This window comes from Chelmon rostratus, chromosome 11 (assembly GCF_017976325.1).
Source record: "Chelmon rostratus isolate fCheRos1 chromosome 11, fCheRos1.pri, whole genome shotgun sequence".
Taxonomy (NCBI): domain Eukaryota; kingdom Metazoa; phylum Chordata; class Actinopteri; order Chaetodontiformes; family Chaetodontidae; genus Chelmon; species Chelmon rostratus.
The window spans coordinates 6,795,336-6,867,424 of record NC_055668.1 but is presented as its reverse complement, the minus strand read 5'-3'; the positions used below and the strand labels follow the sequence as shown (position 1 = coordinate 6,867,424).

The 72,089-nt window shown below is 40.5% G+C and overlaps 2 protein-coding genes across 3 annotated transcripts in view; both read right to left on the bottom strand.

Moving 5' to 3' along the window:
• Nucleotides 1-9,998, bottom strand: part of LOC121614333 (rab11 family-interacting protein 2) — a 16,869-nt gene extending 6,871 nt beyond the window's left edge. The window contains exons 1-5 of the mRNA XM_041948153.1: nt 9,855-9,998; nt 8,421-9,020; nt 3,721-4,127; nt 2,369-2,723; nt 785-857 (exon numbers count right to left, since the gene is read on the bottom strand). Of these exons, the coding sequence (XP_041804087.1) occupies nt 785-857; nt 2,369-2,723; nt 3,721-4,127; nt 8,421-8,773 (1,188 nt within the window). The 5' untranslated portion in view covers nt 8,774-9,020; nt 9,855-9,998. The remainder of the gene's footprint in view (nt 1-784; nt 858-2,368; nt 2,724-3,720; nt 4,128-8,420; nt 9,021-9,854) is intronic.
• Nucleotides 9,999-48,799: 38,801 nt separating this feature from the next.
• fam204a (family with sequence similarity 204 member A) lies at nt 48,800-68,563 on the bottom strand. 2 transcript variants are annotated; one of them, XM_041947622.1, is made up of 7 exons: nt 68,195-68,563; nt 67,853-67,928; nt 67,572-67,602; nt 66,727-66,832; nt 65,042-65,131; nt 51,042-51,151; nt 48,800-50,847 (listed from the first exon to the last, which is right to left on the bottom strand). In XM_041947622.1, the coding sequence occupies exons 1-7, from the start codon at nt 68,444-68,446 to the stop codon at nt 50,796-50,798; spliced, it is 717 nt and encodes a 238-aa protein (XP_041803556.1). In that variant the 5' UTR covers nt 68,447-68,563; the 3' UTR covers nt 48,800-50,795. The 2 variants fall into 2 exon arrangements, with proteins under 2 accessions (XP_041803556.1, XP_041803557.1); XM_041947623.1 differs by having other exon boundaries at nt 66,727-66,829.
• Nucleotides 68,564-72,089: the final 3,526 nt, after the last annotated feature.

Genomic DNA, 72,089 nt, shown 5'->3' with positions numbered 1-72,089 from the left:
ATCTAAAAGCTCAGTCCTTTGAAATCTCTCACTGCCCTCCCTCCCCCTCCTGTGTGTGGTTAATTAGGGCCTTGAAGCAGAGGAAATGGGAGCCACCATTTCTGCGAGGCACTGCGGCATGCACGGGGGCACATGTGTGGATACCGACAGCCCTCAACACCCACAAAGAAAGGTGAGGAAAGCCATTATCAGCATTCTCCTTCTCATTTAGGCATCACTTTGACTACTGCTCCCTCATAAATACCAATTTTGCTGTGTAATAGTTGGCAAATTTGATTTTTTTTTTTTCAAATTGGAAATGCAAAATAATCCAAACTAACCACAAAATGCAAAGGGCAAAAATGGCATGTACAAATAATGTAATGATCATTAAGAAGAAAAACAGATGACATTTCTATGTCTTTTCACAACAAAAAGCTCCAATTATGGAATAAGTGCAACACACCACTATGACTGACCTTACAGCCTGAAATTTCACACCACTTCAAATCATGACCAGACCAGACATGATGACCAATGTGTGCAGCTGCTAATTAGTTGAATGGCACATCTGAGTTTTCAGCGCCCTCAGAGATCAACGTCACCAGCTGCTATGTCAAATGAACTTGGAGTTCTCAATTAAAAATCTGCATGATGCTACACAGGAAGTAATGACACAGTTACAAGTGCTGGGGTCATTTCTCATTTTTTCTAATCTCAATCATTGCCATGTAAAACTGACAACGTGCAACAATATCACCTCACAAATCATTTGATTTTATGAGGGTTGCGCTGCCTTGCTTACATTTTTCTTGACATAGATGTCCTTCTTCTTCTGGCCAAAGCTGATGTCTTCACTTCTCGCTGACTTTTTATCACTGCGAAGCAATCGAAAAGAAAGTTAGTAATCACATGAAGGTATTACAGTGAATACTTTGGATATACTTATCGCCATTCTATGAATACAGAGGTGTCTTTACCCTGTACTGATTTGGGTATTTGTGGTGGCTATGATAATTTATCAAGGAATACACTTTTCATTATGGCATGTTGTTACTGCAGCCGTGAATAAGCTCATCAATAAATAACATACTTAAATCCATCGTTTTGTATTCAAGCACCACATTATAAATGACCACTGAGCTACTGTATGACAAAGGCAGCAGTAAAGATGATGGACTACTGGCTACAGAGATAAGTGTTTAATTGGGTGGTCTATCTCTGCAGAGGATCTCATTACTATAGCTCAGAGGGCTCCGTTATCAAGCCCAAGCTCTCTAAAGAGCCACTAATGACACCTTCCACTCTGATAAACCAGAACTTAGCCACAGTGCTCACCAACTCTTTATGTAACACAGGAAATAGACATAACCAGCTCAGTGGAAATGTTTGAATAACATTATTTGACAACAGAATGAGGGAAAAAAAGGGGTCTGTCACATAGATTTCAATCAACAAGGTATTCCAAACTTTATGGGAATGTTGTAACCAATATCCAGGAGTACAGAGGTTGTCCCATGGCGTAGCAAGATCATGTTTTGGGATTATGACATGATTTAAGGAATACAATGAAAAACATTCAGTGGTGATATGCTCTACAGAACTACTGCTGCACAGGTGCTGAATGCAGATTTTAGCCACATGGATGGAGGCTAAATTTAAGTCAAGGAAGAAATAGATATTTCAGTGGAACATATTAGGAAGTTCGTAATGTTTCTTAGTCACATGCATGTTGCAAACTATGAACAAGTTGTCAGCAGTTGACACTGTTAAAACAAAACACCAAACCAAACCTTGCTGTCTCATAGATGTCTATTGATGTAACATGTACAAATCAAAACAAAGGCAACTATAAATATGCTTCAGTTTTTTTGTAGATCTTTTTTAACCAGAGAGAGATGAGCATTTACAGAAGTTGCTTCTTCAGGAGGAAGTATTCTGGATTTCTAAATTGAGCACTCTAAGCCCGAGTGGGATAAATGAGGAACTGGAGCTGAAGCCATTTTTTTTAGTGTCTTCTAGATTATATTTGTCCTCAAAGAACTAACATATCTGACAACAACTGGAAACTCAGTTCAGGGGAGGATGTGTTGAGGTCTGTCTGTTTTGTATTTGCGGTCATTTATATCTCTCATGCAAATCCACTAACAGTAATAATGGTATTTTGTCAAAAGTAGTTTTTAAACATTGTTTTATGTACTTGGTATCTATGGAGATTTACAGGTCACATGACTGATTAATGGACTGTTTATCTAGAAACTAGAAACAACCTTAATGAAGGCAAGACAGCAGAAAACGTTCTGTGAGATGAATAAAGCATGGTGTGCTGGAATTGTGCGGTGTATTTTAATTTTGAGGAACAGTACAAAACAAAAAAAACAAGCACTACCTGGTTTTGTAGCTCGAGCTGAACGGGTTAGTGTCTGCTTGTGAGTCTCCACTAAAGGGGTTGGGGGAACGCAGGTCTCCGGAGCTGCCCGAACGGCCCCCGTTGCTGGTCTTGCGGCCCTCCTTCTTTCCCGTCACACGTTCCAGTAGGCTGACCTTCTCCTTTTTCTCCTTCCGCTCTGGCCGGTCCCACAGCTGCCCGTGCTCCCCCTCAAACGGGTTGCGGTTGCGTGGGAGCGTGGCATACTTCTGTGGCAGGGTGTCACTGATATCAGTGAAAGGGTCACTGTGTGCCTCGCCATCCTGGTAGCCTGGCACCTCGCTCTGGGAACGCCTGTGAGGGCCGCCTGCACTCCCTGGAAGAGAAACCAAAAGCAGTATATGTATCAAGTTAGGAAGTAGGTCATTAATGGTCGACACCAATTGCTGATGTGATGTCACTAGAACTGGTTTCTCTTTATAAACACTTTTACAAAGGAACTCGTGAAAATCACCACTCTCTTTGTTGTGTACCACACACTAAGGACAGCTTGTTGTATAATTTAAACCCTCCAAATCTTCAGTTCCATTCCTCCTACCTTCAGAACTTTGAATAGGTTCCCCTCCCCTGCATGCCAATCTGAATCATCACACAGACGCTTGTAAGATAAAGTCAAAATCATCATAATGTAACTGCCTCAGATGGCTGTATAGCACAGGTCGGACAGTGAAGATGGGGCGGGCAGCGAGTTGAGTAATAAGCCTACTTGTTTGCCTTTCATTAGAGACCAACTGTTAAATCAGTGAATTCTGATAGTTGGCTGACTGCTTGGCAGCTTCCCTTAGCAAATTTTGCTGCTTCACCACAAAATGATCACATTGTGTCTGTAGAGTCTAACATGATCGTTAATCAAACCTGACATCGCCAGATAAAGACTTTTAGCGGCTATTTAAGACGTGTCATTCCACCCCGTTCTTCACCCATTGAGCTTATTTTACATTGTTATGCAGTTGTTATTGTTAAAATCGTGACTATTGTTTGCATTATTTACAGCTACAGTAACTGAAAAACTGGGGAGGGACAAATGGAAGGCTGGTGGAGGAGGAAGGTCCAGGCCAGTTTTACACTAGTCAGCCACAGGGATTAATTAAGGTCACAAATTGATGACTCACTAATCATCAGTGATTTCAGTTGACAAAAAAACAAAATTGGTGATATTCAAAATCTCTGTCAACTCCCTGCAGACATGTGCCTAGCAGCAATAAAAGTTTACCTGGTCCAAATGAAAAAAATATTTATTTAAACGGCAAATATAACAAATATTGAAACAAACTGATGCAAGGAATCTGAAAAATAGAAGCCTTGCTCATTACCACTCTCTTCTATGGAGTTCATGGAGTCCAGCTTGGGCCGAAAGTGGGTCCCAATGAGATCTGACATGGAATGGGCCGCAGAGAGTTTATGGGTACCAGCCAGTAGTGGTCTCTTGACCTTCGCTTCAGGCTGGGGCTGTGGTTCTGGGACGACGGACTGACGGTTGGGCTCCGAGTCACACATGGCAGAGCGAGGCAGGATGGCTGACGATGTGTCACAAATGCCGCTGTCATGTTTGCGACCCTTCATTTTGTCCTTCAGTTTGGAAAAAGGGGAGCGGGGCTTTTCCTTCATGGAGAGGTCAAACATGCTGGCTGTCATGTTGTTCCTCATAAACTGGATGCTGACTTGGATGCGGCCCCGCTCTTTCTTCTTCTTCCCTGGCTTGGACTCCAAGGAATACCAGCTAAAGTGAGAGCAGAGGAAGCTTAGCCTGAGCATATTCAATGAGACAATTTAAAAAAAAAGAGGAGGATTTATGAAAATCTTATGAGTTAATTACACATAATTCAATATACCTCAGTAAGACAGATATACAAAGTCAGAGTGTGGCAGAAATCCTTACACTATCAAACAATATGACAAATGTAAAAAAAAAAAAAAAAAATAGCTACTAACTATCTAATGTACTCTACCTATTTCTTTGTGGACACCACGGAAAGGGCTAATTTGATCAGAGTAGTCCAATGGCTACACACAAATACTGGGGCTTAAATCGTTTGAACCTTCTTTTGACACGAATGAGAATACAATTTATCATTCAGAGGACAAACATTATTCTTTGCAAACTGAAAATAAGAAAAAGCCTGCTGCTGAATAATATAGACCATTTCAGGCTGCTTTTGGGCTCCTATTTGTTTAACATCTCTGCCTTTTCAACTGGAAGTAATGGGATTTATGCCTTCACTCTGAGCAAAATAAAGTGGCATTTGCACAAATCTGGTCTTTGTTCAGAAATGCAACGACAAGCAATTGGGAAATTGCAAAGCCACATCGCAGGGCAACCCAACAGTTCATACATGCTAATGAGACATATCCTCTGTGTTATAGGGCTTGTGATAATGTCCTTTAGGAAACCAGCGTCAGGATGAAACAACATCAGTGAATGTATGCTGTCTGCTTTTGACACATTTATCTGGTAAATGCTGTGGGTGTATTTTAAACTATGGTCACATCAATATATTGGTCTTTGTACTCGCCCACCTCCATCATGGTGCAGTTTGATAAGTGTAATCAATTTTCAACTTCAACACATATTTGCATAAATGTATTTGCTATCATACAATTACTGATATTTCTTCCTGAATTTAAATGGAGATTTGTTGCGTCCCTTGAATTCCAGCATGAAAAAAAAATCTGGATCACTTAAATTCAAAAAAGGTGTTGGTACCGCCATTTGAAAAACCACAGCTGTTGAGCGCTATTCTAAACCGTCTAGCTCGTGGCTCAGGAGCCCAGTCATGAAAGGCCTTGTTGGGTCCGATTCCCAGGCTGCGCACCGTGCACAGTCTGATCAGCAGCCACAGCATGCCGCTGCCGTGGGGCCGGGGCTGCACCTCACGTGTGTCTCAAGGCCAAGATAAACCTCCCTGTGCTTGGAACCACAATCCTCCCACTCGGGCCCAGACCGCTGGGAAACTCCTCACAATCAACAAACACAGGTGTGCGATAATTATGGGCTGGCTACTCAGATATCAAGACGGGCTTTCCTCCCCAATATGTCAGTTCAAAAACACTGCCGATAGGCCGCGGTGAACACAGACACACAGTGGAGTGTGGATATAGTATCGAGGGTCCTGGCGTCATTGTCAAGTATGCCTGCAGTGCGGGATTAGGCCAACAAGCAACGTGAGCATATCCATTACAGAACCTCTGCTGAAAAAGAGCACGGCCTCGAGGTGCATCGTTCAGGCACCTAAAACAAATAAAACCCATGATTATAACGTATTGTGATTCTCTCAACTGATGGGCAAAGAGGAAGTGTGCTAATGTCTTCCATGTTGAAATGTGCAGTGAGCTAATTAACACCAGATCCAATTTGGTTATTCTGTTCCTGTTGGCTTAATGCAGGGTTAAAAAACATGTGTGTGTTGGACTTGTAACGTTCAACACCCCAAAGTTTAGCCAAATATTATACTTTAAGCTAAGATGGTAGGTACACTACGCTGGTGAAGTTTACTCTACATTTATTTAATTTCTCTATCTGCTCAAGCCTTTAAGACAGTACTTTTCACAAACCTTATTCCAGAATGCACTAGACAGAGGTCGGGTTAACAGTCTAGACAAACCACTTGTTAATTAAAGAGCTTACTCAGTTCAACACACACACACTTTTAGCCACATATACAGCACTAGTCAAAAGTTTGGACACACCTTATCAATTTAACAGCAAAGTGCAGAGGCAGTGTTGGTATACAGTAAATAGCTCTAAGAGTCACTCAACTAAGTAATGATAAATGACATAGGAAAGTCAGTCAATCCAGAAAATGCCAAGAACTTTGTATCTTCAAGCGCAATCGCAAAACCACAGATGGTATGATGAAACTGGCTCTGAGAACCACCCCAGGAAAGGAAGACCAAGAGCTTAATTTCAGATTACATCGCACATAAAAGCATCACTGGGTTCAAGTAGGGTATCTGCATGGTGGTTCTCCCCATGAAGCATGGGGGAGGAGGTATGACAGTTTGGGGATGCTCTGCCTGTGACACTGTTGGCGATTTATTCAAAATTCAAAGCACGCTGACAGGAACCAGCATGGCTACCACAACATTCTGCAGCGACACGCCACGTCATCTGGTTTTTGCTTCATGGGGCCATCATTTGGTCTTGGACTGGACATTGATTAAAAACACACGTCCAGGCTGTGTAAGGGCTATTTGACCAAGAAGGAGAGCGACAGAGTGCTGCATCAGCTGACCTGGCCTCTATAATCAACTGACTTGAACCCCGCTGAGATGGTTTGGGATGTGTTGGATGGCAGAGTGAAGAAAAAGCAGCCAACAAGTGCTCAGCATTTATGGGAACTCCTTTTACTGTTGCAAAAGCATTCCAGGTGAGCGCCTCATGAAGCTGGCTGAGAGAATGCCAGCAGTGTGTAAAGCTGTCATCAAAGCCAGAGGTGACTATTTTGAAGAAATATACAACACATTTTGCTTTGAATACATTTTTTACTGATCACATAATTCTACACGTGTTATGTCATAGTTTTGATGATTTTATGATTGTCTTTTGTATTTATCTACAATGTAGAAGAGAATAAAAATAAAGAAAAAACATTGAATGGGAAGGTGTGTCCAAACTTTTGACTGGTACTGTATATTTAAATTTGCTATTTAAAATCTCCATCAGTTTTACATGTCTGTTGGGCTGAGAAAGGCACACAGAGCATTCAAACAAAAATAAAACACGAAGAGTAAGTGAACTCCACACAGAACATGCCAACAGGCCGCTTGTTTTCACACCCAACTTTGAAAACAATTGCATGTACAGGACTGACTAACAAGACATGTTTGGCCAGCTCCACTAGTTTCAATTAGGCCAACTGCGGCGCACTATGTCAGTGATTAAGCTAAAAATAATCTCTCAACAATGTAGGTCAATTCATTGCAAAGCCTAAAACAATAGAGGGTCGATAAAATGGAAAAATTCAACCAATGTGTGGTCACTGTGCACAAATGCATTACCTCATCTGTGATAGTTGTGTTAGATAGTTTACAATTGAAGCTTCAATCTGGTGTCTCTGTCAGACCAGTCCACCTACTAGGCAACAAACAATTTAATTTCTGCTCTTTAAATTAAAGCAGATCTGTCTAGTAAAATGTATTTCAAAAACAAGTACATAAAGTGAATAAAGGACAATGCCATGGTATTTAAATCATGTGGTGTAAAGGAGAAGGTCATAAACCTAATTGAGAACAGAGAATATAACACACAAAATGCAACACATTGCCATTAGGTGTAGCCTAATATGGCAATAACACATGTAGAAAAAGTGACAAATAACAACTAATTTATCCCATGCTGTAATCCACTCATGGCTGGAATAGTTCTGGGAATATGTTCCACTTCATTCCTCAACCAACAGCACACTGATGCATGACTGTGAGCTGGAGTTGCTTGAATGCTATAAAAGCATCACATAGAAAAGAGCTCAAATACTGCACTTGATGCTCCAAATGTGACCCAAGACTCTGTACGAAATGTACCACATATCAAAGGAGACAACTGAACTCACTTTAGTGGCATCCACATACAACAGAGACATCCCAGAGTGCAAAATTGTAATTTAAAAAAAAAAAATTAGCTTGGTATATTTTAGTTTTTCCTGCATCAACTGTTCCATCATTCTCATATTATTCAGAAAATTGACCCAAGTATTCTCTTGTAAGGACATGACTGTGGTTCTACTCTTCATTGCAAAATTTAGTCGGTGTAATATTGTGAAGTAATAGCATTGTAATGATTGTATAGATGAAAGATGGGTGATTGATGGTAGCACACTGGTCACCTTAAATTCAACTTTTCATTTTTACTGACTGACGTTATGCTGCCCTCATCATTCAAAGGAAGCATACTGCCAAAACATCTTCAATAAATGAAACAGAGCAAAAATTCCTGTTAAGACTGTTTAATTCTGTCAAGAATTATGTGGCTTGAAGTGAGACCTTGGACTTTACTGCTACGGTTTATGATACTTACTCAGTTTTCTTTCGCTCCTTGTTATCGAAGATTTCATTCAGGTTGATGGACCTTTGACCCAGGAACTTGTCGATCCCAACCAAGGACCGATGCATCACTATAAGGCAGAGTTCATATACTTCTGGGTTGCCTTCCAAAAGTAAACCAGGTAATTCAAAAGAGGCTTCTTCCCTCCAGACAGGGTTTAGTGTTTTCTCTGCCACTGATGTTGAGTACTTTTCTTTGCCCAGCTGGATGATAGTGTAGGCATCATTGGTGCCATTTTTGCCCTTGGGCTGTAAACCGGTTGCTTGAAGAACAGTGGCTTGGACATGGGTTGGAAACCACTTTTGAGACTGCTCGCCCAGTGACATGGTCAGCACTGGTTATCAACTGAAAGCCATTCAAAACAAACTAAATGATGATAAATTTATGTGGTTCGTTCTTTTAGTGAGTGTGATGTGCAAAAAGCAACAAACATGATTCACTATAGTTTGCTGTCCATGCAAATGTGGTTTATGTGCCTACAGTAGCATTCATTACATGCAATGACAAGTCTGACAAGCTCTGCAAGCCTCATCTTCTGTCAAATCACAGATGTCCAAGCCACTGGTGAGTCATCTGAAATGTAAAAAAAAGCACAAAAAGAAACAGAATAGCATCAGTATCTTTCCCAGAACCATGACATGACTCATGCGGATGCACATAGAACATTGATATTAAGCCAGCTGATGATTACAGCCAGCTATGATGGCAGTCACTTGTACCGACATGTGATTTTTAAGTTATTAGAGGAAATATCAAGACTTGAACATAAATTAGATTCTGCTATATGCGTTTGTGTATATCTATAAATATGGCTCCCTAAGCTGGAGAATCAAGACTGAAACTGATGATCTCATCCAGTGACACATTTTGGTGTTGGTCTGTTGTCACTGAATTACTGACTCAGTGGGATGATGGCATGATTGTTTCATATATTACTTCCAAATTGACAACAAGAAGAAAAAGATGCGCCGACTGTCAAGTAAAATCTCCATAGGTGGTGTCAAGCTGTCTTTTCGTTTTTCCAACGCAAATAAACATCTCCAGGTTTTATCTCTAGGTGACTCATATCTGAAGTTTGTGTATCTGTTGTTCAACTTCAAGAGAAACTGGATTTAATTCACAAATTATATACATATGATAACACTGATATAGCCACGTGAATTCCATTGGGGTGGAACTTACCTTTGAGTGAGCATCTTTCCACAAGTTTGTCATAATGAACTGAGCAGTCATTGAACTGACTGGTCTATTCATGCTTACGAGCAGCCGTAAACACTGCCAGCTGATAAGTTTTGCTATTGTTGTTATATTCTATAAGGCTTCAGGATAACGTTAGCTATGTGCGGCTAGCTACTGAGCTAGCAAGCACACACAGCATCACACACACACACACACACAGCAGCTTACCTCGGTGTCATTTTCGTCGACAATGGAAGGACGTTCAGCGCCAGAGACCGGCTTCACAAATACATTCATGCGGTGGTTTCTGGGGCAAATGCCAGCTAATTTTAGTTGTTGCTGCTGCTGTTGTTGCTATCCATTGCTACTCACTGCCGTCGGCCAGCGATGAGCTTTACTTCCTACTCTGACGTCACTTCCACACCACCCCGATGAAAAGCGTTAAAAAAAAAGAGAGACGGTCGCACGCGCGAACGCACACGCGCTCGCGCACTGCAAGCTGTGGCTACAGAGGATCTGAAATGTAGATAAGAAACAGACACAACTGTGATAAAATGCTGAAGAACACAAGAAAGAAAGAAAGAAAGAAAGAAAGAAAGAAAGAAAGAAAGAAAGACATAGAAGAGCAAATCATGTAAGGTATTGTGGATTTTGAGTTGTGGGTTTACTGTACAGGTTAGCAGTAATGAGAGGCTAGCTGTATAAATTACTTCAGCTAACACGCTGTCCTCTGGAAGATATGGCCATGTATGTGCTTTTGTGCGTGCGTGTGAGTGCGCGTGTGCTCGTGGGTGCACTTTGTTTGAGAGAGGTAAATCATACAAACATGGGAAGTGCTTTTGTCTCATGAGTGGGACAAGGAGGTGCAGATAAGGGGTTCACTTGAATGAACACAGACATGCTTGTCACCCCACTTGACAAGTGCATCTTAACCAAACACACCTGCCTATGTTGGCTTTATCGTTCTGCCACAACCAGAGCAGTATGTACACACACCGCTGGCCTTAGACTCGGACTGGGCCATCCATCAAACTGAGATTATTGCACTTATCTAGAGTACATCTCCGAATGAAATGCTAAGGCTTATAGTGAAATATTAGGCTGTGCAAAAAATGTGAGTCAGATAGCATTTAATACATTTCGGGATCTCACCCTCATGTTTTGCGGTAACTGATGGTATAAACATTAGGTGAATAATTACAGTGCAATGCCACTTTGTAACTATATAAAGATTTGGATGGCAAATTGAAGTCAGTGCATGTCACAGGTAGTGTTCCAAAATGTCTATATTTAGCTAATCTAAAATGGATTGGCGAAGTAAAAAGCTATTTAACCACACTAGTAACCAAAGACCTAATAATAATAATAAAGAAAAACTACACTTATACATGCTGCATGTTGTGATATTTTATTTTGAAAGTCACACATTGTGTTCATCTTTTATATATTTTGATGTATTTGCATGAAAGAAGATTTTTTAAATATTTAATTTACTTGATTTAATTCAAACAGATGTTGTTTTTTTGTCCAAAAACAATTTCTCAGTTTGTTTATTTTTTTCAGAAAATTCACTGTACAACAATATATGTTGATACTTCAATATAATAATTCAAGGGGCAAAGGATTTTATCTTGATTACCAACTCCTGCTAGAATTTAAAATGAAGTTTTGTGGGTTTGTGCAAAGTTTGGCTGCACAGCATGAGTTTGTAACTACTGACCCACCAATAGCTCAAATTAGAATAACAAGAAAGCATTTTGATATTGTGATTGGCTCTGGATGACAGGGACTCTCAGTGGACTTACTTCTCTTGTAGTAAGTCCACTGAGTTTTGCTTACTATTGAAGAATTCTGATAAAGCTTCCCAGTCTAACAATGGAATACGTGTAACGTAAGTGTTCACACTGCACAGCTCCTGGTTGACTTCCACATGTGATTTATCCAGTCCCATCACTGCTCACATTCCTTTTCAGGAATATTTTATTATCTGTTCTGGTTAGTAGTGTCACGTTGAGCTGAATGAAATAACTACCTGAGGCATGCATGCATACACCATCAGGGTCATGACACTCTTCCTTAATTTGACAATAAGTCAAACACTTTCACATATTACCCTCTATAGGAACATAATAACACTGTACTAAACCCTTTGTGGGGTGAAACATGAAAGACGCTGCATTCCAACATCACCTGTAGCCTTTTATCACTCTCCTCCAATAGAGAATACACTGGTGCATTTAAAAACAAAATGTTACGCTATAAATTAGAGAGTAGTAACGTAAAGACCCAGACTTTCTGAGGAAACAACACTGAAGGTCATAAACTGTCCAACATGTAAGTGAACCTGCCTGCATGGCCGGATCCACATGTTGAACTATATTAGCTGTAGCCCCTAACGGCCGCCATCCACTCTGTGCACATGGTTCTGGTTTAGGCCCCTTTCTTCAACACTAGATAGGTTGTATTACATTTATTAAACACTTTAAAAAATCTCTGGCTGCAGGATAGTCCATCTGTTGAGGACAAGAGAAAATATATGAAAGAGGCATGAGGCGCAGCGGGGAGAGGGGAAACAGTTGTGATGTCAGTGCTGGTCTTAATGTGGTGCAGGTATAAGTTCTGGACGGATGACTGATTTAAAAGGTATAGCTTTTAGCCGAGTGAACAGTCAGATCACAGATGAATTTTAATAAAAAAAGAAGGAGAAAGGCACACAAATCACCTCTGCTTTGCTCTCAGGAATGTTTTTTGTGCACAGCTTTGATATATTGGTGCAGATGTGCGACTGCAGCGTGACGAGTAGAGCTAAAAAGGGCTGCTAAGCTCGGGCAACATGTCAGCCCGGTGACTCCCTAAAGGCCTTGATTTCTACCTCGTAACCTCAAAAAGAGCAAGTGAAACTAACATCGGAAAAACATCCACTACTCATTGAGCTTTGCGTGTGCTTGTTGTTCACCAACAAGTGAAGAGTAGGAACTTCTAAAAAAGCAACGGTGAAATCTAAAGCTGCTGTTTTAACCAGTTTAACCATTGTTTATTGAATGTCTGAACACATCCCAAATCTTATCAATAAATAAATCAAAAATGCAGCTAATTCTGAATTTAACCATTCAATTAGCACAGGTTTGTTTGTGCTGGAACGTGTTCCTTCCTGTATGTCAATCATACAGCTCTTTACTCTGCAACCAGTAATTACAAAAGATGCCCTCCTTCTTCGTCTAACTGTGCCACTAAGGCAAAGCTGTGCAAAATTCCTTTTCTGCCTTAGCAGAACGGGACCATGTATGTCAGGATGTGTTGTGGTCCTTGTATAATAATACACTTTCAGCAGTGACAGAGAGCATAGGGTATGTCAAAGCTATGCCTTGACCACAATTCTGTTTGTGATCTTCTTGGACAGAAGCTGTGGGTGCAGCGAAGGAGTGGAAAGTGTCTGGTGTTTGACTATATTTTTGCTCTCTGTAGGTGATGTAGTTTTGTTGGGCTTCTACAGCCCAAACACAGCGTACTGGACTATGAAGTGACAGGGATGTCCCGGAGGCTTGCTGACCAGCCTCAAAGACTATGGTCTGTTGGAGACTTGAGTGCCCCCTTGGTTAGGAAAACGCTGTTACCCCAACTGATGGAATAATCAGTTCAGTTTTATCTTACTCAACAGTGAGGTGAAAATGGAGCTTGAGATCACATGATGCAGCCGTTGTCTTGGACTGTCATGGTGAATACATTAATCGGTCGATCCACGAACTTTCCAGGTCTCAACTGTGGTCACGAGTTCATAGGGACAGGGTGAAGGAGCTCCTTTCAGTGAGAAGGAGCAGAGATTGAAAGGAGTTCAGGTGGTTCAGGCATCTGATCAGAATGCCTCTTGGACACCTCAATGACAATATATTTAAGGCATGTCCAACTCATAGGAGACCGCAGCAGTCTCCCAACAAACTGGAGGAATTTCATATCTCATCATCTCTGGAAGCATCCAGGGATTCCCCACAGTGGGAAAGAGCTGGAAAGAGTGGCTGCACAGAGGGACGTCTGGTTCATTTCTGTTTCTGTAGAGTGTACATCTATGGGTGTTGGCATGTTTGAATCTTAATTAGGAGAATCAGATCAGAAGCAGTATAACTACAACTTAAAGTTTGTATCAATATTTAGGATCGCATTTCCCCTGTTCCCATTTCGCTTTTCAGTTTACCAGAACAAAGTGCACTGATCCAGTGTGAGTGTATGAGCCTGTATAGGTAATATCTGTCTGCAACCACCTTCTCATACACATGCTTACTGTGACGCACAGTTTTTACATATTTGATTAATTCTGTCTGTATACACTGTATAGATATTTTTGGAGGCCAAGTGAATTCCTAATCTCTGTCTGTAGTTCCTGATTATTTCTCCATATAAATTCTAAATGTTATCTAAATGGTCTGACTATGACTCCAGCACACTAAGCACTCATTAATTCAAATAAGGAATTATACATTAAACTCAGCTCAATAAATAATCACAGGTCACATATCACATATTAAAAGAGATTTTAGTAAGTTAGCTAGTCCACAGTGCATTTTTTGGTGTCTTAGAAGTTCACATGGACTTGTAAAACACCATTGTAGTGGTTCAGATATGAACAGAACTTCTTATAAGCAAATAAAATCTGTCTCTCAAGTTTTTTTTAAAAAGAAATGGGTGCTATTTTATTGAAAAGTGTAGCTGTTAAATCATCATCTTCAATCTCACTCAAACCACGAAGCAAACAAAGGCTTTTCCCTTCAACTGGACTGTTGAACTTGCCTGTTTCTGTATCGATCGTACGTGAATGTAGCTGTGCACACAGAGATGTTTCACTTTTCATTTAAACTCTGCTTCAGGCTCTACACTGGAGTTGCTTTTACCAACATCAACAGACTATCTTCCCTATCTGTCTACTATCATTACATGTGCTGCACTTCAGTGATGTTGTGTGATATTTAGACTGCAGTTTGGAACAAATTGGCTTGATAATTCTGATCATATGTAAATACATTGTGGAGGAAGCAGTAGAGGTCAAGCATGGATTGTTTTCAGACACTATTTTTATATTCTCTAAACCCAAGAAAAGAAATATGGATAGTAGCCTTACTGTGTCCCTGTCGGTCTCTAAATTAGTGCATTCTTACATGCGCAGTTTAATGTCAGCAGCACGCTCTCGGGTCATGTTTAGCAGGTCAGGGGAACAGGTGTCTGTCCTGCACCGGCATGGAAAGACTCTACCCAGGCCAGAGGAAGCACCCACATGTGTATGCCCTGCAGTCAGCCTCGTACAGGATGAAATAATTCATCAGAACTGTCCAGAGGAGACATTGTGAGGCAAAGTTCAGAGGCATGCTAATGACAAGAGCATGTTCGCAGAAAAAAGGAAAACTGTCAGCTCTGAATGAATTGGGAACGGCAGAACAGAGGTTAGGCCATTTCAGACTCTTTTATATCTTTGTGTAATCCATGTAGAGGGCTTGCAAATGTCCAAAAGAAATTGGTGGTTTTGTAGCACATGGTGCAAGCATTATGTTGTGTTCTCTTGGCTTTTGTGGATTTCTTCTGTCCAGTTCTGCTATGGTGCAGCCAGTTGGACTTTCAAATATGAAAAATGTTGGAGACAGTATGTATCTTATTTGCAGTCCCTGTCAAGATGCAATGCTATTATATAATTTGAAAAAAAATACAATATGGACTACTTTATTATGTAAAACCCCGCTGCTGAAGACATAATTTTCCATAGTTTAAACAATAATGCATTTTACAGTGGAATGATTGAAAGTCATTTAAAGTAATGAATGTACAACATGCTCTAAATGAGTCTCTCCTGATTACCATTTTGCTAATACGGTGGAATGTACAGTATAGTGTGCTGGCATTTGCATAGCCGGCAGGATATATATGTATATATCGTCGCTGTTTAAATTTAAATGTTAAACAAATGTTGCATTTGGAGAGACTTAGCATTAAAAAAACACACACAAGTATAAAGTAGTGTTACCTGAGCCCTACAGAAAAAATGAGTGGGTTGTATCATTACGTTTACCAGTATTCAAAGCTAGGAGCAGAATGGAATCAGCTTATTACCAGTTTCTACAAGGATAAACATCCCACACAGCTACTCCATCTGCACAGTTTTATAGCAATTTGCCTATATTAAGTATCAAATTAACATTTTCCTCTACACACACATACACATTTAACACAATGTAGGAAAGTCAGACTTGCACATAGATAAAATGAAACTTTCGGATTCCTGTAGGGACACTGGGCAAGTACAGCTGAAAACTGGAAGCGAAGAATGAATGACAATCAGGTTTATGTAAACATATGAATATAAAGTATGAATAAATGTGTGAATTATCTGCAATGTTTGTGAGATTACTCAGATTTAATGTGTGCATGTGTCATCTGTATTTAATTGTAAATGTACTATAAATTAAATAGTGGTAGTTTATGTCAGGTAGGCCATGTATTGACTACCAGTTACAATATTGCATATCAAAAGCCTGTGAATATTGTATTAATTATTGTATGTTGTGTAACAAATTTGTTCAATATTAGATTATATTTGTAAGAAGAGTAGTGGGGAAAAAATTAAATGCATCTTGAGCCAGCTGGATCCAACAAGTGAAGTGCTTTAAAGCCCCTTTTGTTACAGTGAACTGAGCTTTGCATCACAATGTAATCACCTGTTCTTCGGCCCGTGGCCCCAGTTTTCCATGAAAAATCACTGAAATCTGTAAGGCAGCTTCCAGTCCTGCGAGCAAACAAACAAATGGGACTGAAAGTGTGTTTCATGTTTGTGTTAGAAGCAGCACTTCACTTTACAGATGTGGAAAACGCAAATACATGTCTGCGAATAAGACATATGCAATAGCAGCAGTCCAGGTACAAGTCAGCGATCTGGCCCGTTAAACACAATGCGTGCTAAAGTGCGGTGATACATGATTGATGCCAACATATGCACATATCCTTTACATATTTAACAATATTACATATTTTTTACTGTTTTGTATGTTTCCTTATGCTGTGCAGTAGTATAGATTGGATTAGATTTAGATTTATTTAGTATTAACACCCGATTATCTAAAGGCAACATATATTTTTTGCACTCTTGTGGCAGCAGTATTCTCATACTCTTTGTATATAATGTACATATACGTAGCTGATTTTCCATTTTTTGTTGACTCTTTTGATCTTCCTATGTCTATCTTTTATTGTTTGCTGAGTGTAACAATTTAATTTCCCCAGCGTGGGATTAATAAAGTTTTGTCTTATCTTACCTTATCTTATCTTACACTGTATTTACCTTGAACAATTGAGACCAAAAAGCTGGAATATTGCCCTGAATCATTCCTTGGCCAAACAATGTCAGGAAGGTCATGAATGAAAAGATAATGCCCCTCCACCTTTGGGGAATACAGCACATGCCCAAATAGATGACCTTTTTATTCACTCTGCTAAAGGCCAAGAAAGTGTGAACATCTACATCCTGGAAAGACACATTTCACAGATTACACTATGGATCACTTGTCACATTTGATGACGGCTGCAGTGATCTGCCATCATGGATGTCATAGAATTAATGATTAATGAATTGAAAACGCATTGTATGAGTGCACGATGCTGCCCTACAAAATGATTAAATTGTAAGCCTCCAAGGAAGAAAGACTGTTCATGTATGTTTAAAGCCTGTTTTCCTGCTCGTGTGTTACTCTTTTGCTGCAGAGTCATGGCACCAGTAAACCGAGCGTGTTACTTGGAGGCACCAGTGTCTGCTGAAGGTATCTGGTCCTTGGTCCCTGGAGTCGTTCCTCGCTCAGGTCAGACACACTACTGTCATCATCCCTCTTGTTCTTCTCCTTCTCCAGGACACATCGCTGACACTTTCTTATCTCCACGCACTACATCTTCACATGGGTTAACTCGTCTTCCAGATGTTGTGGCCGCAGCAGCTTTAGCGTGTCCGCCGCCTTTTGCTGGTTGTTTCTAGCCCATTTCTTTTCTGAGCAGTTAGTAGGAAAGTGTATTTTGACTGACATTACTCCTCATACTTCTCTGAGCTCTGATATATTGATAATTGGAAATCATTTTCACATAGTCAAAGTGACAACAAAGGTCAAGGTCTGTGATGGAGAAATGCTGAAGTATTGTCTAATTTTTGTGTCATATCATCCACTAAAGGTTACCTAGATGACATTAAACAGAGCTGACATCTCTGATTGGCAATTTGAGTCTCATGACCTTTTGTGATGTATACAGTCGGTACTGTACTGTGATGTCTAGATATTAAAATGACTAATTTTAGTAGATCTCTTCTCTGTTAGAGAAAAGGAAAAGGAATGGAGAGATGCTAATGTCTTTCATGTCATTACTGCTCCACTTACACACGCTACTACTTTCCAAAATAGTTAATATACTGAACAGTTCAACGGGAAACTAGAATCTTCATCAGTGGCATCAAAAATTCCACCTTGGCTCCGTTTGGACTGTCAATAATATGTGAAACAAACTCAATCCACATGTGTTGATGGCACACCTGACAGCTAATCCCTTCAGTTTGAATTGATGCCGATAACAACGCTGTGCACTCTAAGCCTTTCCATCTGTTTGTAAATAGTTACCCATTTTCAATTATGAATATGTTAAAAACCTCGTTCTAATGCCTCCAAAAAAAAGTCACATTCAAACATGGCTTTTGCCACAAATATGCTATTTTCCAGCAGAAAGGCCAATTTGATGCTCATCATGTGCCCTGGTGTACCTAAGAGCTGTTTAAAGAACATCAATGCAAAGAGGGATTAAATATTCCTGTATTTTGCTAATCATTTATGAAATGCATAATTATCTCAGCCGCTTGTTGAGTGGATTAGGAATCATTGATTCTCTCTCTCTCTCTCTCTCAGTGTATATATAGTGTCTACCTAACCCTTTCAAACTCCCCAATAGAAATATTCCGGATAATACATACATATATAGTTGGCAGAGCTGCACTCCGGTTCATATTTCATGCAATGTGAATGACTAATCCATGAAATGTGTGGGTGGGATGATTAACACAGACACCAGCACTGAAAATATGTTTGCTTTGAAACTCTGAATGTGACACGAACATGAAACTATGAATAATTGGCAGAGAATGGGAGCCTGCGTCGATTTAGAACTCAAAAACGCAGTTTATGACTAATTGTGTTAAGTGAAAATAAAGTGCACTTTTGTTCCTGGGATAATTACCTTTTTAATGTTGCGAGGGTGATTGTGGAGGCTCTCCTGGGCTCTGCTGCTTCTGGAGTGAGCCCTCTAGCTCTCCCATGGGGTAGCAGCGCTTGTTACATGCAGCCTGCAGGCCAGAGGAGAGGAGGGAAGGCAACACTTGCTCAGAAACCAGCATGTGCAGAAACAGTTCCTACTGTGTGTTTTGTCACAGTGTTGTTTTGGCCAAAGCTGAAGGGACATGCAGTATCACTTTTAAACTTTATCAAAGTTCTTCCTCATTGTGCAACTCCAAGTCCTTTTTAGCAGCTTATGTTGTGTACATATTTTACACTTTCAGTTTATTGATGAGAGTCAAATTGGAAATTTCCAATTTTAATTTCAGCTGATGAATGCACAATTTAAAGATAACAATCATCATTTTTGTTTACACTCGAGCCTGAAGTCTTGGTAGAGAAGATGTGCATTTTTACAATTACAAAATATGGGAAATAATTCACAAAAAAAGTACTCTCCTTTAAATGACCTAAATCATAATTGCATACACTGCCAGGGGTCGTGTTTTTTTAAATGCCACACACCAGCATATATTATCTCAAGTACTACATGTCACACCATCCATCCATTCATCCAATTTTCTTTGTCTGTTTGTTTGTATTTGGCAAATTCTGTCATGACTTCTTGGGCTTTTCCCCTTGATAGAATAATTGTAAAGTTTTGGTCATAGATAATTTAGCGTCTTTGGGGCTTTGAACAATTCACATTCAAACTGACAATTACCACCTTTTTCCTGCTCATAAATACCTCCGAATGACCCTCAATTTTTAGCATTATACTTTAAAAAAATCTAATTTAAAGTTATTTTTAAGTTATAATACTGGTTTATATTTTGCCCAGCCCGTGTAAGTATCGCTTCTGTAAATAAAGATTTGGTCCGGGACGGACATTCGAGATAATTAGGACCACTTATTGAAAACATCTTTGAATGTGACCGAAACGCGTTCCCATAGAAGGAAACTATTAAAGGGGTTTGAGGGAGTGGAAAATTCAGCTCCAGTAAGAGGTGAAGGAAGAGGAGGATTTGGGAAAAGGAGAGGACAAAATAGGAGGCGGCGAGGAGAGAGGGAGAGAGTAATTACTCGATGTAAAGGCCACAAACAGAGCTCCTGCTGTCGCTGAAAAATCAAATCTGTCAGCAATTAGAAGGAGGCCAAGCAGCACTTGTCAGTGGACAATGGGGCAAAAGGAGAGGGGGTTAGCAATTATTAGAGCTGATAGAGTACCTTTATTTATCTAAACAGCAGGTTAGTTGCCCAATCTCCTCCTTTGTCACTTGTTGCTTATGTGAAAGGGGCACCACTTAATCCGAATAGTGTTCCTTGTTGCATCCAACGGGTATTATGCCCGGGCCAAGAGCTGGAGAGGGCTGCTTTTCAGCGTAGGGCAGAATAATCCAGGGGTTGATCTCATGCTCTTGCAATGCTTCCTTTGCTCAAAGCGCTGATCAGGATCCCTTACGTTTGAAGCTATTTATTAGAAGTTTAGGGAGGGGGGGCCACTAGTCTAAAACATGTAGTCATTATCAAAGACTTCTGCTCCTTGAAGGGGCAAAAGCCCACAGAGTCTTGGAGAAAGGGATTTGAGATGCGTGGGGCTTATTTTCACTGAAAGCCAACTGCAAATACAGTCCACAGTATAAACTCGGCATCATGTAAACTGGGGGAGACTCTCCTTTGTTTAGTTAATGAAAGTCTTGGAGAAATGTTATTAAATGGTGGGTCAGGAGGGAATATTTTAGAAGCAAAGGGTTCGTATTAGTGGTTGCTTAGAATGTAAACCTCTCAATTAGTGTAAGATCAATGTTTGATGCTGTAGAGTTTGTGAGAAAGTTCTCACCTAAGGTTTTGACACTGCTGGAAAATGTGTTAATCCAGTTTAGTAACAACATACAACGATGCAAATAACAAAGATTTTAATTTATTTTTACCTACCGCACCATCTCTAACAGCACACATAATGTTTCATTCGACTACAGCAGCACGTCCCTGCGTGTGTATTGATATTTGTTTTTCCCTCAAAATACACCATCGTTGGAAAAACAAGTTTCTTGCCCTTTGTTAAGTTTAATGAGTGCAAACCCAGTTTAATGAGCGTTCTGCTTCCAGTGTCAGTAAAAGCAGCTCTACACAATAATGTCATAACGTTTTCTCATCGCGTCTATTAAAAGGTAAAATTTGTTTGTGCCGTTAATTGCATCAGTATCTCTCAGGTGCAGAATGCCGAAGCTTCACTGCAGTTTTACAATAAGCAGCAGGAATCATTAAAGTTTGACAAGTCAGCAACACTGCGAGGAAAGAAAAGGGGCAGAGTGACTAGAAATTATTAGATAAATTATTAAGTTTATGGTCCTTTAAAAAAAAATCACATGGAAGAACTCGTATTAATAATTAAGACCAAACTGAGAATTAAACTGTGTAATTTGCTGATGATGTGAATTCATTCCATTAATGTTGTGTGTGTGTGTGTGTGTGTGTGTGTATTTGCAATGTTTCCGACTTGAACTGTGGAAGTTGAGAGCGGAGAAACGTCAACTCGAATGCGCAGTATCTTATAATGTGTTTGATAACTCTTGTGCTGACATAGGCTAATTTCCTCAAACATCCTTAACTGGAGAAGGAATTAATATCAACTTCCTTCTCAAGTGCTCCGTTGATCAATTAAAATTCAAATAGAAAATTTTAATAATAACGTGTCAACTAACTTTAGGAATAACAAGAATTGGCGAAGTTTATTTGAAGTATCGTTTTGAGGGTGGAGGTTAAAGTTTCAGGATAAACGTCTAAAACGTCTTTCTAATATTGAATATAAATATTTTTCATTTGCTTATATAGATTGTGTGAAATTGCCTGAAGAGCTGAGAGTCATTTCCAATGAGCTTGGTCTGAATTACAGTAAAGTTACTGCTTCATGTTGGTGATTGTTGCCTCCTCAGCAGCGCCTGGACACGCTATCTCCACGCAGCCTCTCTGAACAGGCCGCCTCACTTCTGGCCTCTACCTCCTGAATCGTAAAAAGGGGAATATTTGTGGTGAAACAGTCTGATTGTCAATAAAGTATGCAGAGTGTAGTAAAGTGGTGTCTTAAATATTCCTTTAAATATGGGAACCAGATGTGAAAAATATGAAATCCCATAAATCACTGGAGGCTGATTAGCTCGCTACATTTGGCCATTGAAAAATGCATAAGTACATCACTCATGGCTCAAAGCAGATTTCTGAAGATTACAGAGCTGCATATTTTCTAAACAGTGACAGGTTTTAATGTGGTTTACAGAGCACTCAGATGGAAGAACAAGCAAACGAGATTCATAACTGGAGACACCGATGGCTGATTCTTTAAGTCGACATTGAGGTATTTGCCCGTTTCTCACACATACAAACATGTGCAGCTGAGACACATTACTGACACGACGCAGAGCATGTGAAGAGCTCGTATGTGCTCATTGTTAGGTATGAACTTCATCTAAATCCTGCGCAGTGATATCTATCAGTTTTCGAGGTTGGAAAAAGAAAGAATCTATTCATGCGGATTCGGGAGTTTGGTTAGTGATGTACTACCTTCTTGTTTTTTTGTGGAAAAAAATAAATCTAATACTCTTTCCACCTTATTTGAAGAAAAATTTGTCTGATTGGAAACTTTGTCGAGGAAAACTGGTGGTCGGGAAGAACATTGTTTCTTTTCTTCAAAATGCTTTCACAGCTTAAACAAATTTAATAAGACTTCTTTTGATTGACAGGAGAGCGCTCTCCCACAATGTCTTCTTTTTGCTCTCACATTCCTCGTCAGCAGCTGTGCCCCGATTTGAATGAGATGAAGGCTGGAAATCTGCGCTGCACACACACACTATCGACTTGGAACAAGTGGGACTTTTATACGAGTCTCCACGGGCCTGAATGTGCTACTCATGACACATTTCATAAGTGTTATTTTGTGTCATTGAGAGTTTTGTAAACTCAGACGGTGTACAGTACGAGCTACAGTCCCATCACATCAGTCGTCATTAGACGGTGTTCTGGGTCAGAAACGGTGCAAATCTTTAAATCAGTGACAGTTTCATTTAAATCCATTTGAGTTTTCCCAGTCTGACACTGGAGAAATGCACAGGAAGTGATGGATTTTACATTTCCTGCAGCAGCAACATGCTTGTTTGCACTAAACAAAGAAAGAACTTGTGAGCGTGCGACGGTTAAGAGTGACAGCTGAAAGAAAATAGCGCCAAAAATAAAAGGAAAAGAAAGTACGGCACTGCGCACACATCATTTTGAGTGATCTCTGGCACAAAAACACAGCAAGACAGGCGAGCACCAAAGATACCTCGCAAATAAAACCCAGATTACCACTTTCAGTTGTTGTCAGTGGAGAGCATTTGCTAACTTTTCCAGTTTTCCAGTGCTGCGTGTGAGTGGAAGTCAGGTTCGCCAGGTTCCCCAGCTCAGTGAGGCACAGTGGAGGTCTGTGCAGGTGGCACGGCTGTAGAGCCCGGCGGGGGTTTTCTGCTCCCTCTCCCCCTTCTCCACAGGTGCTTATTAGCATATATGAGCTGCCACATGTTCCCAGCCCGGCCACCGCCCGAGGGGGCAAAATCAGTCTTCGCCCATAATCTTCACAGCCTGACCAGGCCTCCGCTCTCACTAACAGGGACACATGGCGTAGCGTTTATGAAGCACAGCAGAAGTATTACCCGGCATTTTCTCTCTTTTTTCTTCTTCTCCTCCCTGAACTGTTGGATAACCTTTCTAAGCATCTCCCCCTTTATTTACATATTTCAAGTTTAAGGTCAGGATGAAAAGAGATATCGATGCACATAATACATATATGTAAGAGATATCTATTCTCAAAGGCAAAGAGTAATTCAGTTGCAGACTTTTTGTTGAAAATGCTCTGTTAACAGATATCAAACAGCTCGGGACTTGGCCAGCGGTTGAAATGTTTTGCACCTGGTCGGCATGACAGAAACCCATTGTCATCTTAACAGCCCCCCACTCTGTGAGACGTGAATGGTTCCGCTGTGTGTATGTGAGAGGGCGAGAGTGAGGGGGGGGCGCGGCTGGATGGGAGCTGTCCGTGTTTGAAGTGGGCATATGGTCGTCGCATTTGCATTTAATGCCCTTCAGATTACTTGTTTTAACTCGTGCTAAACACCTCACTCGGTTGGGGCTAATTTGATGAGGTCATGGTATGACCCCGTGACCCCCTCTCTGCGTGTTCTCTAAGTGAAACCAGCTGAGTCACAGAGGTGGAGAGGGGAGGAGGGGAGCGGTAAGGGTCTCGGCGTTGTGGCTGGATTGGCCTGACAGTCTCTGAGCTTCATTCGCCCATCAGCGTGGAGCAGCGCGATCGCCGCTCGCCGGACGCTTTGCTGGTGTGAAGCCCACTCCCAACAGTCACAGCTCCTCTCCCAAGAAAAGCATCTAGTCAAAACACATTCAATAGACCTGGAAAGAATAACAAATGCCCCAGCTCCTTATCGCGCTTCTTTCCACTTTGAAGATGTTTGCAGGGGCGGATTGCGCCAATATACATTCAGCCAAAGATGTGTGTGTGTGTGTGTGTGTGTGTGTGTGTGTGTGTGTGTGTGTGTGTGTGTGTGACCTGCAAGACCCCTATTAAGACATTTATTTTCCTTTGCATGGCTATACTTTCTTATGTTTCAAAACTCTTAACAAGAGGTCTAACTTTGACTTTTCCAACACAAGCCATCTTAAAATTCATTTTTTCAAATTGGGAACAATGTGTGTCATGTTGATTAATAATCCACAATGTATTGTAATTTTTAAATAATGTTAGCATGTTGAAAACAACAAAGCCATAAACATGCATAGATGCGCATATGTAAACACATACACACACGCACACACACACACTCCTCTGAACATGAAAGGCCGTCCATAGGAATAGTAAAAGCCCTCTTATGGAATGTTAGTGAGGCCTGTTGAAGTACTGATCCACAGCGGCAAACCAGCTCCTTTCTATTGCTGCAGACTCAAGTGTTGTCCGGGCTCCAGAGAATAGTCCCGTTTGGTCTGAGGGGCTACATTTTCCTAACCTCCAAGGCCACCGCCGCGAAGGCGCCTCAAGAGAGCCTCTTTCGTGTCAAAGGGGGAAAGCCATTCAACTCGAGAACGGCCTCTGGCTTTTGATCAGTTCACAAGTTACAGTTTTGCCGAGGCCCTTTTTTCATGCAAATGGGAAATCTTCAAACACTGTGCGGAAATACATCTCTTTCGGATATACCGTAATAGGTAGTGCTTTTAACATGGGAACTTTCACAGCCAAGGACTTGCTTGAAAGCCTCCTCAGCGTAGTGAAAAGCACACTCAGCGCCCAGGTGTAGATGGTCCCCTTTAAGAGCTTCTTTCTGTCCCCAGTTCCTTCCAGCCAGCGGCTTTGTACGTTCACAGGAGACCATATTGACTCCCAATTAAGGGATTAGGATAAAGATTATCAGAACCATTTTCAAAACACATAACATTTACTGGCTTTCCCACCGCACTTTGGATCACCACTCTTGTTTTGGCACACTTTAACTTTATTGTTACAGATGGAACAGCTGTCTCTGAGCACAAAGTGTTATTAAAATTGTTGCTGTAATACTCCCAGCATCCAGGATAAACTGTTTTCATTCCTTTTTGACAGAATTTATTTTTTTTATCCCATTGTGTGTGTGTGCATAAATTACATATTCCCCTTTACTCTGCTCAGATCCATACATAATCCTAATTTGAGGAGCTATTTGCAGTGTGGGGCCGGGTAAACATAGTGCGAACTCTATTCTGAGAGGTCTTTCCCAAGTCGGTTCAAATTTAAAGGTGTTGGAATGTCAGGTTTTATTTGGGGTGTCTGTGTTTCATGTGTTTCTCTTGGCGCTCTGAAACTGCCCATTATGCTCCTATTAAAGTTCATGTTGCTGGAATATTGGGAAGAAGGAGGGGTGAACCAAACTCTCGTCAAGGTCATGTTCCAGTGGAGAGAGCCAACAATGCCAGTGTTAATCCCTCCCCCTCCACCGCGCTCTGACCCCATCCCGTGGCTTGTAGGACTCTGTGGTGGGAGAGGACAAGAGGCCCGGCTTGTTCCTATACTCAGCCCGGCATTAGGCAGCCCAGAGCTCCTGGATTATCTGCCAATTAGCACCAATTGTGCCGGACGGCATTAATGTAATGTTCTATATTTTTTAATACCGTTTAATTTTTTCTCCTCTTCTCTCTCCTCCTTCTCTTTGGCCTAATCAAGATTGTCAGCACTCTCTTTTGCCTTTTCTCATTTAAAATAAAAGAGTTGGGGTTTAATTTGGCATTAAGGAGCGTAGAATATGCCTTGCCAGCAGAGCAATTGTTTGGAGGGAGAGAGTTAGCAGAGAAAAGGGGGGAGAGAGAAAGAGGGGAGAAAATCATTTTATGGAAGATACTGTGAAGGACTTGTTTGAACAGGCCGCGAGCCTCAGTGTCCTGCTATATTAGCGGGGAAGTCAGCTTTGTGCTGGAATAACGTGTTGCCTCACTATTGTGCCCCCTACGGTGGAAGGGTTTGGTGGGTTTGGATTAGGAGACTCCATTACATTACCCTAATAACTGGATAAAGCCGCCTCATCCAGTGCAACTGATCCTCAAGTATTAGCGCTCATGGCTCGTTACAGCATTTCAGCAGCTGATCTGCAGGCAGTTGATTTCTCATTATAACAGACTGATAGAAACACGCAGCTGCAGTCGTCGGTGCCCGAGCATGCCATGATGTGCAACTTTCATCTCAGAGCAAATATGTTATTTCTAAGAGAATTCCAAGAGACTATTACAGTCGTTTTCCACTGATTTAGACTTGCACGGCAATAAACAAAGTCAACAAACCTCTCCCCAATTTAAGAGGCTAAATTATAATCTTTAGTCTGCTATGAGGGAATTTCCACAGAGGTGAATTTTATTACCGTGAAAAATGTTTTATTCTTTACACATAATTGAGTCTGTACTATCCATAAAAGTAGCTAATCATTATAAAGCATGGTAGTTTCACACAGTTTAATTATATATCTGTTGCAGGTGTTAGGGCATGTCAGAGGCTGCTTTATAGACTCCCAGCGTATTTTTATTGTGATCTTTTTTTCAAAATAGTCTCATTTACCTTATGTAAGCTGTGCGAGTTGTTTTCACACAGTGTGTGAGAGAAAATAAAGACCGGAGGAGAGAGAGAAAATGAAAAAAGCGAGGGAAAGGGTGGGCTAGAAGACAGCAAGCCGAGCAGTGAAAGCAATGAAGAAATTTTTATTAAAATGCAAAATTTTTTGTCATTTTAGATCAAAGTGAATTGATGGAGAATGACCTTCATTACAACGTTTGAACATATAAAAAAAGCACCGGCGTGAGAATGTGGCAGAGGAGCGAACAGATTACATATAAAGCCCAGCTTCTTTGATGTTAACTGTCCAGACCAATTAGGCCCGGGGACATGTGTGAATCCTGACGCTTTCATGGATGGATTCAGGTTGACTCTGTGTGTGCTGCAACCACACACCAACCTATCCCGGAAATTTTGTCTGAATTTAATCACATTTTTACTAGGATTTTTAAAATATGAAATTATTTTGATTAGTCGTAGTAGAATTAGTAGCAAAAACGCTTTCTGGTGCCACGTCCATGCAGGATTTATGGAATTCTGAAAGTAGTTGCTAAAAAATCAATCAATACATGCAATGGAATATTCCTACAATGAAAGGAATCAACATCTAATTTCTGAAAACCAAAGTAATGCATTCAGACTGCAAATTCATAGCGTTAAGTCTCCGTACATGCACTCACAGTGTGTCCGCAGGTCTGTTTGCTGTAAGGGAGGAGCTCAGGTGAGGCCAGAGGCCACTGGTCATTAGCGATCCAGCTTCCCTTCATAGTGTTAATATGGGGTCAGCCTGTGGACTAGAAATCCACAACCACAGCTGGCATTTTCAGCATCTCCACGGTTGCTGTTTTCACTAGTGGAGTGAAAACAATCCGCCTGCTGTTCCCCCTGGTCCGCCGGGCTGACCTTGCCCTTGGGCCACACCACCGTATACCACCCCAGCTGTTGTCACTCTGCAGCCGGGGAAAAAGCCCCGCTGCCTCGCCTGCCCCTCTTGCTGGGACCTTTTTCTTTGCTGTGGGCCCTTCCTGCAGGTGTGCTAAGGTCCTAGCTCCCCCTGTTTGATTGCGGCGCAGGCCAAACACCAAGGCTCGCCTCCGCCCCGGTCCTGTGGGTTTGATTCAGGGCCTCCAAATGCCTTTTAGATCCCTAATCCTAAACACTTAAGCCCTTCCTGATGGGTTCAGCTCCAGGTCCCAGCGATTTAACCAATCCAAATAGTGAGAGCACTGAGGGGTCGAGTTCGGCCGAGTTGCCTTTTGCCCCTTTTTTTCTTTTAATTCAGAGCATTAACCCTTTCCCATTGATTGAAGATCTATAGATGCAGTTGTAAAAACACAAGTGTCATTCTTATATTTTAGGAAATGTTACTCCACACTACCTTTTACTCCGCTACTGACACTTGTATCTTCACAATTACATCTTCGTGTTCCTAATGTATCCCTCTCATTGCATCAGAGCTGTTGTAAAGTACTGTATGACCGCAGATGACACAGCTTTTCACAGAAAGCATGAAAACGACATGAATACATTCTGAGATCACTGGATTGTGGAAAGATGGCACTGAAGTCAAGAAAATAATCAGTGCTGCATATACATGAACCAAAAAAGAAGCCCAAAAAGCTCATAGTACAGTTATTTTCACCAAGCCTATACGTTGGTTTAATCTGTCCCATTTTCCCATTGCTGTTTCAGTAAACAGGGCTGTCCGGGCCTCCACCTGTTTCAGGGTGCTTGAGAAATGGACTTTTCCTGAAAAGTCTGTGACCTCTGACCTTTGCAGAGCAGGAAGGGGCTGCCAGCAGGCAAATGCCCTCCTGTGTGGCCAACTGCCATTTAACCCCATAATTGTTACAAGGCAGCTCCTGGCCGTCCAAAACTTGGTTTCCGGAAATAGCTCTTAAACAATCAAATAAACGCACATGCGGGGAATTTGCCATGCCCAAGGCCCCGAGATGGAGCTTGCGAAGCAGTGATTGCAGATTCATTGGTTGGACTTGACACCTTTGAAAACATATAAAACATTGATTGTGGCTATGTGGCAATTATGTATGAAATATCATCTAGAAAAGCCTATTTTGAAGTTATTTCAACCACAGCAAACATTTTAAGGGATTCATTTTCCATGTCAAAACATGCTAACAACTCAGATTTTCATGTCATTTTGAGTTTTACAAACCAGCACTAATGCAGTTCTTAATTGAAATAATGGGTGAAATAATTCTCTTCTTTCAGCGAACATTTCACCAGTTCAGATCGTTCAATGTTTGTGTGGTGTTGAATCACAGCTGTCCTCAGGCTGTGTTGTAGATACAGTATCCACTTTACCTTTATCATGCAGCGCTCTGGCCCATCAGGCTTTCTATGTGGTTGGCTGCACTTGGTTATTTTTTCCATCCCTGCACATTTGCTTTTTGCTCGGCGCTCACCTCCAGACTCGGGCTTAGAGTGTTTCCCCAGCAGCCTTTCTGATAGTGGCGCGCTCGGTGATTGCTTCCCAGGATCAGAGCGGCATGCAGCACGAGCAGGCGGCTCAGCATACCACACATGCTGCAAGATCAAAGGTCATTCTCGGAGGTCCGGGATTATGGGGGAGGTAAAATTATATTTTTTATCCTTCTCCTTTGTTTTTGATCACCCTATCTGACCCACCTGAACCTGCACTCCCACGCCACCTCTCACTACAACCCTTACACTCAGGTGTTAGTTTTCAAGAGGGGCTAGGGGGTGAAAGGGGGTCGAGGCTCGCTAATGTAGAAAAACAACAGACAGATTGGATGCAACCTTGAGCAGCGGGTTTGGAAAGAGCTCCAACAAGGCTCCAAGGTCAGTGGATGTGGGAACCGCTGCTGTCTCCTGCGTCTGACGGAAATAGCGACCAAATCAAAGACGGCTCATGAGTGATACGTTCACTGAGGTCACATCTATTTATTACTGAAGGGGAAAGTATCACGTATACAGCAGGTCTATAATGGAAGGGACAGTAATGATGCCTGATGTATGTCATCAGCAGGTGTGAAAGACTTGTCATCATGGAAGTTATTATCCAAGTGACTACAGCTCATGCGACTGATAAGCTTGTCGAACCCTGCATTTACCTGTGTGTATTTGTTCTGCAGCACCACCATAGCACCGTTACATTTCTAAACTGCAGTCGCACTTGAAGGTGGAGGTGGAGGTGCTTCTCTTCTAACTTTAAACTACAGAGAGCTCCGCCTCATTTGCATGTCGCAGAGTGTGTAATTAAAACAGAAAGCATTGCATTGTATTAATGTCAAAATTGTTCATATTTGTAAACAAATAAAGCAAATACACAGTGAGAGTGTGTCATTGACGTAGTCTTGTAATTTCAAGGCTATTGCAGTAAATGTCATGGTGTTCTCCTCCGTTGTAAGGACACCCAACATCAAACACTTGCAAGAAAATATGTATTGTAATTATTAATTCATAAAAATAGTACCCTTTGTGTCAGAGAATGTCTCTGGGGCACATTTGTTTTGTAAATATTTTTTTAAATATGTCTGCTTCCCTGCATGTATTCATCCATCAGGCAGAATTAATTATGATGTTTAGTAAATGCCGGATTTTAATGTTGACATTCAGGGAGTCAGAATTTATTTAGGTCTATTTATTCTGGTTAAACAACAAATAGAAAAGTTCGAAGGCAAACAAAAAGTGACTAATAAAAGTACTTTTATGTAGTTATACCAGTGTTTAAGCACATTCAGAATTAAGATGAATTATGCAAAATGTGGAAAAAAAAGGGCACAGATTTTAATTGCATTTTAAATATGTTTATTTATTTTATGTGTTGCCACAAATGTTTCAGAAAAGGTCTATGTCAGTCTATGTATTAAAGAAACATACATTTACTCCAATGAATATTCCAGTTATTTCAATAAAGGAATTCATGTGCAGCTGCAACTGTACCACAATACACAAAACAATCATTTAAAGATATGTAACACTTGTAAAAAAGTTATGCTTATTCTTTAATAGATCACCTTAATTAGTAGCTTCAGTAAAGGTTCAGTTTGCCTTGAAATGTACATTTTGAAGTTAACGTGTATTTCAGGGAAGCATATTTTCTGTGTTCCACGTAAAATATGAACACAACAGATTAATGTTAATCAATCTTTGTTTACTGTTCTTGAAATGTCTTATAATTTAGTTTTTATACTGTTAGAGATAAAAACAAAGACAGAGTTTGCCATTGGCGAAGGAAGTGGAAAATAAGTAGTGGAGAAATTTAATATTATGGATTTTACACAAGCACAAAAAAGAAACATATTTCACCTTTCTCCCACAGCCAACATAAATAAACGGTTATATACTGTCACAACATCTTGTAATAATACAGTAAACTCACATAATCTCTGTTTTTAAAAATGTCTCTTAGCTGTTGTTGTAATATTCTGTGGATGAAAGAGGCGAGCCGGATGAATAGTGGATGACGAGATGCTGTGGAGAGGAAGACGCTGCCCTCCGTGTGATTCAAAAGAGCGGGAGAGGACCATTAAGTGGTGTGTTATTTACACATCATAAGCCAGTCTATTATATTGACATCCAGACGACCCACCGCTGCTCTGTGCGCGCTGCGGCCTCGCTCTCTGTTTGCTCTCAACACCAGCATGCTGATTGGGTGATTTTCTGATATGACATTCCAATGGTCCGGACTACGTGCAAGATCTTTTTGTCTGAAATAGTCCAAAAGCATTCATTACCCGCCGAGAAATGAGACAAAAGGTCAGGAAAGCGGTGTGGCAGGGTGGAGCCATGTGAAGTGGAGGTGGGGTTTACAATCCAATTGGGGATTAAGTTATCTCTTATATCTCTTACTTACAATAAATCCACACGTCTCCATCAGAAATGTCTTGTTTAAACTGTGGAGGAGCATGAAGCAAATGTTTGACTTTATTTAAAATTCATTGTTCAGTATTACATTGCCGGCTGGGGTGAGCCCTGAGATTGCAAAGGTGAGCAGACAGGCTGTATATTTTTTATTCTGATCCAGAAATTGCAGAATTGCCATCCAGTTGTTGTCCTCCACACCATTCTGCCATTTACCAATAGCATCAAAATATTTGACATCCTATAATGGGATCGCATCCAGAGTAATTCTTGTAACTACTGTTGACATAGGTGCCCCAAGTAAAATAAATCTATTTTGGCCATTGATGTGAATGAACTGTCTGTGAACCGTTCGGAGCATTGATGCAGATAAAGAAGAATGTGCTCCCTTTACTCAGATCATTAGAATAAAACTACCACAGAGTTATTACTGTAGGCTCTGCAGCGAACACTTCCAAATTTCAATAACATCTCAATAAAACTGAGCGAGAGTGAAACAGTTATCTGCTCAGGAATACGCACGGTTCAAAGCTGCGTCTCCAGCAGGATTCAAAAGGTGATTTAAACGTTTGTTGCAGAATATGAGAGTTATTACAAGAGTTTTGCATCCAAAGACTCAGTGACTGGCCAGAGAAATTACACTTTGAATTTGCCTGAAATGATTTGCAGAGCTTAAGAAAATCATGTTGCTGTTTACACCCTTCAAAGATCTCTCTCTGTATCACACGCACACACTCACTCACACACACACACTAGTACACTGGTAATACAGTAGCCTTTGAAAATAGTCTTCACAAGCAGGGGGAAAAAATGCAATTATGAGAGGTCATCTTTTACCCCAAAATATTTGTTTAACCGTTTGAAGGACTGCAGGCACAAGTACAGTACTGCATGTTTAGGATTTTGACTGATTTCAACTGATCATAAGCACAGAGAGAGACGCTATTCATAAAAACATTCATGGTTTCAATTTATGATCACAAGTAATCCAGCTGGGTTTTATAAGTGAAATTTGAATTCAATAGACATATTAACATTTCACTTCCCGCATTTTTTCTCTCTGTTTTTAATCAAATCCTGATTGTTTTGTTTGACATGTTGAGTGTGTCACCCTGCAAAGCTGAGAGAGATCCTCAGCTGAAGACTTTTGTTATTTTTCTGAACTGTGGGAGATAACAGATGAAAAGTCAGATGAGAGCAGTCGTTCATGTCAATCTTATTATGATTTAAAACTATAGTGAGTAAAATAATACTTTTTACACTGAGGAGCCCCTGAGAGACCTACAGGGGTCCCCGAGCCCCAGTTTGGGCACCAGTAGCTCTCTTTTTATTTATCAGTTAACCTCTTTTTATTTGTGGTGTTATTACTATCACAGTTGTTTAATTCTTTTTATTATTGTCAATTCTTTGCTGGAAAAAGTATTTGAAAAAAATGTTTAAATTTTTAATCTGTTGTAACTTGTTGAACGGTATTAGAATGAGACTTTACACACACAGAGGTGGAGATTCAAAGAGTAAACAAAGTTCATTTTAATGTTTAGACCATGTGTGTTTGTGCTGTGTGCATTGGAAATGTTGGAACTGACTGAAACCTGCCACCTCAGATGTGATTTTAAGTCAAATAAGACGTTAACTTTAATTTTTAGTTTTAGTTTCCTTTTCTTCAGCAGGAAAAAATGACTGTGTTTCTGCCCTTTGAACTGTTCAGTAGAAATTGAAAAGCACTCAAATATTAACTCTAATGTTTATCTTCAGCTGGTAAAGTAAAAGAAACTGTCGAATCAAGTTATTTTGAGCTCAATTACTTTTCCTCCCTGAATCACCTGGATTACACAGTTTTCTATCTTTCACTGCTTTAAACATGACGGCTTTGTGTCCTCCTTATCAAACAAATTTAAAAGAAAATTAGCATACACTTGTAATATCAATTGGTCTTGCCGGAAGTGAAGTATTTTAATAAAAATGGAAAAATCTGCAGCTCTAAGTTGCAAAACTATGAGGTTAATTGAATTAATGAGCATTTTGTGCCGATTAAAATCTGCAGCTACTGGAAACTGATAACCAATCTCATCCAAGAAAACTGCATCAGCAGCAGTGCCAGTGGAGTCTTTTACAGCTGACTTTTACTGTCACTGTCCTTGTGTAATAAACACTTCATCCTGCGAGGGAAACATTAGATTAGTTTGAGAATGATTTGAATAGGGAAGACTCAATAAAAAAAACAAGCGAGAAGCTGATAGGGATCTGTGGTAAACTTGGCAGACAATTTCCTCTCCTCACCTCTCCCATGAGTAGCAGCACCCACCAGGGCTGGAGGTGTCCCACTGGGAGAGCCTCTCTGTGGTTATCATACCCCATCTAGTGGCTGCAGTGGGTTAAATGAGAGAGGAGGAGGACGGAGTGAGCAGCACCTTTCAGACCTCGACTAGGTGCTCTCTCCCCTCATGTTAATTCAGTCAAATTAGATAGATAGATAGATAGATAGATAGATAGATAGATAGATAGATAGATAGATAGATAGATAGATAGATAGATAGATAGATAGATAGATAGATAGATAGATAGATGACATGGCTGTGAAATTAAAAGGAAACAGGGATATAATTTAATTCAATTTGATTACATGAATGGATATCTCATTAAGGAAAGCTTCCATATCGCATGACAATATAGTAGTGCAAGACTAACAGTCCTGTAGGTGCAAATTGAATTTAATTTAGGGGAAAAAAGGCTTATAGAGGTGTTGAGACTGAAGCGGTACACGGTTCATGTTACAGAGATATGAAGCCATAAGAATGTGTGAAAGCAATGCCCTCTAGATCCCCTCTTTTCACAACCCTATTATCCAATTGAAAACTGATCTTCAGCGAACTCCCATTGTGTGCCTCTCTCAGAGAATAAATGCACCAAAATTGATCTCAGGTCTCTGAAGTGGGCCCGCCAAGCTGGAGTTTACACATGGGACCATTTTATTCACTTCTGGTGGCAATTTACAAACATGCAAAACTGCGAGCCCGCCACCATAACCTGCGAGCCAAACGCAGGAGCTCCACCTGTCTCATAACCTTGTTGGAGCACAATTTTCCTTTCCAGAGGGGGAGAAAAATGTAGCTGTGACAATGTCAAACAATGTGTGCTAACAATTCAACTCGGTACAGTGGGAATGTCATGCAGAAAGAGCAGCCAGTCGGAGGATCTGCTAATGTATTGTGACTCCTGCTGTCAGCAGTTCAGCTCTACACTCTCTTCCTGTAATTTTCAGCCATCTCCACTGCACTGATACCGTTTCAAAAGCCTGCTCACTATCACTCATACTGAAGCTGTGGGGGCTATTAATGGTTTGCTTTGGTTGTGACGTCTTACATTGTATGAGAGCAAAGAAAGACGCTTTCAAAACACCCGTGTGGCCCAGCTGAATTAAAGCTGTCGCTGTTGAAAGGATGATCAGACTGTTTTGTGCCACATTTAAAGTCTCCTCGTACGTTCCAGCTTCCAGTCTCAATAGTTGAAGATACAACTCGGTAGTATTAACAAAGGGAGCCTGTGACAAAGTATACCTATAGTATACCTCAGGATCACCTCATTGTTTTATGTTACAGCTGCAAATTAAAGAGGAGATGTGATTTAAGTTGTGTTGCTTTTACTAGCAAAAAACAACTATACTTAGTAATTAAAAATGTGAGTCTATTAGCAAATGTTAAAAGTTCAAATCATAACCTGTTTGTATCTAAAACAAAAGTGCCATTTAAAGTGTTTATTAAAACATTTGCCAACAATGAAAACTCCTTCTATGAAACTGGTGTATAAACAGAAAATAAGAGATAAACATATAATATGACACAGTTGTAATAAAAATGAATCTCCATATTTTATTGGATTTGAGTATTTTTCAAATATATTTATTAAATGTATTCATATATAGACTCACAATGACAATAAATTTTTACTTGGTACCTTTTCTTAAGGTCTTTCTAAAGTGTTTGACTCCATTATTCCTGATATTTTGTTAGCAACATTCAGACAATTCCACTGTAATACACTAAAATGGTTAACTAGCTTTATGAGCAATATGTAATTGCAAAACCAGTTCATACAACATGTGGTGTACCACAGGGATCTATTTTAGGTCCCTTGTTATTTCTCATCCATCAGTATATTCATGTTTTTTTATATTCTGAATTTGTATGCATTTTATATTTTGACTGTAAGCCTGGCGGAGAGCTGCACTCTACTGAGTGCATTCTTCTAGTTTAAGTAAAGAGATGGTAAATGGTTAGGCCTATTGCATCCGATGGTTGAGTGAACCGGACCCAAGCAGCAACTCTCTTGGTCCTGGTGGACTTGACCATTCCAATATTTCCATTCCAGCCCAGAATAAATGAAAAAATATAAGAAAAATCTGGGATGAGAAAAAGTTGGACCACCCTTCCCTGTGCTTTCAAAAAATTACCCTCTCTTGAGCAAAAATGACACATTTATAGCCCATCTCCCTTTTTGCAACCCCGGGCAAAGAAGATAATTTGTATACAGTCCCTAAACAGAGGGAGTTAAAAGTGTTGCCACAATCCTATTACCAGTTTGTTCATGTGGACTCAGCTTGAAATTCCTACAACTCTGATTGCGCTTAAAGTAAGCATCAGTGCTACTCTTGACCTCAACTCAGACTCTGATTTCAAACAAAGCAACAGGAGCGTTAAGACTGAGCTGTGAAGTTGCTCTGATAGGTAAAAAGCTGCCACAATCCCTATTATATGGTTTATAATTATAGAGCCCTCAGCTGTTTCAGCCTATTTCCTGAGCATCCTTTTAATCAGGCCATAACCATTTGTTCATCCAATGGGTGATGCAATCCCTGAAGCCAAAGCTCTCTATTCATTAGATTGTTTTAATGTGCCTGAAAGCAGTTGTGCAAATAAACAAGCCGTTACAGTGAAAAGAGGAATCCCTGTGTCTGTGCGTTAACCCAGGAGGGACTACAATTCCAACTTGTGCCTTTTATCTTATTAATCCCACGCAACGTCATTTTGCAGGTCCCCGAAAAGGACTTATAAATTGCGTCTAATAGGCTTCAAATCAAGCACTAATTAAAACTGCATTAACCTTAATGAATCAGAAAAATTGAGACTCCAATTTATTGGAGTTGTGTTTATACAAGGGCTGGTTTCAATAATACATGACGCAACCGGCTGTGTGGGATGAGCCCGTCTTCCTAATGCGAACCTCCTGTGAGTGTGTGTGTGTATGTGTGCGTGTGTGTGTGTGCGAGCATCAGTGTGGTGTGTTTTGGCCCTCGTCGTCATTACAGGCCTTGTTAGAGGTTAACTTTAGCAACATTCAGGCGTCTTTAGCGCCGCTGAAGGAGACGGAGCCGCATGGTGCCAATCAGCGTCACAGGTGTTCATAATTGTCTGTCTAATTGCTTCATTACTGGCGAGGAGGCCTGAGCCCCGTCTGCGCTTCCACCACATCTGGATTTTGGGAAGCCCTCTCCAGCTCAAATGAGAAGCCTCTCCTGAGTTTTAACATGTATCTGCTTGTTGCCGTGATTTCCCAAGAGCGCGTCATTTATTTGTACGCCGATTCTGACTCAAACGCCTTTAATGGAAATTCCCATGGCTGGTGGGGGTGGAGCACTTATGGCAGTTTGCTGACGGGGAGAACTCGTGTTTAGCCGTGAATGAATGCGAAAAGAAGTGAAAAATACAACATGCAAATGAGGTCAGTGTAGTCTTGTGCTCCAGTGGAGTACGGGGAGGTTTGTGCTCCCTCTCTCGGAGTGTTTTTGCGTGTTATCCCAGTCACTTGTACGGTTAGAAGACCCTTGAGATTTCCCTCAAGAGACCTGCTGTCCTAATGAATCAAGCCTCTCCAATGTGGGAAGGACCTGAGGGGGAAAACTGTGACTCTTTATTATTGAGGCTTCAGCAAACCTGCCAAACTCACCAGCGATACCTCTTCACTTTTGTTATGTCAGATCACTGATTGAAATTTCAAAATGACAAAACAAAAACCTACACAGAAAGACCTTTAAAACCCTTTAAATCACTTCATGTCTGTCTGATTAGTCACTGTCTGGCCGCAATACTTCTCCCCATAAGGAAATGGGCGATAGATTAGGCTGAGGTCACCGGCGTTAATGAGACATTTAACATGCCATTTGCAGGAAGTGCCCCGAGATCTCCTCTCTCTCTCAGATAAGCTCCAGGACGCCCGTGTGAAACGGTGCGAGAGGGGGCCGAGGCTCGACCTCAAACCTCCAGCCACCTCTGCCCACCCACACGGGCTGTTATGTATCCACGCTCACGTCAAGCCCGGGCCTGCGCGCGCCAATTAACTCCCGGCCATATGGATTACAACTGTGGCTTTTGGCAGATGTTTGTCCAACCCATCGCTCAATTTGCTGCACGAGGGATTTGGTGTCACCTTTTGGGAGTTTTGGAAGTTTCTGTCAGATTTTGATTATCAGTCTTCATCAGCTGGATTGGTGTTTTCCCAGAGGTGAAATTACGGCCCAGCGTGGCTGTTATTTATACGTGAAAGTGATCTCAGACGTCTGCCCTCTGACGTCTGACGTCGCCGCCTTTGTTCACCTGTAAATTCTGTGCTCACACTGGATGAACATTATGGAATCATTCATGTCCAGTGAATCAATTCTCCCTCGAACACATAAAATGAATTCAATTATAAAAACATTTGGAGGCACAGTTCCTGTCTCCCCTGCTGTCACATGTAGATGGGCATGTCATGACTTGATTCTCCTTGACAACAGAGCTACAGGCTGCTGCGACTTCAGTCAGGCGTGCTGACGTCCACCAGGACCGCTGGTGTTGCATGTAATTCTTGATTTGTGTCCTGCCTCAGACATTTACATCTCCTACTGATGCTCGGCGAGGACACACAGGAATCCAGCTATTATGACGTAATTAGATATAACATAATGGCCAGCACTGAGCATCTTGTGCACACCGATTGTCCTCCTGGCTGTATCTTCTCCCTAACTACAAGCTGGAGTCAACATGTCCCGCCATTGTCTGCCCCAGTGTGACTCGACAGTGTGTATTTTAAACACAAGTGGCGAAATATTTCATGTTCTTTGCAGCTTATGTGCAATAGACTTGGCAGCAACACAATAGCTATGGGAAGTGATTTATTTTCTTAAAGTAATTAAATGCCTACTTGATCATTTTTTCTCGGAAAATGTGAGAATGTGGCAAACAAATTAAAAGAGCACTCCATGACTAAACCTATCCCTAGGATTGGTGGAAACATCACAAGCGAAACAGGAGCCAAACCTTCTTAATCTATGTGGCTACATTTGGGAGTTTCTGAGGAAACAATTCGGAAACATGCTTTCTATTTCTGTTTGCGCCCGATTATTAATTTCAATTTATGTAACCCCACTTACTCCCACAGTTTAATTAATGATGCTTGTTATCAGCTGTGTTTAAGAGGTAATGGACAATGCTGAATTTTGAGTGTTTACAGTGCTGGAGAAAAATCCTGCTTTACCCCTTTGTAATGGACTGCCAGCAAACAAGAGATTAACAGTGTTTGTCACTCTTCCTGCAGCTGTGTTATAATGCAAAGCAAGAAGGGGAGGGGAAATAAGGCATTAAGCACGTAACTTTGAAATGGTGACTTGAAATAGCTACCATGGTCAGAAGAACTGGCATGCCCCTCCATCACCTAATCCATACCATAATTCCTGATCTAATTAGAGGAAGGCTCAGCGCAGGGCCTGCCATAAGAGAATAAAGAACACAGACAGACTGTGCGCCCAGGGAGAGGAGGGAATAAGAAGTCAGTGAAATAGAAAAGAGAGAGAATTGGGGGGAAGGACGAGGGTGAGGGAGGAAAAACATGTGCACAGTACAGTGAACTGAACAGGTAAACACGACTGATTCAAGCCATCATGTAATGATCTTGTCCACCTACTCACAATCAGTATAAGGGTTTGTATGTTTTATATGTATATACAGGAAGTGTTTCATCTACTCATGGGATTAATGTCTTGGCTGTAAAACTATGTGAGGAAACAGACAAAAATTATCTATTTCACAAAAGGATTATCCACAAACATATTTTTGAATTACGTAATAACAGCAATAAAATGACAGAAGCATACTTTTTACAACAGGCCAACATGCTTTGGTGCTGATCTGTATATGGCAGATGTACACACATTCCGTTCATCCACAGCGTCCTTAAACTCAAGAATCAATAAAATAATGAGCAAGATGTGAATGCAGTTTCACAACATTTTACACGTGAGGCAGGTTTGTGAAGCAGAGATATGGAGCCTAGAATATGAAAAACAATTTGGATTGTTACTTTGGAATTTGTGTGCAGAAATTTGTCATTTGTGCGCCTGAATTACTTAAAGGTTCCCCCTGGAGTCTTTTTTTATTACTACTAGTAGCACTATGCAGCAACATCTGTAGGAGTAGATCCCGGTTTTGCTTGTATTGTGCATATAGGTGAGGATGCATTTGGGGAGTAACTCTCAGTGGATACCTAACTTTTGTCTGTTTACAAGAAAACTCCGCAGGGCACCTTTATTCATCTGTGTTCATTCTGGAATTAATAAATTGACTTGGACTTAGACCGTCCATGATGTGTGTTCAGTATTTATTTTGCTCTGCATTAGGCTACACAGAAATATATGTGCACAGAACCTGGTGTAGTTTTACAGCTGTAAAGTGTAATGTAATGTAATGAATGCAATAATAGCCTAATGATATTAATATGAAGGAATTAAGTCATTATTTGTGTGCAACTATACTATTATCAAAATGTTGCAAAGAGCAGGAAAACATAAGACATGTCATCAGTCCTTTGTTTGTGATGCAGAAATCGAGCAGCTTCCCCTTCATCTGGACCAGATGAAGTCGTTTAAAAAGTCCGGCCCTGCTCGGCTTCAAAGTGTCTGTTTGAGGTCTCAGACTGGACACTTGCTGCAGGTGTAGTGTTGGAAACACTGATGCAACACCAGAAATGGTAGAGCCCTTTCCATACGGGGGGGCGGGGGGGTTTGGCGGCAAAGGAGCGAAGTGAAGTCACCTCATGTGTCTACCTGGTCAGACATGCAGCCTAAATTCAAATTTCCCAACATTTGAAGACCTTTCAAAACCAAACCGCATAAAACCAAGTGTGGAGATAAGATACCTCCCCTGGCTACTCAGGTGAAAGTAATAAAAATCACACTGCTGACTCTCCAGATAGAGCAGAGCTACAATAAGTTAGCCGAGGATTACGCTGTTAAATCGCCAGAGGCTGTGCGTGTATCATCAGCCTGGATAACTGCACTATTGCATACTACACAATCATGCATTGCCAGTAATGTAGTACTCTGAATTACATTCATGGGGATGTCAGTAAACTCCCTCGTGATGTATCTTTGTGGGTTAAGGAATGAAATACACTGATCCACAAGTAAGATAGATGTGCTTACCAAGGTCAAGGAGGCTCCCCAGCGTAATTACACGACTACCAAACACAAAGGGCATTGTTATTGGACAAGTATAATGCTGCACATTACCAGAGCAACACAGCTGTTTCTATCAGCGAACACTAGCTTGGGAAGACATAGGGCGGGCATCAATTTAGCCTACTTATCTAAAGTCTCTAATTACTTGGTTTATTTGATAAACAGAACAAGGAGAATCCTTAAATGATTCTGCAAGATCCAAAGGGGATTAATTTCTTACTCCTTGAAAAAAACAAATCACTGGTAGAATCCCTTATTTCACTCTTTAATCACGCATTAATTAGGAGCAATAGGGGCACCAGTTACACTTGGCATTTGGTGAGATTGCAAGAGAAAAAAAGGGCCTGCATTAGCCTCTCCAGAGGAGGAGGCGAGCACATCAGGCTAAGACAAAGACGGCACAATCAGACGGAACAGCAGGAAGCGTGAGTTGGGAGAATGGGGATCTGAGCTCCTCAAGCCCCGTTCCCACACAAAGCACATCTTTCCTGAGGCAAACCCAGACTGGATACTTGCACTTTCTGCACCGTGGTCTGGTCTCACAGTTTTAATATAAGTTCTTACACTGTCGCTGGTACACACATCCATGCTGGTCTTACATACTGTATGCCATCTCCCCATCCACCCTAATGACACTTGGCTGAAGTGTAGACAAAACGTTCACATCTACAAATTCACATGTTCCAGCTGGCTTTTTATGGGTAATGATTCTGTTATTTTAGTCGATAACAATGTCATTTAGGCAAAGCCCCTTTGCTATGAACGGGGAAAGCGTGCAGAGACCAGACAAGAAGTTCACTGGTCCATACAGAAATATCAGGAAACAGAGCTGTCAACAGAGTTCAGCAGAGATGGACGCACATATAAGCTAGTTATGAAACAGTAAAGACCATAATAATTAACACCATTAAATAAGGCATTAAAAGCAATTAGAACATGACGAAAAACAAGCAGCACCAACACAGAGGTCACTGGAGTGAGAAACAGTTGACCTTGTAAATGTCTGTAGTAAAAAGAAAAGTGGGCAGTTTTATTGCTCGAGCGAGCGTGTGTGTGTGTGTTGGGGGGGGGGGGGGGGGGGGGCATGGGGAGCTTGAACTCTGGGAGATTTAGCAGTTAAAGAATAGCTCTCCAGGAAAAAAAAAAAGCAGAGTGCACGGTGCAAAGCGGCGGCCAAACACATCGGCAATGTTTACATGCATGGGCTGACTTAACGAGTGTCCAATTAAGGTTTGTTTGAGTTATGCTATTTATAACCAGCTGGAAAAAAAAACACAGGAAGCGTCACGGTGTACCTGTTTGACTATGCAGGGAAAGAAATGATGCTTCTGATTGTAACGCTAGCAGTGATTCTTTTCAACTTGAAAATGCTCTATGAAAAACACACACACACTTCCTGCTGATATGTGGGCCAGGTGTAGCTCAGGAGGTAGAGCTCATCCACCAATCAGAAGGTCGTGGGTCGATCCCCGGCTCCTCCAGTCTGCATGTTGAAGCGTCCTTGGGCAAGATACGGAACCCCAAACTGCTGCCGATGGCTGTCCCGTCAGTGTGTGAGTGGGTGAATGTGGCATGTTAAAGCGCGTTGAGTTGTCAGGAGAGCAGGTTTATATAAATCCAATCCATTAAGTATATCAGCTATTAGCAGCATATGATGAGCTAGCAGCCGTAGTCCGTTCCTCCTGTATTTTTGTTGATGGGCTTCTTGCTTTTTCGACCCAGTAATTCTGGTGGTCGGTCACAGCAGCCAGCTTTACAGTCTGGGATACGTGCAGAGTTTCTCATCCAGATCTAAATGCAATTCATCGGTACAAAACATTGGCACTTTTGACACAAGACACAGAAAATACAGACCTGAGAAAGTGTGTAGTCATTCACACATGCCACCCTTAAATTAGGTTACATGATCATCTGGGCTAACAGTGGCATCCCTTTGCATTTTGGTTCTGCTGCTCACGCTCATCGGCATGCTTTCCACCCCAGGCTGTGAAATAATGTTTAAAAAGCACCGAGCCTTCGACGTTACACCACCTGAACCAAACAACTACTAAAACGGCTTTCAAGTCTTACCTCAAAAATGTCTGGGTCGACGCTTTATCTCAGATGAAAACCGTATCGAACACAATGAGCAAAATGGCCTGTAAAATGTGTTTTGAAACCATTATGCTCTCGGTCTGTTTTCTTATTTCGCGAGCTTGAATAAAGAGGTAGCTTTTCTCGAGCAATCTCGGCCTTGTTTGTTTAAGGTAATTACTACTTGTCCTCCCATCCTGCCGGCCCAGATGATGCATGGAAATTACCATTCCCCTACTTCAATCAAAGCTGGAAAAAGAAAAGGGAGAAAGGGGGGAACAGAGGCGAGCAGATGGGAGGGGGAGGCGCTGGGAGAGGAACTCTGTGAGACACACAGAGCTCCCTCCCTGCATGACAAGAAAGGGCACTGTCTCTGATTAATTAGCTGGAGTTGGTAATCAGTTTAATAAGACTGAAGTTGATGGTGAGAGGTCCCCTTTGGCAGAGCCACGCTAAGCTTAGCACTCTGTTCTGGGCCCTCGCTTTCTTCCACCAAGTAAACACGCAGTGTCTATTTACATAAACAGTTGTTTCTTTTTTGTGGGGGGCTATTTTTCCTTCCAAACCGCCTCAAAGCCTAACACCACCGCTTAAGTCACTCCCAACAATGGCAGCGGGAATTGCAGACAAATTCATGAATTTTTCAACATATGAGAACTAATTAAATTGAGGCCTTTTTGAAATGAATATAGTGTGAGGTACTCACTAGCCCTACGCACACAAAGAGGGTATAATTCAGCGATTGAATTCTGGCTTGATAGCATTCAGCCTTTTACCACGCTGAGCTATACAGATGGCTGGGGTCCTTTTCATTCTTTTCTTTCTTAATGGCAAATCTCATTATGGGAGTTATATCACTGTATGGAGAACAAGACGGGAACGATGGGCCACAAAGCCACACGGTGCAGGAATCTGGTACCTGTCTGCGGCAGAACATGATACTTACTGTTAGGTCAGCTCGTGATGAGAATTCAAAATTAGACTTTGTTTAGATTATTGTTGCAGCACATTCAGTTTTATCAACAATAAGTAACAGGACAGACCAAATGCATTTAATGATGTTAAAGGTTTGAAATCGACCTCTTAAAGGAATAGTTTGACAGTTTGGGAAGTAGTAGTAAGACTGGAAGCAGGGGGAAACAGTTGGCCTGACCCTGGCCAAAGGTTAAAAAGGTCCACCTTGCAGCACCACTAAAATTGACTAATCAGCAGTGACTTCCTGGAGTCCAGTTGTCACCATGAGGCAACCAGTGACAACTACAGGAAGTCAGACCTGCAACTCGCCAGTTTTATACTTCGGTTTTATGCTTTTTCTACCTCAGAACTTAATTTTAGTGGAAATCCCAAGTTTCCATAGAATCCAAATGTGTCAGGCACAATGGCACACCCATAAAAAACATGGACTCTGGGTTTGAACACTTCACTGTCGCACTGTTTTGTCCTCTTTTGCTTTATTGAAAATGAAGGAAAGATTATTGTAAACAAATCTCATGAAAAGACCAGAATCAACAGCAATGCTCATTAATCTCCTAAAAGCAGCTGGACACTGTAGTTTCTAGCAAGCATTCCTCAGACAGGAGGAAATAGTGTTTATGCTGGGATCTATTTTCAGCTGCGGACTAAGAAAGGCTTTGGCCACAGACAATACTTGTTAGCAGCATCAATGTGTTGCTGGTTTTGGACTTTTCATTGGATTTGTTAACAATAAGAAAAATATTGAATATCAGCAGACTTACCATTTAATGAAAGCTTTGGTGGAACTGGCAGATAAAAACAAGAGTTTAGGTGGTTGAGATTAATCATACGTGTGTCATCTGTTGAGTTTGAGACTACGGAGCCTGTCTGAATCTGTTTAGCGATTCAAAATGCATTTTCTTTGCAGCCTGACATTTCTGCCTCCTCAAACTCATCTCATTCTCCTGACCGCTGTTATAATTAAGACCGCTATTTGGCTCGTGCCCATTTTTGTATTTCAGATAAATGAATCATGAGGCCTCTCACATGTCAAAAGCTCTGTAAAAGTATAATTTTACTTTCCACATTGTTCACTCTGTTACACTTAAATCTAATAAGTCATGACTTAGACTTGTCTCGGAATAAAAAAAGAAGTTGTTGCTGTCATGGCCGAGTAGTTTCTATCTAAAGTAAACTCTGAGGACCGAGCCTGAGATAAGAGAGCACCACATCACCCCGTGGCGTTAATGATCGTCCGCTGTTACAACACAAAGACAGTCAAGTAGCAGATAGAGCACTGAAATAATTTAAGCAGTGCTAAGTGGTCTATTGTCATTCAAATGATAAATTATGCTTGGCAGAGGTTTTAGAGTCACTTTTACAAAGCGTTGCTATTGTTTGTGTGGAGACAAGGTTTTAAGGAGTCGGAATAGAGGGAATTACTTGGGAGAGTTTGGAGTTTCTTGGGGTTTGGGCACAAATTGGTTCTCCACTCATTGGACCTGCCCTGACTGTCAGACAGCCCTCTAATGCCGCGACACTTGTGCTTCCAGAGGACTGCACTGCTCAGACAACACTGTGTGACGGCTCGGAGTCAACACGGACGCTCAGATCAGCGTTAAAGCAGTAAGATAAAGGTGAAAGTTTTATTCACATTGAGTACAGCTGACTCTTATCACTGCAGGTTTTAAATGTAGTTTTGTAGCATAGCTACAAATCATAGTTGCTAAATGCCATATTTTAGAGAGATTATGCTTTAATGTTTGCTAGTTTGATACTTTAATTATAGGTATATCTTTAATAAACCAAATAATGAATTGATAGATGACACGTTTCAATAATTTTACACTTGTATATTCGTATATATTAATGGGGCACTGAAACATTCAGTTTACTCAGGAGTATGTCAATCTGCACATGTGGAAATAACTGGAAGGCTGCCCCTCTAATATCAGCCCAGCTGTTCGGGGGCAAAAGCCACGACCCATCCACAGGCGAGAACCAGACAGGCTCGAGTGAAACGTAAAAGCGACCATGAAGCAAACGATTGTGTAAAATACAGCACACCAGTGTGCAATGATCACAGCTACAGTCGAAAAAGACATAACTGTGAGAGAACGAATGTGCCACATGTTTACAAAGAACTTGAGTTTTCAATTTAAATAATAATTATACATTTTCACTTTAAATGTCTTTTAATTTATTGGAGTGTCAGAGTTAGGGAAGGCAGTGTTAAGCTGCGTTAAATTGCCTTTTCTGTATTGTTTTTACATAAGCTTACATTTAGGCCACCAAAGAAAAAGTACCAACTTGACCAGTGGAGAATGGCGTGTGGGCTCAAATGACCTTTGCATCAAGCGTTACAACATACTCTGAGCTGCCACTGCCGTGTTGCAGTATAGCTCCAGTATTACCAGTATTAATTGATCAATAACAAGTCCGGAGCGGTTTCTTTCCCGCTTCTAATCAAGCCAGTGTTTGTAATTACCTGCTCTACAGTAGGTGAGTGTTCTTCATAGGAACTCAGCAATAAATTACCACACAGGCCAGACTTACTGAGGTCTTTCCTGGGACAAATCAAGGTAATGTTAATTACACCATTAAATTCATTTGCTCAGTGTAAATCCCCCCCGGCTGCTCTAGATCATGCTGTGTCCATTCTCAAGATACAATGGGATTTCAGGTCTGTGTGTAAGGAAATAAAGTCAGGTCACTCTGCGTTATACAGTGAAGGCGTGTTTCACTATAGCATGAGAGCAGGTCTTAAATTAATACATTCATTGTTAAATACAGACTACAATGTAAGCTTTAACATATTAATATATGTTGCATAACTTAACCTGGCTGGCCACACAAATGATATTCTCTCTTCAGGTACTTGGCACTGCTTAAGATGTCATTACCTCTGCTGGGACTGTTAAATGGTTCCATAAAGAAAAATGAAATATTCATTAACTTGGTTAATAATTCATCCAGATAAAATGCAGTATGTGGTTTGCAGAGTGAAGATGAATGCATAATGAGTGCATGCTCAGCATATTTGTGCTTGGGAATGTTTTTATTTCACGATAGCAAAAGAAGAAATTAATTGAAAGTTCATTTTCATTTTTTTGTTCTATAAGTTATGCTAAATGATAAAATAGATGCTTTCCAAGCAGTTTCAAAGTAAGAAACAATTAAGCGGGTGTATAAGTAACCCACATATTACAGTATGGGTTTTAATTATAGAGAAAATGCATTTAAACAGTCTTTATCAATTTGTAAATGTTAGCTTGACCTAATTCCCCCAGTTTGGGGAAAGTGTGTGAAGCACTTTGTACTTTGCTGCCTGGAAATTGGAACCATAACCTATGCTTATCATGTGACAAAAGCCCGCAGAATGAAACAGGATATTCACAATTGCATATGAAGTTTTGTCATTACTGAAAATATCCAGTTGCCGCTCCAGATGTAACATCAAAAGTCTCCTGGCTCTCCCGTCCACAAACGGCAGTGAGTGTGCGCACGTTGCTTCAGTTAACACTGAAGTGGTAAAGTGTTCCCACACCGCCACACTGCAGTGTAAACACCGCTCATCCAAACACTGTCAAACTAATTTCCTCACACCACAGAGGTCCATTTTGGCTTTCAGATAAATCAGTTCTTCCTCTAATTATCAATTGTGACACCCATAATCACTGGAAGACTGTAGCGCTGAATAAATAGCATGTCTTTTGTGTTAGAATTCTGTGCATCTTGACAAACACGACCCATTAAACAACCCTGTGGCCTTTTTCAAAAGCGATGATTACACTAATTAAAACTGCAAAACATCTGAGAGGGCTACAGACGTGCCAGAATTAAACAGGTCATTAAACGAGCCAGGGAATATGTCAACATCCACACTGCCTGTCGCTCCCACAACGTGTTTCTTTGAGAGGAAGGGAACAAACATGCTGCTCCTGCACTGAAATATGATTGACATGATATGACATGTGAAACAAAAAAACATTTTGGGGTCCAAAACACAGAAAACACTGGACAAAACACATTAACACACTGTTTTCTAAAACGTTGTGTCCTGTTAATGTATCTCTATTGTCCTGTCAGTGTCAGTGTTTTTTTTATTTTTTTGTGTTGTGTTTTCTGTTTTGTTAATGAATTCATCTGATAGTATTTTGCCCCTCATGGCCACCTGTAAACCTTTATTTTTCATTCATTTTTCCAAAAAATGTTCTCAAAAACCTGGAACAACACGCCAAACAGCAGCACCACCATGTCCGATCTACACTTTGCGTTAGGTGTGAGGTGTTTTCAACATCGCTCGCCTTTATCAGCTGCATCTCACAGATCTCTCCTCTGAGTTAATCCTCTTCTAGCTGGTGATAGCAGCAAGCGATAGCGCCGATGTCTTGTTAGCAGCAACACATGTTCCCTTTCATACAACAGCAGCTTTCAAACCATTTAATGGGATTGTTGTTGTTGTGTTTTTTTTTTTTTTTTTTACCCACCCTCCACACAACAAACACTTTTCCTAGAAGTGTTTCGACATGTGCCCAAGGAATTTCACAACAAATCAGCCTAGGTCAGGGGCTAAGATTGGCCTCCAGTAACAGACTATTGAAAACAGCTCCTCAACATGACGAGAGGGGGAAGTGGATTTTCCAGCTTAAAAGCAGAATCATCTCTGCTCAAGGCATTACCCTGTGTTCCAAGAGATTAATAAAGTGAGATGCTATTGATACGGCGCTGCGCTGCTCCTGGATCAGTGCTGGTCATGTTCACTGACAACTGCTAGCTTTGAAAAATGGCTACATGGCCTTTACATGTGGAAAACTTTGCTTTTTTGCCTTTTGGTTTTAATGTTGTTGCAGGTTCTTCCATTGAGATGATAAATCGAATACAACCTTGTTGAAAAGCTCCTAATTCGAAGAAGTTGTGTAATGTTTATAAAACATGCACAACACCAGCATCTATCAATTCTCTCTGATAAAACTGCAGACCTTTAATCCAGTCCTCTATGTGGGACTTATCCAAAACCTTCCAAGACCCTAAAATTGGGCTACTTTTCGTCCTGTTAAGAAAGCATCTGCTGATGTTTCCTCACTCAAGATATATTTTCATCAAAGTGAAGAAATCCCATGTCGTACTTTGATGTGCTTAACACAGTTTTAACTCGTGTCTCATTACAGAGATAATTAATAGTTTAATTAGCATCAATTCTCACCGACTGACAGCCTCTGAGACACACAGTCATGTGATTCACTTGAATGTAAAGTGATCCAAAAAGCTTGATTCTTCAGCGTGTGGTTTTGTACTCATGCTGTATCTAGGTTTCTTCAGCTCAGGTGTTTTGTATCGCCGCTGCCTAAAAACTTTTGTTTCTGACGTGAAGTTAATTTTTCCTCACAGAGATTCAGCCTACACAGCAAAGCTATGAGAATACGGCTCCTCACCAGGGGACAAAGTGCCCAAATATGTGCAATGCAAACAACTTAGGTGGATTAATTTTAATTCTCATTACCTTGAAGCAAAGCAATCATTTTCTATGGTTGAAAAAAATATAAGCAAGCATTATGAATAAAAGTAATTATCATTCTTGTGCTTTTTTGCATGCTGTTTGCAATTAACTCTTCCTGGAATCTGAATGAGCATTTCAGAAGTGCGAGTAGCTGCGGAGGCAAACGCTGCAGATCAAAAAAAGATCAAAGCAACAGCGGGAGGAATCGACGGTTTTAGACGAGTTTACAGATGCTGAAGAGAGCTCTTCACACAATGAGCGGCGAGTGTAGGCTTCGAGAAACAGCGCGTGCCTCTTGTTCGGGCTGAGATACAATAGCATGTCTCCCAGCATGGGTGAGGGCCAACAGCAAAGCCTCTGTTTCATGTCTCACCCCCTCCTCACAGCGTTCACTCAACTTCCAGTTTACAACTGCTCACAACTGTTTACAGCAGCCAAATTTCATTTTCTACTCCCAAATCCTATAGCACATTATCCTGTACATTGCATTAGGGCCCTAATCTTTCCTTTCTCTTCCTCGGAAGAAGAAAGGAGCGCCTTCATGATTAACCCACTTTACAGCAATAAATAAACGCATCATCCAGTAATGTACACCAGATTTAATTTGAAGGGGGAAAAAAAGGCCAGAACGCTCAAATCACTGAAATGTAATGAAAAATAACACAATGCAGACACCAGTGGGCGCCTTAGGAATTAATTTGAATGCTTCATAATTTTTCTCTCTTGTAGTCTCTGGATTGGTTTTTTCTCAGCCAACTATGTGACTCCCCCCCCTCGCCCTCTGCTGTTGCGAAGTCTTCAAAATATACAAAAAGAATAAAAAGAAACAGGATCAGTCTGCCAAAAAAAACAAAAACAAATTTTTTTATCAAATTAACTTAAAATATATCACAGTCTTTCTCCTCTTCCTCCGTGTGTGTCACATGAAGCCCATGTTGCTTTTGGTTTCCCATCGTTTTTTCGCCTCAAACCTGCAACACAGAAAAACAGGAAATCACTGAGCCCTTTCTGAATACGTTTTAGCCGTCAACTTCAATCCCTGCATGGGTAATTCAAAGTGGAGCTAATGCAGGTTTCAGTCGCTCTATCTTAACTGGACTTGAACCCAGAGTGTCACACTTGGCAGATATGATGGCAAACATGAGGACAGAGAGAGACGTCATACCCCCAGGCTATTGCCTTCTTCCTTTTCTGCGCTGCCCTCAAAGCTTCCTCTTCCTGTTTGCGTTGCACAAAGTCACGGCAATCAGCGGCTCCAGCGATATTCACAGCCAGCTATTTAGAGGCAGACAGAGGAGAGGCCCATTAGAGAATGGAAATCAGTCTGTGGCAGGAAAAAGCTTTCTGACTGATATGTCAGGGTGGCTTGCTGTCAGAATCTCGGCTTCCCAGTGCAGCCTCCTCCTCCACACCACAGCAAAACCGTTACTGAGCTGAACAACGCGTACATGCCATCCTACCATCCCAGAATTTAGCAAATTCTACAAGACATCAGGACTAGTGATGGGGTGTAACTCCGACTGATGCCCTACCATTTCTTGCAGCATAGAAACACGTACATTATGCATACCATAAATTAAACATAATGCAACAAGATGAAGCAGCAGCACAACAATGTGAAAATATAAACACCGATCGGGTGTTTGAAGAGTAACATCAGGAAATTTTACAAGTGTAATGAAAATATAAGGATGTATTAAGATTAATATTTGGCTTTGTTTTCATCGTAGCTCGAAACATTGTTGCCTCTTTTTACTCTCCAACTGCAATAATATTTGATGATAGATCAGTTTTTCCCTCTTTAAAGGTTCAGTGTGTAGGATTTAGTGGCACCTAGTGGTGAGGTTGCAGACTGCAACCAACAGAATACCCCTCGCCTCACCCTCCTCCACAGTGGCCGCTAGAATCGCGAAAGGCCTTCTCAAGCGCCAAGTTTGGTTTCTGGGGTGGACATGGCAGACCTGCTCCCTCAGTAGATATCAAGTTCAGAGGCAACAAAACAATTCTAGTTTTCAGGTGATTATACACAAAATATAATTGTTATTATTATATTCCATTTCTGCCAATAGATGCCCCTAAATCCTGCACACTGGACCTTTAAGACCTCTGTTGGTTTTACTGTGTTCAGCATAGATTGTCTATGGGTTTGAAATCCTCCTTTGTTAAAACTAAGTTTCCTGTTTCTGAATCAGACATTAAAACGGAAACATTTACTTGTTTTGTCAATTGGCAGAAAACGCTGAAAATCGATTAATTGTTTAAATACACTGATTCCATCTTCTCAAATATGAATATTTGCTTGTCTTTTTGAGGGTAAACTGTCACTATTTTCCAACATTTTAGAGACCAAAAGATCTAGATGATGACAATCGTACAGAATCAAAATCAGTACAGAAAACAGCAGCTGAGACAGATTTCTGAAGTGTTTTTCTTTGAAAATTTGAGACTACGAGCTGTTTTCTAATGTGTGACACCCAGCATATTGGTAATCGCTCTAGGGCAATAGCCAATGAAAGTTAAGGTCAAGAGATACCAAACAAATGCAGGTAACAACGTTCACAAATGTTCCTGGTAAATATGCGTGTGAGGGTGTATCTGTGTGTGCGTGTTTTGTGTGGGGGCTGAAGTGCCCCATAGCGCCATAAATTACAGGAGCATTGTTTTATTAAAATTATTCTTATCTATTTTGCTTTTTGTTTGAGGTGTTTTAAGAGGAAGTCACATTTTTAAGCTCCTGGCTCTCCCACACATTGTTTCTTTTTGATTACTTCTTTTTTTCTTGTTTAATGTGCAAATGAAACAACTGAATAAATAAACAATGAGTAGCGATGTTCAGCATTTTGCCATTTTTCCTCCGTCTCAAAAATGTTGCAATGGCATTTTTCACTCATCACCAGCGTAAAAGAGACTTTACTGTTTGGAGTACTGCAGGCAGTGCCTCAAATCAGAAGTGAAGAGAATGACCGTGACTGCAAGAAGCAAACATTCAAATCCCAGGGAAGACGTATGTATTGTGAAGCAGAATAATCCCAATAACCCCAGTCACACAGAAGCACGGGAAACAAAGAGAAAAATCCTGCCTCCTCTGTCACTCCTGAGATAGGTTTATTATTCAAGCAAAGGCAAACTTTGATAAACAACTTGGAACAATTTCACCAAACCTTTGGGTAATTCTCTGTAATATTCAGAGTACAATCAGGGGGGAAAGAAAGTCTTAAGGTAATGAAGAAATGTGCCACCACTGCGCCACTTGGAAAAAAAAAAGACCTGCTGGAAAAAAAATGTTTCAATTATAATTAAGTGGGATAAACTTTATTAGAAAGACTGAAACTAAAATATCTCCTAATGCATGCTGGGATTAAGCAGGTCAGAGCGAGCAGGCAGGAAAAATTAAACTCTAAAGGCTTTTTATCACCATATTTCAGGAACCAAGGGTGTAAAATGTTCTAATTTGGGATACATTAAAAGCCATAAAGGTCTTTCAAAAAGATTAATGGTACTTTGCTTGGATTTAAGATAAGGGCTTCGGCTGGCTGCAAGTACTGGGCTCCGGCTGGGCCCTCAAGGCATTCATCTATACAGTCACTGGAAGATTTGTGAAAGCGTCTGCACAGCCTGAAGCGTACATACTATGACAGTTCTCCAGTTCTTTGCCATTTTATAGGTTTTAAAGTGCTCAAATCATGTTTTCTCCTCTTAAGAGAGTTACAACGGGTGATTGCTCTTACATTTGCAGTAGATTTGCGAGCAGATAAAACCACACCGCGGTTTTCCCTGCTCCTTGTTGAAGTGGTGTAGGTGCTAAATGCTTCTGAGCATCTGCGTTGCACGCAGAGATTATAAACAAGACGTTTATTAAATTGTTGACAAATCTGAGAACAGCTCCTGCTCTCTGTGTTTGCACAAAATGACTCATTGGCTCATTCTAGGAGCAAATCAGATGAAACTGCATGATGCTAAATGGTTTCATTTGGAGATTTACGGACAGGCATTTTTTCTTTTTTTCTATACCAGGATTACCCACATTAACCTGCTCTCCTGTGGGGTTGCATTTGAAATGCAAAAGGTCTTGAAAACACGCCTGCCATGCCATGCCAAACATTCCAAAAGCAAAATTAAAACCCCTCATTTCGCCCTCTTTTAAATTCACAACATAGCGTTTACTACATTTAAAGCATTAAAGGTCTTTAATTTTTTCCCCCTTTTTTTTTATCAGTTTAGTCTACAATCCCTGATTGTCTTTACTGGGGCTCAACATTAATGTCAACCAAGTTACCTAGGAGACAGAGCAGATCAAAGAGACAAAAAAACCCCCTCAAATGTCTGATTAATCAAGCCTGCAAACAGCTTATTTCTTTTAGCCTGCATGCAAGTATGAAAATGAGATTCCGAGAGCAGTACATTGTGCAGATTTGTTCATTCTTATCTGAACAAAGCCAGCGGCAGCTTATTTCATGGATCACTGGCACTGTCAGCGCTGTGGCGCCGAGCAGGTGACGGCTCCTCTTTCTGTGGCGAGAACAAAATTAGCAAAAAGTCGGCACAAATTAGCCTCTCATATTTTCAGTAATATGACATTATTTTTCATTTACTTTTTTGATCCACTTTTCAGGATTTTTTCCCCCTCCCCTTGCGTGCATCTTAGTGCCAAATCCTTTCACATCAGAGGCTGGTGAAAAATAAGAATGAAAGTACAAAGCTGGAATAAAAGCAGAAGACAGGAAACCTCCTGCATTCTTTGTTTATGTGGCTCCTAAAAGCCAATTCTTCCCACTCCATCACATATTAATGTACAATTAAGTGTCCATCACAGCCATGTTTCTGTGCCTTGTGTGTCTCTCTCTGGTGTGGCCTGGGCACAGGCGTGTTAAAAACAAGGTTTATTCAGAGGATTAATAATCTGACCTTTGGAAGATTTGAGGGCAAAAAAAAAAAAAAAAAAAAAACATTGTGCACAATGCTGGCACTGCAGCAGCAGCAGCTTAAGGCCACTAGGAGGGTTAAGTCAATAGTACCGTTTTCTGTTCATTCATGTTTGGGTCGTCATGGAGATTCAAGAGGAGACCCAAACATGGGGCCTCAATCCAAAAGAAGAAAAAAAAAAGAAAATCTGCAAAGCCATACACTAGATAAACCAAGTCTATCTTAATGACAGTTTCACACTGTTTTCATTTGTGTGCCTGCTCTATTGCATCATTTCTGAGGTGTGTGATAAATGAAAAAAGCATTAGGAAGTCTTTATGAGCAGGGCAGGGTTTACAAAAAACACTGTGGCAATTAAACAGCAAGTGCAAAAAGACAATAGCTGAATGAAAGATGAGAAAAATACATCTCCACGTGGATAAAGTGTTAAAGCTCCTATTAACAATAAGAAATAAATGAGGGCTTTAAGGAAGAAATGGCCTTAAACCCATTCATAAATTTCCTATCCAGGAAGCCTCTTCCAATTAAAACGTGTGAGAGGTGGATTAACAAGGGCTATATGGCTTTGCCTCGCTAAATCACCTCCCCGAGCTGCTCTGCTGCATTTGACGTGTAAACGATTAATGACCAGCCTAATTCCCTTATCACACTACCTTAATGCCTAAATAATGTGGCCTTAGTCAACTTTGGAAAGCAGGGCTATATAAGAAAGGAATGAATATCAGATTAGCCAGCTTGTGTGTTATTTCGGAATAATTTCTTAGAACTGAGGCAGAGGGGGGAAGGAAAATGTGTTTCTGGCTGCAAAACCTCAGTGTTGCAGCAACAGAGGGAAGGTCAAAGGATCAAGAGGTCAATCAATACCACCCATATCGTGTTAAAAAGGAAGGAATACAAAGTCTCATTCAGTTGCTTCATTCTAACAGCTCTAAAGTGAAATGATAAAATGAATGACTGGAGCAAACAATGGCAATCAACCAGAATATCAGGTCTTGCATTAGGAAATAGAACTGACAGAACATCACGTGGTGTGAACAAAACTCTTTATCTATTAACCGATTATCAGAAATGTAGCTGATTTCAGTGGTGGAGGGAATATTAAGATTCTTTACTTAAGTAAATGTAGCAAAGACACACTGTAATAATATTACATTTCAAGTAAAAGCACTGCATTAAAAATGTTACTCGATTGATGTATCATTAGATTATTCTTCCTGTTGCATGATTGGAACATTTTATTGTGGTAGTTGGCTGAGGTAGCTATTTATTTAACAGTTTCAGACAGAGATTTTTAACACTGAAATTGCTTGTTAACAATCGTTCAATAGTACAAACACCAACACTATTCAGTTTACTGCAATTTAAGACAAGAAAAAGGAGCAAATCCTCACATTTAAGAAGCTGTTTGATGATGTTTGCATGAAAAAATTAATTAAAGGATTAATCAGTTATCAAAATAGTTGCGGATTAATTTCCTGTCGACCGACTAATCGATTAATCGACAAATTGTTTCTGCTGTAATTCCACATGCTGCTGGATAGTTTAACATATAACAACGCATCATATTCTATAAAATCATTGCATGTTTTGCATGTAAAATCTTCATCTCCTAAGTAACTAGTGACTAGAACTGTTAATAAAGTAGTGGAGTAAAAAGTGCAATATTTCTCTCTGTATTGTGGTTGAGTCCAAATATTAAGTGGCATGAAATGATATAATCAACTAGAAAATTTCAGAGACGTTTTGAGTGTGCCTGACGCCTGGTGCGTATCCCAGTAATCAGTTTTCTGACTCTGGGTGTTTGCCAAGTGGATGTGAGGGAGCACTGCATGGGTGTCAGACGGTGGATGTGATAGTAGCATTCATGCGTGAGTACCTGAAGCACTTTAATGGTGACAGTATTTGTGGCAGTGATAGTTCTGCTGGTACTTCCGGCAGTGGTATGAGTGCTAATATGACCAGTAGGGGGAATTAAATGCTGGAGTTGTATCATAGAGATGAGAGGGAACAGAATAGGTGGGCAAAGGCCATTGTCACAACAGGTATCGAGGCATTGTTAATGTCATTTGTAACACCTGCACTGACGATCTTAAAGCTGAAAGTATAAGTCCTGCAGTCCGAAATCGATATCATTTTTTCACGTGAAAGTATGATGATGTCATATGGCTCCAGAGAGGGTTGGTGGGTCTGACGATTCCCCATCGTCGTGTATGTGGAAATAAACAGCAGTTTTTTATAACGCTCAAGACAACAATTAGTCGAATCCCCATGAAAAGTCATAGCGCACCATTCCACTCCAACCACTTTTTGCATATGTGTTGGTGGTGCTGCACGGCCAGTTTGCACAGAAGATGACAAGTAATAACTATTGTGTCTTCTTGTGCTTTGCACAGCAGGCACACCACAATAAAGCACTGTACTTGAGGAAATGCACTCAGGTAGCTACAGCCAAACACTCGTCAATCTATTGATCACTGAAATAATTGTTCCGGCTCTGCTTAGAAGTTCACCGATAACTTAGATTCTCTGAATTACTTCAACAACGACTGCTTCAATACTAAATTCAGGTACAGCAAAACCACAGTTAAACAATGTGTAATGCGAAAGCATAAACAATTACAATACAGGATTATTCACATTAAAATGTAAAAAAAAGTATCACTGAATGCATCTCCATGTTGCTTTATTCCCACTGTTTCTCGTCTTTCATGGGGCAGCCTCATAAGAGCGTTTTGTAATCTCGCCTCCACTTTGACAAACAGAATTACATGGCAAGCAAAAAGAAAGCCACTCCAGGGAGGGCACAGTAGAACAGCCATGCCTCCATTTTCTCGTCTGGTAATCTGATGCTAGATACACATGACATGTCATCTTTAGGGAGTAGACAAAAAAAAAAAAAGAAAAAGAAAAAAAAAATCTCTGAAAGTTCGCCTGCTTTGTGCACATGCCATTATCTTGCCTCTTCTGAGTAGGGTAGGCTTATTAGCAAGCTTTGAACTCACACTTACAATAATATGCCATCAACAGTTTTATAAGCTAATTAGAAAAAACAGTTTAATTAATGAGTGACTGGCAATAAAATGGCAATCATGAAAAAAGAAACAGAGGGTGCTAAGCTTCCACTACCACCAATTAAGGCCTAATTACAAACAAATTATATATGTGTTTTGCTGTGGGCTTTAATTTAAAAAAATGGCTTTAATTAAAAGAGAAAACATGCTAATTAATTAAACAGCACACAAATCTACATTGAAAAGTATGCTTTGTCTATCAAGTAATTAATGAAATACAATAATCCAAATGAGATTCCCAGGCATTTGATAAAAGCTTAGTACCCATTTCAAAATCCATTTCAAAATTAATGGGCGAAAATTTAATGTGAGTCATCCAGAGATACAATAAAAGTTCATTCTGTGATAAATTGCTTATGCTGAAGGAAAAATGAACAAAGAGGAGAGTTTCCCTGAACTCTCTGCGAGGTGGCCTGGGGGGGGCTAGCAGGGGAGACAGAGTCAGCCTCCTACTCTGATGTGGGGCGGGGAAAGTCAGAATCTGATAAAGCCCACTTTCCACAAAAGCGCTGCTCATTAATTTTTTGATTACAAACACGGGGCATGGCAGCGAGAAGGTGGTGAGAAGAAAAAAGGTGTTAAATAACATGAATATCATGAAACACTCTTAGTTCAGCTCTTTGTTTCAACTAAGCCACCATGTCTCCTCTGACAAAATGCTTCGCCACCTTTGTTTCACAGCCTTTAAGCGAGGCTTTCTAAAGGGTAGATTTCAAGGACAGTGGGGCTTTTCCTTTCAGCAGCTGCTTCCATTGAAATACGAGCTGGAACATAATGAGGGATATTATAACCATCCGCAGGTTCAAACGAGACAGAAACCATAAATGGCTCCAGTTAATACATATTCATATGGATAATTATTCTGTATTAAGTGATCCAGCTATTAGGAGGGAGAACTTCTTAAACTATTTCGATTGATTGGGTTAATCTTGCTCAAAACCGGGTCTAAAGAGAGGTCCACCAGCGGAAGGCCGTCCAGACTTCAGGAAGCCACTGGTCAAAAATTAGGCTACATTAGGGTGACACAAATTTTGTCTAGCCAAAGGCAAGGTGTTACTGTGCTAAAGCAATGTAACAGCAAGCCAGAAATGCTAGGCAGGTTTTTCTGAGTGCTTGTGACACTTTAACAGCATGTGTCAATTCAGAACGTGTTATAATGACACATTCACAGCGCATGTAAACATATCCAGAGCAAAAGCCTTCGAAGTGGCATTTTCACAGCACTTTGAACAGAAGTGGAGCGTGTCCACAGTGTGTGTTAACTTCATTGCCCTTCAGTGTGAAAAGCATCACTACAATTACATATAAAGAGAGCAGTGCTCTTAAGTCTCAAATAACCTGGTTTTGTTTGATGCATGTAAATGTAAAGACTGGGCTAGAATCAAGTTCCCACCGTGACGTCATTTATTGGTTGTGGACTACCGGTCTGAAGCCTTGAGTTTGGCACTATGGCTGTCGCCATCTTGGTTTTTTTTTTTTGGAGCAAGAAGTGACCATATTTGGACGAGAGGGTGGAGCTGAGCAGGATATGCATCGCTACACCTCTATACTGATTGGATCTGACCGAGAACCCAACAACACGCAGTGGTAGCGAAGCGAAGCATACCCAGCATTACTGTACATTTTACTCTCATTGGACCCATAATTTACACAATGAACATTATGCTGTATTGAAGAGCACTTGCAACTAGCGAATGAGACCTTAAAGTCATTAGGAAAATGTTTACAGAGGTAAATAATCGAGTGAGAAGTTGGGTCATTTTCTCATAGACTTACAATCAAACTTCTTTTTACAGCCGGTCGAGTTGCCCCCTGCTGGCCATTAGAAAAAAAGCAAGTTTAAGGCCCTTCCACATTGGTTTCACTTGTCAGACCCGAAAGCTGCATCCACTATTTATTTGACCAATATGTCTGCTTTTGTTTAATGTACTGTAGCTGTGCCATCACAAAATCTGTTCCTGTTCACTTTTGGTTTGCACCAGGTCTGCAAATTCATGCCTACACAAAATAACAAGGTCCAAAAGTGCAGTTGAAGAAGAGGCAAACACTTTCAGTCATAACACCTATGAAAACTACTGTGCTGAATATTAAAGGTCAGTGTTAACATTTGCACCTAATGAGACCTAACTGGATGATAGCCAGTGAATCCAGGACTGAATGAATAGTTCTATGAATACAACTATGAGGTCAACTTATTGCAGTAAACATCCACTAGATTCTAATACATTTGATCATCACTTCAATTTATCATGTGGATAAAGGTCCATTTCCAACTGACTTGAGTCTGCTGTGGGAAGGACTGCATTAACATGATTAATACTTTGTAGTATTTACAGGTCCGATTTGATAAGACAGTGATTCTTTTATTATTAAACTGTTCAAATAGTTCAACACCAGGTATGTCTGAAATATACTGTTCCTCCATAGTGCCTAGCTATTTTGCACTGTATAGACTACAAAGAAAAACTGCCTTTAAGAACATATATGCTTCTTTGTGTGTGATAATGTTTGCAGGCCTGCTACTTTCCTTTTGGTTCAGGAGAGGCCAGCAGCCATGCAACTACTTTTTATTTTCATATTCTTTAGCTCCTGAAGTAATGAAATGGACTTGACACCCCCTATTGTGACAACCTAAGAGAGTTTCTGTTTTGAAGTGGTAATGCCACTCTAATAGCTGTGATGAGTGCTATGGGGGAACTGTAAGCTCTAACATGGCGTGACAGTCTTTTGTGGTGAAATATACCCACTTACTATAAATAAAGTACAGCTCCTGACTATTTCAAAAGGCCTCAGTGGCTCTGTCTTACAAAGAGAAAAAAGAACCAGGGAGTAATTATTTGTTGTAAGGATGATGTTGTATGAAATACTACAATGAGAAGGTGCATTAGTGTGACAAAGAAAGTACTATAGAGTAGCAGTCATCTTTAGGGCACAGTGCTGAATGAAGACACCAATAAAAGTTCTCTCTCAAATTATATGCTTAGTACTAAATTTAATTGGCAATACCAATCCGGTTTCAGAAAGTCTAATTCAAGTTGACCCTCCAAATGACGTGATACAGAAAATCATTTCTTTGATGCAATTGGGTGTGATAACCTAGTAAAATGTTGGTTTAAATCATACCTAAGTAATCTTATTCCGTAAGTAGATATGAACGGCACCTTATCAGAACTAGGACTGGTCATGTGTGGTGTTCCACAAGGATTAATCTTAGGACCCCTACTCTTCCTAATATTTGTAAATGACATAAAATTTGTTTGCTGATGATTTGGCTTTGCTAGTTTAAAATGTGTCGAATTTGGTAAAGATTGCCAATACAGTTCAGTATTTAACAGCAAGGTGTTTGAGCATACTAGAGAGCAGCATATATATGATACTTGGCATAGTCAAAATTCAGCCAAAATATACAGTGTAGATATAGTTCTTTTGGGTCTAAATCCTAAAGTGTGGAACTATATAGCTGATAACGTGATATACATGGAATCGATTACAGTTTTTAAAAATAGCTGTGAGAATGTGAGAACACTTTTTAAGGAAATGGAAAAATGAGACGTACTTTGTCTTGTGCATTATATATAACACAATAAAACCAAACTGACTAGAGCCAGTACATTACAAATTTTCCTGTAGATCACACTACACTTTAGATAACATAGGAAGCCCCGCCATGCTTTGTAGTACTAATGAGTAATCAGCTTTTAGCACTAGCTCATTTACCAGGAATAGCTGCAAAATCAGTCTGTCAAATGTGAGCTACTGGATGCTATCAAGGCTCTTGACAGGCTGTGAGTAATTTTTTAATGTATGTGTCAGTCATTCCATAATTACTGAATTAATTATCCCAAATGCAACTTACAGCAGTGTGAAATAATGTACAGTAATCGAAGACATGAGCCCGAGCAGAGGACTTTTAATCTACTGAACTACTAGGACTACTTTAGAGGAGAGAAGCTTTTTACATTATTTTATGTCCTCTAAGGCTTGTGAAAAGCAATCTAAACATGCGGCGAAGGATCAACAGACATCTTTATGAGAAAAGAAACCCTATCTACACACTTTAAGGGAATACATTAGGGAGCTTTGTCTAAGCAATGGAGACATAAATAATATTTTGTTACCTAAAAGGGGATGTGATTTCTTTGCACCATCTTCGTGGGCGTTAATTCTTTCACTTAAAAACCGAGCATGTCTTCATGAATTCATCTAAAACAAAGACTTCCAGCCTTGGGAAATATTTAAAAACCGTAATGAGAATAAAAAACCTCAACCTGCAATATCCAAGCAGCGCGTCTCAGAAGTTTGACAGATGAAAGAACACCAATCTCAGAATTTGTAAAGAGCCTTCAAAACAGGTTTTTACCAAATTGTTTTAATGTTCAGATTAAAAGAAGAAAGTAGAGCAAATGGAAATCATTAATTGATTTGAGGGAGCTCAAAACAGCAGAAACAAACATTTCCGTCTTATAAAAGGGGGGATTCTGACAGCAAGCCCTCTATCTTCCTTCCATTTCTCTTTGCTTTGAGGAGATAAGTGGGAAACCGTTAGATTGAGGATGAAAATATACTGAAACATTGTCATCCAACATGTACCAGCGTTTTCTTTACAAAACAATGCCTAGAGGGACAAACAGGCCTCTTTAGTTCCTCACAGCTGTCGGAACGCTTTTGCATTTTTTGCGAAGGAAACCTGTTCCCATTCTTCTTGTGAAAAGCCTGCCACAATCATGTCTTGGTGTTATGACCGTAAACAAATTAAACATCTAAGCCATTCCGTACCAAATGAGCCACTCAATTATAACCTTGAAATTGATTCTGGCCACAGCGGGGATTATTGATCCTCTAAATGTCTGTCACAGTGCTCCTGTCAAAAGTGAACAGGAGTGCTGTAAACAAACATGTTGGTCTTAATGCTATCTGCATTACAGGCTGCATCGGTTAAGGTATAATATAATCCTTTCTAACTGATTCAGAATCCTTCAAACTTTTTGGCTTTCAGCTGCCACTTCTCTTCACATTTTCCACACACTCAGCACTGCCTTTCTTTGTATTCAAAAGTGAACGATAAAGAACTTTACGTCACCAGGGTTTTAGGGATTTCAAAACGGTCAATTTACTATACTCTTGTGAAATGAAGTTATCACTGCTAAACAATGAGTTGTGGCTGCCAGGCTGCTGTCACATCCCATCACGGTTCTGGCAAGACATGAGGCAGGTGCCAGGGAGGCGAGCACCTCGGCTCAGGCTAAAACCAATCCACCAGCGCTCTAAGAGGCTTTCTGAAAGTACAGTGCAGGTGCCACTCACAAGAGCTTTCATTTAACTCCCCCATATTTGACCACTCTGCAAGCAGCTAAGATGGGAATATGAAAGGGCTCTGATGCCACACACTAATGTCTATTACACAGTGGAGATAACGGGGCTACGCATGTAATGCCAATTCAATGAATAGTACAACTGTTTTTTTTCATTCCTAAACACAGATCCTTGTTTTTGGAGCCTACTTATTCATTCAAGGGGGTGAGGTTTTCCAGGAAAAGACTTACTGAGAGCACAAAACGTGTTATTTTTTTAAATAGCAGCAAAATGCAATTTCATGCAAAAACACATTCTTTACCCTTGTTTACAGTTTGTGGTGTCATTTCTTGCTGAATATTATCTTTTTGGGTGACACATCTAGCCATAACGTCAGATCTTGTACTGTGTCTTTCTGATTCACTGTTGCTGTGTTATGGGGTTGTGAAGTGGAAGGAGCCTGGCTACAGAGGTAAGTGTCTCATTGATTTTTCCCACTGACAATATTACATGACTGATAGTTGGAACGACTTAGATGGGGATAAAATTCATTTTGATAAAAAGCCTGTGGACATAGAAAACATGAGGAGAAGTTGACTCTGACTTCTAAGGTTATTTCAGTGAGAAACATCTAATCACCTCACTTTAAATTCTCCAAGATGTTACTAGTTCACCAATAAAAAGTCTAGCCCATAATTAAACAAACAAGATACAACAGTCAGGCTAGCCAAGGCTATCTCCTCCTGTTTCTTGTCTTTGTGCTAAGCTGAGCTAAGCTAACTGGCTGCTGGTTCTAGCTTCACATTTTTCATACAGACACGAGAGTGGTATTGATGTTCTCACCTCTGCCAGAAAGAAAATAAGTGCATTTCCCAAAATGCTGAACTGGTCCTTTAAATCAATTCAGTTTTAGATTCTGGGTCAGTTTTGGAAAAATTCAGCAACTCTAGCAGAGGTTTGTTCACAACTGCAACAACAAAGTGTTCTGAACTTGCTACAACTCTCTGACTGGCTTCTTCTCTATAGCATCGGTAACAGCGGCTTAAGGTACAGTATTATTTAGGGCTGTCTGCCACGCTAAACCAAGAGACAAAATAGCATTTCTTGGAAAAAAAATTTAGAACAACAACAAAACCTATAGTACAGGATCAGTTCATCAAACATGGCATTCTTGTGTTTTCTACGTTGAGCAACACTCATGATTAAAAGAGAAAATGGAAATGGAAAAATATTTCCTGAACCAGCAGCCCCGCCTACTTTGCAACTCTATTGCAATCTAAGACTGACAATGGAATCTGAGCCCACAGTGCTATACATGTTTGTGTTGCTACAATTACTGTACAAGATGAAAAAGCTTATGGGACGCTGTAAGCAGCATGCATCATGAAACAAAGAAGTTTAACTTTGATGCTCAAAGTACAGCAATTGCCCCAGTGGAGAAGTAACACCGCAGCTGTATGTCTTTTTAACCACAATTATGTGTGTGTGTGGGCTACATTTTATGCTAAATTAGTTTCAAACCACTTGATCCTTGATGCCTGCCAAGGCGGTTAGTTACAAAACTTCAGGCACTGCATTTAGGGACATGTACACTTCAAAGGTATGAAACTCTTACCTGGAGAATGATTTAACAGTTGGCTTGAAAGCAATGTACCCTTCATTAAAAAGCAGAGCCAAAAGTCCTTTAGACACTGCAGCACTTCAAAACTAAGGGGAGGGCTTTCCATTAACTCAATGGAAAAGGGCTGCAGGACTGAATGGCGGGTGTCTGCGTGTGTTTTTGTTCCTCTATGTCTTTGCAGCAGAAATGGCCACGGATCCATTAGCCTGATTTGTCACAGCAGGAGCACCCCAAAGATCTCTTATCAGCACAACGTACCTCTCGAGTGGCGAGTCTGTCGCTCATCTCCTCCGCCTTTGCAATGTCCCCTTCAGCTATGGCCCTCTCTATGCTCTTTTCTAGGCCGGACTGCAGAAGAGGGGAAAAAAAATTCAGGGGTTTTTTTTTTTTTTTTTTTTGGAAATAGGGGTAGAGAGAAAAAAAAAAATCAAAGAGTAACTTCAAAAGTCCCCAGGGCCTTATTTTTAATATGATTGCCATTACTACAAATATGTAGATTTCCCTTCACAAATGAAAACCTTTTTGATTGGATATTAGTGGGGAAATCTTAGAAATGCTACAGGAGATTACCAAACATAAATGTGACTCTTTAATTACACATTTCCATTACAGGCCTAAGCAGAGGGGGTGCAGAGAAGCCCCCGGTTACTGATGGCAAGGCAGTTCTGCTGTGATGAGCCTATCTGAGGAAGCGGAGCACCAGATTTCTTCAGCCCTAAAAATTTCATCATGCTAAAAAAAATACACTGGAAAGAGGCTGTAATTATTAATGTGTCTCTTCTGATGTATTGTTTGAGGGCCTTGACTCAGTGGTAAAAGTCCAGTGACAATACTATCAAGCTTAAAAACACAGAATTAGTAAAACAATTTTCTCTAGTTGCTTAGTCTTAATATTGCTTTATAAAGTTTATTACTCTGCATATAAGCTGGAGCTGACAACCAGACTTGCGATCTCAATTATCATCTATTGTATCTCACAAACAAAACTCAAACTGACAATCCATTATCCTTTGTGCTATGAAATGTGTTTTTAAGGTCACTGAAGAAATGCTGTTAGCAGATGAATTAATCACATCTGGCTGCTATGACAGCTTTTTCCTCAAATGACTGTGTGAAGGACTTGGCAGAAGTAAAAAAAAAAGATATATTAATTACAAGGAACTGCATTTGAGGGATGAAGGAGCCCCTCATTATGTTGATGTGACAAGTTCTGTTTCATTCAGCTTGTTAATCATTTCCTTTATCCTTTCATAGTTGCCCTATTCAAAATGAGGCTAAAATCAGCAAAAACTCAATTTTATGCTGCTCTGAGATAAATTAAGCACAAAATACTCCAAAATAATCATTAAACGGATTTCAAATTGAAATGAGAACAGCTCCCATTCACTGGGTCAGCTATAATGTTCATCAAGCTTGCAAATATTTTGCTTCATTGGCAATTTGCAAGGCTTTGCATAAAATGTTCATTCATCTTTAAGTGTAGAAACGTATCCGAATGAAAGAAAGTTAAGTTAGTTTCTTCAATGATGAATTCCTGAGCAGTGGTACATGTCCTTTTATTATCTAACCATTAATTTAAATGTTCTAGCTGCAATCACAGAGGCTGTATAAAGTACTCCAACTTGCATTTGTCAAGCAAAATTTGGATTTTCATTAGGTTTCTTACAGAGGAAAAACCTACATATGACTTTAATCCCAACCGCACAAGAAAGGAGATTCATCCTAATCTTATCACTAAATGTAGCCAAACATAATCTTTAATATTCATCGCAGTGTCAGGTTGAGTTAACACAAGGATTCTTCTAATCCACGTCATATCACAAAAAACAATGAGAGCATACAGTGGCACGGAAACACAAAGGATGAGAAGGTGTTACTAACAGCTACGACTGACATAGTATTAATCCACAGCAGATAAATTGGAAGGCAGGAGTCTTTGTTACCTTCGGAGGGGGTTTGGAACATGCAGGGGGATGAAATCGATCATTTACACCGAAATACTGCTTAAGCTCATCCCAGTGCTTCTCCCGCTCCTCCTGACGCTCTCTGCTGACAGAGAAAATGTGTGTTAATGTTCATTACATGTAGAGCAGCACTGTAATAAGGCAAACTATCACTGTCCATCCAACTGGACTCTCTTTCAATCTCTCTGCTGAAATCAGACTAATATGTCTTATTGAGGGTGTGTCGCACAGCACAGTAGTACTAGTAGTAATAGTATTAGTGTAGGTAAAAAGGCACAATGTTGGCACATTCTGCCTCATCACACTTCCCTCAACACAATGCTGCTATGATGCTACACTGGTTGCTAATTTGAATTTGCTGACATATAGACAATTCAATAAATATTGCTTAACTATAAAGGATCTCTGTTTCTTATTAGTTTACAACAAATCACACATGCTTCCATTTTCTAAAGCATACTATAGGTTGTTGTTTTTGTTTTATTTTACCTTACAGACAGCCACTGGATTCTAGTTCTGTCAATAAAGCACGAGGATCAGCTCTCAGATTTGTAACTTGTTTGTGTTAGATAGTCCATTGCTGCTAACATCATGTCTGCATTTATGTTCATTAAAGAGTGTTACAATTGCGTGATAGTGTCACTGGAAATCCAGTTGATTTCAAGGTTCGGCATGTGAAATTTTAGACTTGACTGCACTGACAGGTTTTCGTTTGGGGAGTGCACGCTTTCAGCTACACATTTGCCACAGGTGCATGGCAAGAATTACATGAGTATTTTGTTGTTTAAACTACTTTCCCTGGTTAGTCTTAAAAAAATAGATACCTTGTGTCTGTAGGTTCCTCACGTTCCACTCCTGTTGAATGACAAAAGAGATGCAGTTAAAGGTTAGCAGCTAAAAAGTCTTCAAGTGCCCATAAGGTGCTCTATTACTTACAGCATTAAGAGGGTGGCCTAAAGGTCTAATATGGGTATGAGTGTAAAGGCTGATCTGAGCACTTTGCCCACTGGACAAGGTAAAATACATACTAACAGAAGCAGCCATTGTGGCATAACATCAACATACACTATCAAGCATTACATTTTCATTGGATTATCACTAACACCTTTTCTGTGTCGTCTTCTTTTTCTTTTCCTGGGGACTTTCATTTCATCATTTTTCTTGCGTAGATCCTGGAATTTCTTAAACACACACAGAAACTGAATTCATAAGGGCACCACAAACCTTGATGTGTCTCTGCTGTACACAGATCATGATATGACTCTTACATAGCGCAACAGGGCTTCAAAAACATGTCATCAACACATTCTGATGCAACTAAAATTGTAAATGTCGATATGTGTTGTTTAAGAATTAGCCATCAGACACCACAGATGGTATACAGGTAGCTTGTATCTTACAGAGCAAATGCTAAGTTTAGCTCACACTGCATACCAAATCGACATACTTGCCACATTTCTTGGGATATACCAGGCATACTACATGTCGGTAAATCACTGTCTGCATCGCTGGCAGCGTGTGTCGACTGTGCTTCAACCACTGAACCACTGTTTTCCCCGGCAGAGCTAAACTTTTCACCGGAGCTCACACACTTCTCAGCCTCCCTTCTCTTCTCAACATCACCCTCCTGCTCATCCTCCTCGCCATCTGGACTGAGGTCGTCTTCGGTTAAACCTTTGGGCAGGAGTCCGCTGTACATTCCCAGTCAGTAGTGTACGGTCACGTAATTAGGTAATGTATCATTCCCCTACAGTAAAAACCGTCAAAAATCGGTAAATTAGAGATTTTGACAGCAGTTGTTGGGGCAGGCTCTCATTTCCGGGTAAACACTGTGACGTTTCTTGTAAGAAACTGCCAATTGGCTGATAGCAAGGACCCGTTGAGCACATGATCCAATCAGAACTGTGCTCACAAAGGCTGTGCAGCGGAGCACGAGGACTAGACAAAAGCTCTTATTGGCTGTTTTAGTAGCAACAACATTTAACGGTTTACGGTTCCGTTTGAGCTTGTTGTCCTGCAGAGCGGTTTTATGGTGTGAATTTACTTGTTATAATGACACCTTCAGCTCAGAATAGACGTGTGAACCAAATTTAAGGAGTTATAGCAGTCTAAGTTAGTTTTAACGGTGAACTAAAGTCAAGAGCAGGCTGTTGTGGAGCATTTCTAATTGAGGTGAGCCAGGCTACTGACAGGTCCGTGAATTACCAGGAATCATTCAAATGTTAACCTATATTTGTGTCATGTTCTCGGCGAGATAAGCTTCCCTCTATGACCAATGGTTCGCAATTTGCTCAAAGTGCTTTGGGCATTACATTATTATTAGAATGATTAGCATGCAAATCTTGTATAGCCCCTGGCACTGGCACAGGCACATCTACCCTTAAATTGCTCTTTCACACTCATTCACATTAGGCTTTCTTTTGGTTGCATCTTATTGCAAAGCCAATAATCTACATAAATTATAGCCTGCATTTTTTGTGCAGTATAAATGTAGAATAATGGAAGAGACCTATAAGACCAGTGTTGCTATATATGAAAAGGTCAATAGCCAGGCCAGGCTCAGGTATGCTGGACACTGTGTATGAAAAGAAGTTTCTGGGGGGACAAAACAAAACATATACATACGTGTATATAAATTGGTAGATTTAACATTGCAAAATAAACATTATTAATTCAAAACTGAATCTCCGGTTTTTGGACTGTTGGTTGAACAATATCTTTGAACATGTCATTTTGGGCTCTGAGAACTTGCGATTGGCATATTTCACTATTTTTTTGGCATTTTGTAGACTATTAGACGATTCATCGATTAATTGAAAAGATAGTTGACAGGGTAATCCATACTGAGAATAATATTACGTTACAGCCCTAAAATCCAAAACTGTCTTATGAAAGAACAAGAAAACAAGAGCACGAATTGGACAAGACTTCCATCTTTTGACACTCAGCGCTACAGACACAATTTGGTCGCTAACTAAAAAGTACTGAGGTTTGATACCCAGCCCTGTCTTGTGGCCCGTAAATAAACCTGCAGACCTTGCACTCTCCTTGACCTTCCTGTACCCTAAGATGACCAAGATTTGCACAGTTCAGCTTTGCAAAATGCCGTGCATATTAAACTGCGCTGATAAGCCTTATGCTATATTGAATGTCATCTCGAACATGTAAAATCTCTATCTCATCCTCTAAAATATGCAACCATTAACTGGTATCACTCACTCAGCATTATCGTGACTTTAATTACTTGTGTGACAAGTTGATGAGCACGGCAGCGTCTGTAGGTAAATGAGAGTCACAAAGTCCTGTTAATACTAAACAATTTTGGCATTACAGGTCTAAATCATTTCCTTATTGATTACCAGACTTTGTGTTCTATTTCACACTTGAATTAATGTCTCTCAGCTTTCCCACCATCCATCTCTGTCTCTCTCTCTCTTTCCCTCTCTCTCTCTCTCTCTGTCTCTCTCCCTGGCATGTGCTCCAGTTCATTATTTCCGTCATTTCTTGGTAATTTGGAGTTGGCTGTTTAAAACTTAGAGCCTCTTATTAAGTTTTGGCCATGGTGGATAAGAGGCAGGACTGTAAGAGCACAGAGATAAACTAATCATCTTAAAACCCTAATTATTAGTATCTTACTGTGACAGACTGTTTTTGCGAGCCAGCCAAATTGAGCCTCAAATGAGGAAAGGCATATCTGTGGAAGTGGTAATAATTTTAAGTCATCTCGATCTGGCTTGGTGTGGCAGAATTCATTAGTGCAGATTAGCACTGTGTGTACAAAGTAAATGAGATATCTAATAGCAAACGTGGAGGTCCGGGGACTCTTAATTTCCTCCCCAATATGAGGGATGATGTTAAGAGGTGATTATATATATTTTAACATTGTGACTTCTTCTATGTAGATTTGTCTGCTCCGCTACCAAGCGCTTACACTAAACAGTGTCACTTAACTGTTGACCTCTCACCTTCCTCTGGATTTCAGATGCAGAAAGGTGACGGGAGTGAACCCCCAAATCAGATTAAACTGTGTTACTGTGATGCAGAGGCAAGCTGATTTTTTTTTTTTTTTTTACATGAGGATCCGAAAGAAGTTAATTATGTGTGTAAGGAGAAGGTTGGGGAAAAAATAATACGATTACAAAGAATAATTTGCTGATATAATTACACCAAAATTGGGTACACACAATTGTAAAATACATGTATTGCTTGACCTGGGTTAGCCAGTGAAATAAATCCTCCTTCTATAGCCTTTGTTAATTTGTTTTTATCATCTCCAAGTGGTGTTTGTGCAGGCAGTTCAATTTGCATGTGTAATTCCACTGTGCAAATTGACAACAAGTAGATAATTCGAGGAAATAGGCTGGTTGCAGGCCCCTGCTATCTTCCCAAGCCTATTCATTTTGAGGAACCGCTGAGGCATGAAACTCATACATCAACTATTTCCTGACAACGCTTAGGCTTATTGTCCCCTAAAATGTCATTACAGCCATTATTTATGAAGCTAATTCATTTATTAAACCATATTTACTCTGACAGAATTTGTCACATTCTATCCATATCCCGAGCATTGCTTTTGAACAATGTCTTTCCGCGAGTATGTGTGAACACGTACAGCCTCGCAAAGTTTTGAATCAACCCTATTTGTCGCTCATAATGGTTGGAATATTGCGAAAAAACGCCACTAGTTCTCCGTTTTTATTGACTTTATTCATGGGAACTTTTCACAGCAAAATCCTACAACTTGTGTCACAGAAGAACACTGAAAATAGTGGTAATAACCTGCATCCTTTTTTGTATTTTTGTCCTTACAGAGCAGAGTTAACATGAACGTAATCAGATGAATTGCAGCTATTTTAGTAGCACTGATAAATCCCCCTCTGACAGCCTCCTTCCCAAATGAGTGTGTATTAGTCTCTTTTAACGCATTGCAGTCAGACATCTGAAGCTAAAGAGTTCTTGCGTCGAGCCTCCTGGCCTGTTGCTGCTGACTTATGGATCTGTCAGTTTAGCGCAGCACACTTCCTGACAGTGTGGATAATTTGCAATTGTGAGTGATGAAGTAACACATGGGGGGGGTCATACATTTTAATGTTACATGTTCTCCCTGGATTATTCCGTCATACCATTCTCCTGCATCTCTTTCTTTGGACTTACCTGTCACCCAAAAGCACTTATCACAGCAGTGGCGATGAGTTGTGTTTGAACTGTTTTACAATATTGATTTGGAGGCATGACATTTTAATTAATACTGGGTGTTAGCTGTCATATAGGCAGCCAGCCTCATTGGTTAGAATATGAGACGTGCGAGGTGGGGGCAGTGAAGATAAGGCTAAAGCACTTAC

Excerpts from the sequence above, each read along its gene's own strand:
- fam204a (XM_041947622.1), bottom strand. The coding sequence starts at position 68,446 with ATGTACAGCGGACTCCTGCCCAAAGGTTTAACCGAAGACGACCTCAGT. Across the intron at positions 67,929-68,194 it reads TATCCCAAGAAATGTGGCAA|AAATTCCAGGATCTACGCAA; the intron begins GTATGTCGATTT and ends TGTGTGTTTAAG. Across the intron at positions 51,152-65,041 it reads ACAGACTCGCCACTCGAGAG|CTGGCTGTGAATATCGCTGG; the intron begins GTACGTTGTGCT and ends GCCTCTAAATAG.